This window comes from Apium graveolens, chromosome 11 (assembly GCF_009905375.1).
Source record: "Apium graveolens cultivar Ventura chromosome 11, ASM990537v1, whole genome shotgun sequence".
Classification (NCBI taxonomy): Eukaryota; Viridiplantae; Streptophyta; class Magnoliopsida; order Apiales; family Apiaceae; genus Apium; species Apium graveolens.
This window is the reverse complement of record NC_133657.1, coordinates 191,705,609-191,777,697: the sequence shown is the minus strand read 5'-3', so window position 1 is coordinate 191,777,697 and position 72,089 is coordinate 191,705,609. Positions and strand designations below refer to the sequence as shown.

General features: G+C 34.0%; 3 protein-coding genes and 1 long non-coding RNA gene across 9 annotated transcripts; all 4 read right to left on the bottom strand.

Moving 5' to 3' along the window:
- Positions 1-25,979: 25,979 nt before the first annotated feature.
- Positions 25,980-29,552, bottom strand: LOC141696325 (GDSL esterase/lipase EXL3-like). Its single transcript, XM_074500480.1, is given in 7 exon segments — positions 25,980-26,421; positions 26,517-26,796; positions 26,912-26,964; positions 27,336-27,471; positions 27,605-27,670; positions 27,781-27,882; positions 29,463-29,552. Coding segments are annotated over 7 exon segments (1,014 nt in total). The 3' UTR covers positions 25,980-26,134.
- An 18,027-nt stretch (positions 29,553-47,579) lies between these two features.
- Positions 47,580-48,590, bottom strand: LOC141696324 (uncharacterized). Its single transcript, XM_074500479.1, has 2 exons — positions 47,872-48,590; positions 47,580-47,790 (listed from the first exon to the last, which is right to left on the bottom strand). Exons 1-2 carry the CDS (start codon positions 48,588-48,590, stop codon positions 47,580-47,582), a joined length of 930 nt encoding a protein of 309 aa, XP_074356580.1.
- Positions 48,591-49,522: 932 nt separating this feature from the next.
- LOC141695127 (uncharacterized) lies at positions 49,523-52,949 on the bottom strand. Of its 6 annotated transcripts, none has more exons than XR_012564304.1 (7): positions 52,729-52,949; positions 52,310-52,629; positions 51,588-52,146; positions 51,433-51,484; positions 51,094-51,356; positions 50,296-50,436; positions 49,523-49,918 (listed from the first exon to the last, which is right to left on the bottom strand). It is a non-coding gene; the product is annotated as an uncharacterized LOC141695127 (long non-coding RNA). The 6 variants fall into 6 exon arrangements; XR_012564301.1 differs by having other exon boundaries at positions 51,094-51,484; positions 52,310-52,432; positions 52,556-52,629; XR_012564302.1 differs by having other exon boundaries at positions 51,094-51,484; positions 52,310-52,432; positions 52,556-52,629; positions 52,733-52,949.
- A 13,010-nt stretch (positions 52,950-65,959) lies between these two features.
- On the bottom strand, positions 65,960-68,422 carry LOC141696323 (uncharacterized). Its single transcript, XM_074500478.1, has one exon. It carries the CDS (start codon positions 68,420-68,422, stop codon positions 65,960-65,962), a length of 2,463 nt encoding a protein of 820 aa, XP_074356579.1.
- Between the last annotated feature and the right edge of the window lie 3,667 nt (positions 68,423-72,089).

Sequence of the window (72,089 nt, the reverse complement as noted above, 5' to 3'; positions counted from 1 at the left end):
TAGAAATGAGTCTAGGAAGGGAAGTCTTAACATTTAGTCCTAATGGAAAGAAGATTGGATTTCTGGAACTGGATAATCTATCACTTGGATATTGAATGCTACATGACCTCAGGGCAGCCATCTACTAGAATGATGAACCAACGGATGAGCTGAAAGGACACAAACAGAGGATGCAATGGTACTTGGATGTAATGGAAGAAATCTGTTGAGGAAGTTTCTTGAAGAAGCTGTAGACTGTGTTAGAGTTCAGAATGAAGAATAAAGTTTGATAATCACTGTCTGAAAGATTGTATATGTATACTTGATTTCTACATTTAGGTAGTTTTGACATCATCAATTAGAACTTGTACATAATTATATAATGCACAAGTTGGGGGAGATTGTTAGGTATAATTGATGATATAAGGAAATAAACTATCAGGAGTTATTATGAGGATTTACTAAAGGTGACGTCATCAGTACTTATTTATCGGTTGATGAGTAGTTGATGTCATGAGGACTTAGTCACTACAGTAGATATTCAAGAAGGAAAAGGATTGCAGAATTCAAGGCGGCGAAGAACTTTATTCAGAAGCAATCATACATGGATAAGTATTTGGTTTCCATATTGTAATAGAATAAGATTCCTTATTAGTTGTGTAAGTGTGCACTATATAATCATATATTAGGTTTACTCTATATGAGTTCTGTTAACAAATTGTAATATCTTTCAGATAATCTAACATTTCTCAAGGATATTTGTTCATCCTTTAAGAGAGTACTTGTGTAATAGTTTTTATCAGATTAATATAAAAATTGTTCATTCTGTTAAATCTTTATCGAATTGTTTGCATAAACTGTATCCACCCCGCTCTACAGTTGATTACGGACCTAACACTTATATTTAAAAATTCTGTTTTTAATGATAAAAAAATCACTTATATGTTCAATCTATGTAGTTCATGTCATCAAAATGATACAATGGATCCCAAATAAAACCTAAATTTTATGCTAACTGACATGTATCATTTTTCTGACACCTACCCTTAAAGCTAAAGTTATTTTGGCCACTATTTTCTATGACAACATGGATATATTGTTTGGGTATATAGTAAGCTAACACTTGCTTAGCACAAGACGAGTACCAAGTAGTTTTAACACCATTAGCCGGTACATAATTTGTATAGAATAGAATCATGGAAAAATAAAATCTTAACCAAGTAGCTCTAATACAAACATAAACAACTAAAATTAAGCATGAAAATCTCATCAACTCAACAAAAACCAAATATGTAAACAAGGAACCTTCATCAAACAACAGTTCAAGCCAACACAATGTAGTCTACTAAAGTAACTATGTGACACTAACCAATAGGATGAAAGAAAGAAGTTATGAATGATTGGGAATCCCCAAAAAAGGAAAAACATGCATAATCCCCTCATACGGAGACAGTCCTTCTCTATCTGTCCTATTTCAGATGAGCAACAATTGAATCTTTCTGCTCTTTAGTTGACAAAGCCAAGGCCATCGTGCAGATATTTTGACTAAAGCCTTGTCTAAAATTAAGTTCGAGAGAACGAGACAGCTTCTGGGAGTAAAGGAGGTGGTCAATCAAGTTTAAGATTAAAGGGGAGAGTGTTGGGTTAATCTTAAACTAGTTATATTTATTATTTTATTTACATTTTTATTCCAGCTAATAGTGTTTGATTTGGTCTTTAGGTACTAGAGTATTTTTAGGAGCATTAGCGAATAATGGTAGAATTGGAGGTAGTTTAGGATCATAGGTGTCTATCAGTTTCCTGTTTTGTAGCAACTCCATGAGGGAGTTTATTTCCTTTATATGTACTTGTATTTCTATTAAGTTTTAGATAAGAGATAGGATATCAGTTCTTAGCGTAAATTTGCTTTGTGTGTGATCAACTTATTAATAGCTGGTTGCTTCTACATTATCAAACAACATTTGGTATCAGAGCTCTGAGGTTTAATATTTTTACCAGTGCACATGTACAAGGCATTAGACATGGGGAAGATTAAAGGCGGATCAATGGGTTTGAGAGATCCAATGTTAACTAGGACAAACTACACGGTCTGGGCAATAAAGATGAAGGTTCTTATGCAAGCGCACGGAGTCTGGGAAGTTGTGTAACAGACTGATCCTAAGGTAACGATGGAAGACAAGGTGGCTCTACCAATGATCTATCAGAGTGTTCCAGAGGATACACTACTTTCTCTCTCGAAAAGAAGCAGGCAAGGGATGCTTGGGAGGCAATATGGACTGTATGTCAAGGTGCGGATAAAGCCAAAGCGGCAAAAGTTCAGATTTTGAGGTCTGAATTTGAAGCTCTCAGTAGAAGGATACAGAGTTAGTGAATGATTTCTTCTTAAAGCTTATAGGGCTTGTTTCTAATATTCGAGCCCTTAGAGAAGATGTGAAAGAAACCTATGTGGTAAAGAAATTTCTAAGTGCAGTTCCTTCTAAATTTCAGCAAATAGCATCTACGATGGAACAATTTGGAAATTTGAAAACAATAACGTTGGAGGAGGCGATTGGAGCAGTGAAGGCACATGAAGAAAGGATAAAAGGAAGTACAGAGGTTGCAGCTGGTCAGGTGTTGTTAACGGAAGAAGAGTGGTTGAAGAAAGAGGGCAGCAGTTATAAGTTGCTACTTACTAGAGAGGAATGGTAGAAAAGAATCAATAGAGGCAAAGCTGAAGGTAGCTCAAATATGAGGGGCCGTAGCAGAGATAAAAGCACAATTAAATGCTATAAATGTCACATATACTGCCATTATGCTGCAGAGTGCAGGAAGCCGAAGTGAGAGAGAGAAGTGAGACAGGAAGCACTGATGGCTGAAACAGAGGATGATGAGCCAACTTTTCTACTGGAAAAAAAAAAGATAAAGAGTGTCAGAAGATGATGTTGAATGAGGAGGGTGTAACCCCAGAAATAGTGACAGATGGGAAGCAGAAGAAAGCAAGCTCTAATATATGGTACCTCGACAACGGGGCAAGCAATCACATGACGGGTGATAAAGACACAATTTTGTTAAAACCCTCTACCAGCCAACTTGGATATGGAGCCCCACCTACCTTGTCGAGATAGCATATTATTTAGGTCACCCATTACATACCATAAGTAACCCATTACACACCTCGGGAGATTCGAATCCCTACACTACAAAAAAACGGGTAAATACGACCGTCCAAAAACCGGTCGTATTTAGTTAAATACGACCGAAAACGGTTTGCGGTGTAATTTAGGATTATAATTTATTTCTAAAAAAATATTGTAATTTGTTAATCTTTTTCATAAAAGATTATAATTTTATAATTTATTTTAACAACTCATTATTTTATTAAAAAAAATTAATTATGATTTTGATCGATTTTATGGTAAATTCCATTAACAAGAGTGTACGGTGAAATTTAGAATTATATTAAATTATAGTTTATTTGTTAAAATAATCGAGATCTAATGATTAAAATACATTTATTTTTTTCTAAAAAATTATCATATCAATAAATTATATAGATGTTGACATCCTTACGGTTGGATCATTCATAACCAATTTTGAAAAAATCAAAATATCGGTACGGGACTAAACACTAGTAAGAATAACTGGTCAAACTACTAGTTGACTGTTAAAATAGCAAACCAAATACATTTATTTTTTTCTAAATATTTTATCATATCACTAAAATATATAGATCTTGACATCCTTACGGTTGGATCTTTCATAAACATTTTGTAAAAAATTGAAACATCGGTATGAGACTAAATACTAGTAAGAAGTACTGGTCAAACTACTAGTTGACTGTTAAAATAACAAACCAAATACATTTATTTTTTTCTAAAATTTTTATCATATCATTAAAATATATAGATCTTGAAATCCTTACGGTTGGATCATTCATAAACATTTTTTAAAAATTTGAAACATCGGTATGAGACTAAACACTATTAATAAGTATTGGTCAAACTACTAGTTGACTGTTAAAATAACAAAGCAAATACATTTATTTTTTCTAAAAATTTTATCATATGTTGGATATATTAGAGATATCATGTCTAATATGTTTCATGTTTAGTTTTCATATCTTAACTAACAGGAAATATCAGTTCTTACTGGAATCAGGACTTACTGGAAGTCAGGACTTAAGGATATCAGGACTTAGATTATCAGAAGATAATATCAGAAGATGGATATCAGAACTTAAGTAGTGGAGGACTGACAGTTAAGGAAGGAAGCTGATTTACAGGAAAGAAGATCGAGACTAATACAAGAAGAAGATATGCATGGAAAGAGTTAGAGGACTAGAATAATTATATAAGATATCTGATTGATATATTTTAGGAGACAAAATTATATTCCATATCAATTAGAAGTTATCTTGTAATTGTATATCTATATAAACACAAACATAGATTTACTCTAAAACAGTTACGATCATCGAGAAGATCATATATTGTAACCTAGCAGCTCTCGTGATATTTGTTCATCACTGAGAGAGAACAGTTCCATCGTAACAGAGTTTATTATATCGAATACATTTGTTTTCTGTTACTTGTGTTTTAAATGGATTTGATTGTATTCTATACTGTATTCAACCCCCTTCTACAGTGTTGTGTGACCTAACAAGTGGTATCATAGCCTATCTGTTAACACACATACAGTAAAGATCCAAAACAATCATGTCTGAAGAAGTAGAAAATCGAACCAAGCCCGCCAAAACTGAAGAAACTCCAAAGACTCAAACCTACAGTCGATATGAGACTATTAGGGTTCCCATGCTAAGACCTTCTGAGTATCCCATATGGAAAGTGAAGATGGCAAATGCTGATAGCAGTTCTGATGCTGCTGAGTTAAAGGTACCTCAAACAACTTATCCCTTTCATACTGATGATATTACTGAGTTGAGATTATATCTTAAAACCATGTTTATTAGCTATAGAGATCAAACTTTAACATATGAAAGATTAACTTCTGAAAATATTGCTTTTAAAAAGAGGAATGATTATTTAGAAAAAGAGTTAGTTATGTTCCATCAAACTCAGAAGGATAGAGATGATGCTTTCAATGTTAGAGATGAAGTGCTAAAAATGAATAAATCTCAAAAAACTGAGTTAGAAAAGGAGAGAGAGATTATCAGGACTTGGACTAACTCCGGAAGAGCAACTCAGGATATACTAAGTAGTGGGAATTGGAAAGAGGGCTTAGGTTATGGAGATGAGAAAAGTGAAAAAGGAACTAAACAAGTTAAGCCAATTATTGTTAAACATACTACTAAGCCAAAGGTAAATCCTGTTAAATTTGTAGCTAATACTGTAAAGTCTGATTCTGAAAAGATGAAAGATATTGAGAAAGGAGTGATAGCAGAGTCAACTTCTGACAAATTAGAGGATAAACCAACTGAAGTGAACATAAGCTTAATGACAAAGAAGCAGCTTAAACATAAGCTGAAAGAGATTACCAGTGTAAAAAAGGTAAAGGTAGCTAGGAAAAATAGGAATGGAAAGAAAGGTGTGAATAAAGGCAACAATTATATGCCTGTTCCTAATGCTCCTAGAAAGAAATGCTATAACTGTGGAAACTCTAACCATCTGGCTTCTTTTTGCAGGAAGAATAAGAATATAAACTCCTTACCTTCTAAGTCAGGAGTTAAGAGTCAGTCTGTTAGGTTTAAGCTACAAAATCCTTGTTTTCATTGTGGTAGTATATGGCATTCCATTTATACTTGCAAGGAATATCATAGTTTGTACTATGATTACTATCAAATAAAACCTTCTTTAAAAAAAGTTAGCATTGTACCTTCTAGTGTAAGTTCTGATGCAAAGTCTAAACTGTAAATTCTAATAAGAAAATTGTTAACATAAACTCTGATGTTAAATCCGCTGCAAATATTAACAAACTTAAAAAGGCCAAAGGATCCAAGCAAGTCTGGGTCCTTAAAACTAACCATTAGTGGTTTTTGTCATTGCAGGGCAACAGGAAGAACATCCTAGTTATGGATAGTGGATGTTCAGGACATATGACTGGAAATAAAGCCCTGCTTTCAAATTTTGTGAGGAAAGCTGGCACTAGAGTTTCTTATAGAAATGGCAACATTGAAAAAACTCTGGGATATGGCAAGATCAATCATGGGAATGTCATCATTGAAACAGTAGCTCTTGTCTCAGGACTTAAACACAATCTATTGAGTATAAGTCAAATATGTGACAGAGGTTATCATGTGGATTTCTTTGAAGAACACTGTGAAGTTATAAGTAATTCTACAGGCAAAGTGGTTCTGAAAGGATACAGGCATGGTAACATTTATGAAGCCAGACTTTCAACAAGTACTGATGGTTCTACAATCTGTCTGTTGAGTAGATCATTAATTGAAGAAAGCTGGAATTGGCACAAGAAACTCTCTCATTTAAATTTCAACAATATAAATGAACTTGTAAAGAAAGATCATGTGAGAGGATTGCCAAAAACAGTATTTGTTCCTGATGGCCTTTATGATTCATGTTAGAAGGCAAAACAAAGAAAATCTTCTTTCAAGAGCAAAACTGAGTCATCAATTCTTGAGCCTTATCACCTACTGCATGTTGATCTATTTGATTCAGTCAATGTTATGTCTATTGCAAAGAAGAAATATTCTATGGTTATAGTGGATGAGTTCACAAGGTACACTTGGGTGTACTTCTTGCACAAGAAGACTGAAACTGCATCTACTCTAACTAATCATGTCAGACAGCTGGATAAATTGATCAAAGATTATGTTAAAATGATAAGGAGTGATAATGGCACTGAGTTCAAGAATTCAATCATGGAAGAGTTCTGCAAAGATCATGGAATCAAACAAGAATTTTCTGCACCTGGAACTCCACAGCAAAATGGAGTTGTAGAAAGAATGAACAGGACTCTCATTGAAGCTGCACGAACATTGCTTGATAAAGCAAAGTTACCAACCTATTTTTGGGCTGAAGCTGTGCAGACTGTTTGTTTTACACAAAATGTTACACTTATAAACAAGCATGAAAAAACATCATATGAGATGGTGAAGAAAAAGAAGCCAAATCTGAAATACTTTCATGTATTTGGTTGCAAGTGTTTTATTCTTAAGTTTCATCTTGAACATCTGTCAAAATTTGATCTAAAAGCCGGTGAAGGAATTTTTGTTGGATATGCACTTTTCACAAAAGCCTTCAGAGTCTACAATTTAAGAACAAGAGTTGTCATGAAATCTATCAATGTCTCTTTTGATGATAAGAAGTTTACCGGACTTGAAGATTTCGATGATCATGATCAGCTGAGATTTGAGAATGAAGATTTAAATTCTGATGACTTAAATCCTGATCATGTAAGTTCTGATGGATTAAGTTCTGATGTCATTGAATCTGTGGTAACAACTCCAAAGGAAAATGCACCTGTCCAGGGGGAGCAAGCTGAAGAACCTACCTCATTTCAAGACTCTCGAGAAGCATCAGAACCTCTCTCTGGCTCTTCAGGTTCTGATTCGTCTTGTTCTGATGAGCCAAATTCTGATAATTCTGGAAGCTCTGATTCTTCAACTCCTGAAAAATCAAACTCAAATTCTGAAGTCTCAGAGAGCATAACTATAGGGGGAGCATCAAAAAATGCTGATGGCGACAACATAGATCATGGGGGAGGATCCAGTTCTAGAGATCAACTTCCATTTGCAAGGAAGTGGACTAAAGCACACACACCTGATTTAATCATTGGAGATCCTGAAGCAGGTGTTAGAACTAGAAATGCAACTTCAAATGAATGTCTATATCATTCCTTTCTATCTCAGACTGAACCAAAGAAAGTGGAAGAAGCTCTTCAAGATGCTGATTGGGTACAAGCAATGCAGGAAGAGTTAAATGAATTTGAAAGAAATAAAGTCTGGACCTTACTCTATCTAACTGCAAGTAGACCTGATATCATGTATGCTACCTGTCTTTGTGCAAGATTTCAGGCTGATCAAAGAGAACCTCACTTAATAGCTGTGAAAAGAATTTTCAAGTACCTTAAGGGTACAGCTGATCTAGGATTGTGGTATCCTAGGGAATCAGATTTTAAGCTAATTGGTTACTCAAATGCAAATTTTGCAGGATGCAAAATAGACAAGAAAAGAACTAGTGGAAGCTGCCAATTTCTTGGAGGCAGATTGGTTTCTTGGTTTAGCAAGAAACAAAAGTCAATTTCCACATCAACTGCAGAAGCAGAATATATTGCTGCAGGAAGTTGTTGTGCACAGATTCTTTGGATGAAGAATCAGTTACTGTATTATGGGTTAGAATTTTCTAAAATCCTTATTTACTGTGATAATCAAAGTGCTATTGCTATGACAGGTAATCCAGTTCAACACTCAATGACAAAGCTCTTCAGCATTAGGTACCATTTCATAAGGGAACATGTGGATGAAGGTATAGTGGAATTGCATTTTGTTCCAACAGATCAACAACTAGTAGATATCTTCACAAAACCACTATGTGAAGCTACTTTTATAAGATTGGTAAATGAACTTGGAATGGTTTCAGGTTCTTTCTCTAAATCTTCTTAGTTCTTATTCTCATGCATCAGATTTTATAATCAGTGTTTACAGATTGTATTATCTATATGTAATCTGTGCTTAATTTGAAAAATTCATTAAATGCTGATTGTTATTTGATGTGGATTTATATACTCTGATAAGGGTTTTGAATGTTCTGTGGCTATTCAATCCAATGAGGATAATTGTGCTAGATGATGACCTAGTAGTCTTTAACATACTAGAAATCCCATGTTTGAATTAGTTATTTATGTGGAAACTCATTAACACAAGCAGATTCTGATATTGAGCTTAGTCAAGTTTACTTTGTGTATCTTATTACTAAGTCACAAACTAGATTCTTGTTTCTTATCTGTCAAATTCTGATGTCAGTAAATCTTAAGAATGAACTAAGTGCTGATAAGCCTCACTTATCAAAAGAAAAGAAAAAGAAAAGAAAAGAATAAAAGTCAGGCACTCCTTTGAGATCTAGAGTAAATATGTGGAAGGGAAGACCAAAGTACATTGCTCGTATTAAGTAATATGCATTAGAAAAGTAAAAAAATTTCTTGGTGAATTTTCACACTCTATGATTACTGGAGAAATACTCTGATAACAGCATAAATTCTGATAAGCAGTCGTGACTCACTTACACTGAGAAGCCACTATAAAAAGGAATTTCAAAAGATGCATAAAATGAGCATAAACAGTTGAGGTGGACTCTTGCATAAATTTGTTCTATAGTAGAAATCATGACTGATGACAGATTTTAAGCACTTTTCTTAGTTATGCCTTATTTCTAAGATGTACTGAAGTTTATCAGACTTTAATATTTATTTGATATTTTGCTGAATGCACACACACTTTCACTCCATATGAATGATGAAAATTATTGTGGTGATTAAGTTGTTGTTGACAAATAGTTAAGTGTCATTTGCATAAATTATGAGGACAAGTCAGTATTTGTATGAAGAATCACAAAAAAAGATATTCACTTTTTGAGTACAGAAGCCATGTTCTGACGACTGTTAAAATTTGATATAAGTTAAGTTTTGATATTAAATCCTGATGGAATCCTTGCTGCTTATGTGGCATTTTTCTTTACTTGACTTATTTGTGATAATATCTGAAATAGTCATATTTAAATCAGAATAATTTGGGTGAGATAAAAACAGTCATAATCATTATGGGTTAGTGGTTAACTTGTATGTTCTGAAAAACTGAATGTGCACGATAATTTTTGTTTATTTTACCTGCCCATTAACTCCTGCTCTAACCTTTTATTGACTGTTCACACGGTGCCAGATGTTAAGTGTATCCCATGCTTCAAAAATATAACTGTTGAGTGGAGAGAGTATATATATGGGAGTTAAAAGATTTTCTAATCTTTTACTTACTTTTCTATTCTTAATCTCTTTTACTTTCTCTCTCTCTCTCTCTCTAATATTCTCTGAAGTGTTTTCTTTCAGGACTTTAAACAAACGCTTTGTAAACACTCTCTTTCTCATTTAATTTCCTACAAAGATGGCACCAAAAGACATAATTTTCAATGGAGCTAAGTTTGTTCCTAACAACTACTCCACCATTCTTAGCAAGGCTGAAGCTGCATTGGAACTTCACTTCATTCAGGATTTTCTCGCTAACTCTGATATTGGGTACGCTCTGACCCAACCTGATGCAGTCTCTGGAACTGAAGTGCTGGAGTTCTGAAGAAGTGGAGCATATGATGATGGTGGTGCTCAAGGGACCCAAGTATAATCTTTACAACAGGGGAGGATGAGCATGTTGTAACTTTTGCTACAGTATACCAAACAGTGCAGTTGCCTGAAAATAAAGCGTATACAACTGTTGAGGAGCCTATTCTTCAAAATATGATGGCCAGTCTGGGTTATGAAAGGAAATTGGCAAAGCTGGGTCAATTGAAGAGACCTTACATAAGGAGGGAATAGAGTTTCTTCTTTGACTGCATCACCAAGGTTTTTGCAAACAAATGTTCTAACTTCGATGCAATCCCCATATTCAGTCAACGAATCGAGTATGCTCTCATTAATCAAACTGATTTTGATTATTCAAGTGTCGTCTTAGGTTTCATTGGGGATAGGATGACAGAAGACAGAAATACTGTTTATTTTGCTAGATTCTGTCAGCTTATTTATAGTTTTTGTTATGATGATAAGCCCCAATCAGCTAGTGAATTAATTCCATCATTCAGACTAGCTAAAAGAGCTTTTAATGACTTATTATCTACTGATAATAAGAAGGCTGTGTTAAGACCCCTCCGAGTTCCTTTATCTGTCAAACAAGCCTTAATAACCTATGATCCAGTTAAATACACTGCACTATATCCTGATGTCCAACCATCAGAACCTCAACCATCAGCACCTACCACCTCTACACAAACACCTCAGACTTCTCAACCATCAACACAAACAACCAGACCTTCATCTTCAAAACCTTCTAAGAGGACAAAGTCTGTTCCTCAACCTCCACAAAAGAGAAGGAAGATGATTCTCAGAGATGAGTCTGAGAGTGAAGAGGAAACAGTTGAAGCACGAGTTCATGCATCTGAACCTGTGATAAATGAAGCTGAGAATGTTACTTCTTAGAAAGAGAAAGCTGCTCAAAGTTCTGATACTTTGAAAAGGAAATCTGTAAATTCTGATGTTGCTGAAGCAACTCCTTCATTGGAAAGGAGATTGAAGAAAATGAAGGCTATGAGGTATTTGGCTAAGGCAACTCCTATTGAAGCTACAGATGATGCTAAAGAACAAACTAACAATTCTGAAATAGATATTCATAATTTGAATATACCTGAAGTTCTTTATCTGGAAGCTCCATCTACATCAAAGACACCAGCTCTGGAGATAAATTCTGCTGATCAGAATTTAGATGATGTTATTCCTGAATCTCCAGTTGCTGCACACACTGTTGAGCTATCAGAACAAAATGAGTCTTCCTCAAGTTCTGATGACAGTGTTTCTGTTGAGACTCCAGTACCTACTCCGAGCAAGGAAGAATTGGTGAAAAAATTTGTTGAAAAGGAAGCACATATTCCTTGGGAGGATACTCACAGAGGTGTTGAGTGGACCAAGAAGTGGAAGGACTAAGATTTTATTCCATGTTCTAAAGTTCTGACAGAGCATATTATAAAAGCTGATGAGTTGCTCACAAATGCTGATTTGAAGAACAACTCAAGATCACAGCTCTGTTTACAAAACAGTTTCAAGGTCTACATACTTCTACTCATGAAAAGGTTGATACACTCAGAGAAAAAGCTGATAAGCTAGATCTATAGGTCAAGCTTGACAAGAACATGTATATCAGACCTATTTCTGAAAAAGTTGAAGCCATTGAGAAAACTCAAGAGGAGCAACATGCCCAAATTGTTGAGGTCCTGGCTAATCAAGCTTCTCAAAAATCTCAATTGGATGAAATCCAATCTTCAGTTGAACTTCTTCTTTCTCTCTTACTTCCTGATGATGCCAAAAAGGGGGAAAAGGTAGTTAATTCTAAATGCTCACCTACACAAGAACTGAAGAAAAAGGATGATAAAGGTGATGACCAGGGAAACTCTGAAAAGAGCAGAGGTCAAAGAAAAGTTCAAGGAAAATCTTCTATTCAGAACAAGTAAAGTTCTGATGTTGTGAATGCTCAAAGACTGAAGTCAAGTGGTGATAATCAAAGTCTGATGTTAAGCTCTGATATTCTGATTCAGTCAGGATCTGAAGATTCTCGGAAGTTTTTGCAAACTCTGTAGTTAAAGGGGAAGCAGACTACTGTTTATTACAAAGATCCTAAAATCCAGACACTTGAGGAGGAGATAGCAAGAAGATTATTTCTGAAACACAATGCAGGAATGGATTTAGAAACTCTCAAGGAGGAAGAAGCTAGATTTGTTGCTGAAAAGACAAATCCTAAGACTAAAGCTTCTGATACAAAGAAAGCTCCAAGGCCTAAAGAGAAAGACATTGTGATCAAAGAGAAATCAATTTCCGAGGCATCAAAAGCCAAAACAAGATCACAGATTGAGATTGATTCTAAATAAAAAGGAAAAGAAAAGGTTGGTGAACCTTTAAAGAAAAAGACAAATTCTTTCGTTCAAATCTATCAAGCTATAGTGCATGATAATGATGCTTTGATAGAAGATGAAAATGTTCAAACTCTGAAAAGAAAAAAGATTTCTGAAGAATCAAAGACAACCTCTGACAAGGCTCAAGTTGTTCAGAGTAAAGAAGTGCAAGTTACAGAAGCAGCAGCAAGTTCTGATAAAGTCAAAAAGTCAACCACTGACAGTGCTCAAGTTGATTTAGACAAGATTGAAGTAACTGACAAAAGGAAACTTCTATGGAAAAATGTCAAACCATCAGATCCAAAGAAAAGCCAATTGCTGTCTACTTTCATGACCATTGGGTTAAATGCTAGAGAACCAAGAGACAGGGCTGGACTAGGTTCTGATGAAGCTAAGATCAAAACAGGACTAGAAGTTGCTACAAGAGATCCATTTATGCTAACTGATAAACCTCTTGAAGATATTACTCAGAAACACCTTAATAAGGTTATCTCTATTCAAGTTGTATTGGATGCTCACGACAAGCACAACATCAAGGAAAATCAGATTCAATTTCTTAAAGATGGAAGGACATTTCAGATGTTAGAATCAGATGTGCTAAACAAATCATTGAAAGAACTTCAATTCTTTCATTACCTTTTAGAGGTAAGTCTGATATTACCTGGAGATGATCAAATTTTATTTTGAAGACCATAAGAGATAAAGCTAGAATTTCTAGTTCAAGAGTTACAGAGTTCATTCCAAGCATAATTGAAGATGATGGAAGTAAAATTTTCAATGAAGAAGAATTCTGCTAAACTTGAAATGATCCTGAAAGAGAAATGCTTATGCTACAATGAAGATTCATCTCATCCCAGGTTAATAAGACTGAATAATGATTTAAAAAAAATCACATCTCTGCTTTAAGGACTGCAATCTACCAGATTGGGAGTCAGACTGAAGAGATGAAGCAAGTCAAAGCTACAATGTCTCAGGTCCTGAGAAATAAAGAAGAAAAGCTGATATCAAACTTTGTGAAGAATCACTTTGGATTCAGATTGACTCGGTAAGATTGGTAAAAGCTACAAGGACTGTAAGTTGTAGTTAGTTGTCTAGTAAAACTCTTAATACATTTGAACTTAAATATTTTTGACATCATCAAATCTATTAAACTTTTATATTCTTGCATAATTTACAAGTTGGGGGAGATTGTTGGATATATTAGAGATGTCATGTCTAATATGTTTCATTATGTTTAGTTTTCAGATCTTAGCTAACAGGAAATATCAGTTCTTACGGGAATCAGGACTTACTGGAAGTCAGGACTTAAGGATACCAGGACTTAGATTATCAGAAGATAATATCAGAAGATGGATATCAGAACTTAAGTACTGGAGGACTAACAGTTAAGGAAGGAAACTGATTTACATGAAAGAAGATCGAGACTAATACAAGAAGAAGATATGCATGGAAAGAGTTAGAGGACTAGAAGAATTATATAAGATATCTGATTGATATATTTTAGGAGACAAAATTATATTTCATATCAATTTGAAGTTATCTTGTAACTGTGTGTCTATATAAACACAGACATAGGTTTACTCTAAAAGAGTTACGATCATCGAGAACATCATATATTGTAACCTAGCAGGTCTAGTGATATTTGTTCATCACTGAGAGAGAACAGTTCCATTGTAACTGAGTTTATTATATCGAATACATCTGTTTTATGTTACTTGTGTTTTAAATCGATTTGATTGTATTCTACATTGTATTCAACCCTCTTCTACAGTGTTGTGTGACCTAACATCATATCACTAAAATATATAGATCTTAACATTCTTACGGTTGGATCATTCATAAACATTTTGTAAAAAATCGAAACATCGGTATGAGACTAAACACTAGTAAGAAGTACTGGTCAAACTACTAGTTGCCTGTTAAAATAACAAACCAAATACATTTATTTTTTTCTAAAATTTTTATCATATCATTAAAATATATAGATCTTGACATTCTTACGGTTGGATCATTCATAAAAAAATTTTAAAAAATCGAAACATTGGTATGAGACTAAACACTAATCAGAAGTATTGGTCAAACTATTAGTTAACTGTTAAAATAACAAACCAAATACATTTATTTTTTTCTAAAATTTTTATCATATTATTAAAATATATAGATCTTGACATCCTTATGGTTGGATCATTCATAAACATTTTTAAAAAAATTGAAACATCGGTACTGGACAAAACACTAGTAAGAATAACCGGTCAAACTACTGGTTGACTGTTAAAATAGCAAACCAAATACATTTATTTTTTCTAAAAATTTTATCGTATCATTAAAATATATAGATCTTGACATCCTTATGATTGGATCATTCATAAACATTTTTTACAAAATTGAAACAACGATACGGGACTAAACACTAGTAAAAATAACTAGTCAAACTACCAGTTGAGTGTTAAAATAGCAAAACAAATACATTTATTTTTTTCTAAAAATTTTATCTTATCACTAAAATATATAGACCTTGACATCCTTACGTTTGGATCATTCATAAACATTTTGTAAAAAATCGAAATATCGGTACATGACTAAACACTAGTAAGAAGTATTGGTCAAACTACTAGTTGACTATTAAAATAACAAACCAAATACATTTATTTTTTCCTAAAAATTTTATCATATCATTAAAATATATAGATCTTGACATCCTTACGGTTGGATCATTCATAAACATTTTTTAAAAAATCGAAACATTGGTATGAGACTAAACACTAATCAGAAGTATTGGTCAAACTATTAGTTAACTGTTAAAATAACAAACCAAATACATTTATTTTTTTCTAAAATTTTTATCATATTATTAAAATATATAGATTTTGACATCCTTATGGTTGGATCATTCATAAATATTTTTAAAAAAATCGAAACATCGGTACTGGACAAAACACTAGTAAGAATAACCGGTCAAACTACTGGTTGACTGTTAAAATAGCAAACCAAATACATTTATTTTTTCTAAAAATTTTATCGTATCATTAAAATATATAGATCTTGACATTCTTATGATTGGATCATTCATAAACATTTTTTACAAAATTGAAAAATCGATACGGGACTAAACACTAGTAAGAATCACTAGTCAAACTACTAGTTGAGTGTTAAAATAGAAAAACAAATACATTTATTTTTTTCTAAAAATTTTATCATATCACTAAAATATATAGATCTTGACATCCTTACGTTTGGATCATTCATAAACATTTTGTAAAAAATCGAAATATCGGTACATGACTAAACACTAGTAAGAAGTATTGGTCAAACTACTAGTTGACTATTAAAATAACAAACCAAATACATTTATTTTTTTCTAAAAGTTTTATCATATCATTTAAATATATATATCTTGACATCCTTACGGTTGGATCATTCATAAACATTTTTTAAAAAATTGAAACATCGGTACGGGACTAATCACTAGTAAGAATAATGGGTTAAACTAGTAGTTGACTGTTAAAATAGCAAACCAAATACATTTATTTTTTTCTAAAAGTTTTATAATATTACTAAAATGTATAGATCTTGACATCCTTACGGTTGGATCATTCATAAACATTTTGAAAAAAATCGAAACATCGGTATGAGACTAAACACTAATAAGAAGTATTGGTCAAAATACTAGTTGACTGTTAAAATAACAAACCAAATACATTAATATTTTTCTAAAAATTTTATCATATCATTAAAATATATAGATCTTGACATCCATACGGTTGGATCATTCATAAACATTTTTTAAAAAATTGAAATATCGGTACGGGACTAAACACTGGTAAGAATAACTGGCCAAACTACTAGTTGACTGTTAAAATAGCAAACCAAATACATTTATTTTTTTCTAAAAATTTTATCATATTACTAAAATATATAGATCTTGACATCCTTACGGTTGGACCATTCAAAAATATTTTTTTTAAAAAAACAAAAAATTAGTTTGGGACTAAACACTAGCAAGAAGTAATGGTCAGACTACTGATTGACTGTTAAAATAGCAAACCAAATATGTTAATTTTTTTTAAAATTTTAATCATATCACTAAAATATATATAAATCTTAATATTTGTTTCGTGAACAGCTCGGTTCGCAAATAACTTGTACAAAGTTAATAAGTTACTTAATTAATTTATTTTAAAAAAATAAAATTCTGAAAGTTATTAATATTACTGAATGTATTCACACTAGATAAATACAATTGATTTCTACTAAAATTACAATTTTTAAAAAAGCGAAAAATTTCCCCCACTTTTGCAACCAATGTTTTAAAAGTGCAGGAAATTTCCCGTCATTTCAAAATATCAAATTGGACCGAAAACGGTTGAATTTAGGAGTGTCAAAAAAATTGGCTGGCGAAAAAATTTCCCTCATTTTTTTGGAAAGGCTAAATTCGGCCGAATGCGGTTGAATTTAGGAGTACTGCTAAATTCAACCGCATACGGTTGCATTTGTTGCTAAATTCGACCGCGTAAATACGACTGTTAATAAATACGACTGCATGCGGTTGAATTTAGTCGCGCCCCTTAAATTCAACCGAAAGTGGTTGAATTTGACCCCGGTTGTATTTGTGCGGTTATATTTAGCCTTCTTTTCTTGTAATGCTAGCTAATGTTCGTAATAAATACCACATGTTTCTTCTTTGTTGTCTGTCAGGCTCATCATACACTCCAGTTAACCTCCACTTAGCTTTGCCATCTGTTGGGCTTGCTGAGCAGACCTAACTCCACATTAGTATGATATTGTCCGCTTTGGGCTGAGCCCGCACGAGTTTGTTTTTGGGTCACTCCCAAAAGGCCTCGTACTAATTGGAGTTATCTGGCTGCTTATATTCTAGCAAACTGCTCCTCCCACAAGCGATGTGGGACAACTCCTAACAATCTCCCCCTTCACATATCGGGCCCGACACCTGTCGATTCTGCCTCCTGATTGTGTGATCTGGCTCCTCCTTGACCCATACTGGAAGTCCATCTGGCTATCTGCTCCCCCTAGGCCCAAATTGGAAGATCCACCTGCCTTTTACTTGAGCCCATTCTGGGGCAAGCCCATCTGCCTCTTCCTAGGTCCATTCTGGAGCCCACGTGAGATTGTTATGGACCGTCTCAACCTGAAGCTCTGATACCACTTGTCCGCACGGTTTTGGTTTTTAGGTCACTCCCAAAAGGCCTCATACTAATTGGAGTTTGTCTGGCTGCTTATATTCTTGCAAACTGCCCCTCCCACAAACGATGTAGGACAACCCCTAACACCATCCACACATACTTCAACATCAATATGGTTCTCAGAGATACTATATAGCTAAACTTGATCCTTTATCCTCCACAATAAGGCCAATACATAAAAATACAAAGTAAGATTAAATATATGCCGTTCTTAGCACAAGTTATAAACTAGTATCAATAATATTCAAATTTAAATATTACTAAATGAGAAATATCAAGAACACATACTAGTATGTATATATTATTACTGAATCATATCGTTTAAAAATTTACAAAATCAACAAATTGTATATCTTAAAAATTCAAATCAATTCTCAAAAATTATATATATATTAAAAAAATGTCAGACAGGTTGTGTATATGAAGAGAGAGATAGATATAAATTGAAAAATATCAAAGTTTGGTAAAAAAAATGTCATAAAGGTTGTTTATATGATTGGAACAGTGCTGAATGATGTTCCGAGATATCCTCTGTGTTCGATGTATATGCAAGAAGAGCTGCCAAGAATGATGGAAAAGAATTCATTGAGACAACCCAGGATAACTACACACGCAATTAGCCGAGTCATCCTTGGCTACTTAAGAAACTCTTGACTTCATTTTTGGCATCTCCTCCTATTGAGCTGAACCGAGGCAATACAAAGTGCAAGCAACAGTATTTCTCGAGAGGAGACAATATTTTGCATGAGAAAGAACATTCTTGAGAGGAGACAATGTTTTGCATGAGAAAAAATTACCAGTGAAGCTAGCCAAAAATGCCTGCCTATTAACCAGAAAAAAGATCTAAGCATGCATGCATGGCGAAAATCCTTTGAATGAGGCATGCAGGCAAGTCATTCTTGGCTATCAAACATGGTTCTTCTCTTCAGGTAAAACATCTCTACTTGTTGGATACTTCTACATTTAGGATGAGTGACTTATATATATTTATAGGCATATATATATATATGGCCCCAAACAAAGAGATGTTGAAAACCAACATGATCATGTAAAGTTTCCAAGAGCCCATGCTAGGTACATGTTGGGAATATATTCTTATAATCTTGAATAGCAAACTTATAATGGTTGACTTTGCGCAAGCATCTGTTCAAAATGCTCCAGATCAAGATGATTATATTCACAAGTACATGAAGCCTTGGAATCCTAATGGGAGTTGACATACATATATAGAAAAAATAGAAACTTACCTTTTTTAGTAGTACCTACATGTTTACACTAGTTCAAATTTACAGTAGTTCAAATACTATAAAATTTCTGATGTAAGCTTATGATCCCAAGTTCTCAGAAAGCTAAATGAGGATCATGTGCAATTACTTCCTGAAAGCGTCACTCTGACATATGAGAATGTGATTTTAAGTTTTTACCATTGCCGGAAGAGTATGTAGATGAAAAAGACGAATAAATGTTCTTTAATTAAATACTGTAATACATATATTGAAAAATAAACAAAACACACACCTCTATCTCTACTGGTGGTGTGTGGCCACAAGAATTTTGACAGTATGGAAGAATTTAATTATTAATCATTGGTGTAACCATTTTTATTTAGCAAATACAAGTATGATATCTAATATTTTATAATTATTTTGGATCCAATTTTGTACCCTTGTATATTTCTAAAATATAAAAATATATTGTTTTTAAAGATCAAATAATGAAGAGATTTTTATTGACCACAATCATGTTGAACTATTAAAATAACAAATCAAATAAATTTAATTTTTTCTGAAACTTTTCTTATATCATTAAAATATATATCTTGATTTTCATGTTATTGAATCATTGTGATTTTTTTAAAAAAATCGAAACACCAATCAACTACTAAAAACATGTTAGAATTACAAGTCAAATCAATAGTTTAGTATAAAATTATCTAACCAACCAATTATTTTTATATCACTAATATATATATATATATATATATACATAGAGTTAGGTTCTATGGAGTCTTTATTTTTTGTGGAGTCCCCGATTCCACCTACGTTTGCAAATAAAATATTACATAAAATGTTGCCGAACATATCATTTTACAAATCATCTTGCATATACATCACTATTTTAATAAAAATCTTACAACATACATTCAATTTACATGTAAAAATATGTTAAACATATAATTATAACAAAGATGTTTATTGTGTAGAATATACATGTTCACCTTGCACAACATACATGTTATAATTGTAAAATATATGAAATTTGCGATACTTCTTTGAAAATAGTGATGTTAAGGAAAAATGATTCGCATAATAATATGTTCTCTAACATTTTACATAGTATTTTAATTGTCAGACGTAGGTGGACTCGAGCAGTACTCCACAAAAAAGAATGACTCCATAGAACTTTCCTATATATTACATATATATTTATATATATATATATATATATATCTTGAAATTCAAACAGTTCGATAATCTAAAAATATTTTTCAAAAATCAATACACCAATATTGGACTAAAAATACGCCATAGATGGCCTATCGCAACCCCCCCTCAAGAAATGTTACTTAAAATGTTACCCTATATATGATACTTAGAAGCTAATTTAACATTGTGTTTTTTGTGTTACCTTAGCCACAAACATGGCGTTGCATTTGGTAGACAGTGTTGCAGCTTGTAACATTTTTGTCAAAGTGTTACCTTAGAGTATTAAAATATATATTCTATTTTTTTAAAATTAAATATTAATTTAAATTTATTTTTCAAAGATATAAGCTGATATACCAATTTAATAAATGAGATACATGATACACGAGTCTTTTATACAACAATTTTTCTTAAAATAATAAATTTTTGTGATAGAAATTTTAAAAGTAATAAAAAATTAAATATTATAAATTCCCCTGCTTTTGATATGAGCACTAATATACAACTATACAAGTTTTGAAAATCAAAAATATAAAAATACGAATTATAAATTTTAAAAATACAAATAACTAACTTTTTTAAAAATATTTAGTTAAATTTTATTAATTTATTTAAATAATAATGATAATTATATGTATATTACTGGTCAATCAGAAGGGGGAATATTTGGGCTCAAGCGGGTAAAAGTTTAGCAAACGGCTGCCCAAATTTCTCAGAAATTTTGAAAACTTCAAACATTCTGATTTCCTGTCCCTCTCTTGCAATTCCTTTCTCCCTCTGAACATTTTAGATTTCTCTCTCCATATTCTCTCTAGCTAATATTTATTCTTTTTTCGTAGCTCTTTCTGATCTCTTAGTCTCTACCATTAATCTCCGTTGTATAATTAATTATTTACTTTTCTAATTAGGGTTCAATTGAATTGGGGTTTCGTCAACTAGGGCTTTGGTTTTTCAATTAGGGGTTAAACTTTGCGGGATTACTATTAATTACTGGTTTTTTGTTTTGAAATTTTGTGTTCGCTAACTATTAACCTTTAAACTCTTATCCGTTTTCACAGAGCATGTTACGCTACAAGACGATCCACCATCGGGTGGGTTCGCTCTGGTTCGTTACGCTCGTCGGATCCCTAGTAAAGGTCCGAGTGCTGTTGCAAATCTAATTCAAATCTTCTTCACTGCTTTTGCTACCTTCTCTTGGGGTATGTATGGGGTCGGAAAGGGTAATAAGATCTGAAGGTACTTTTTCTATTTTCCCCCAATTTTTTATTTTTTTTAATTGTTTGTAATTTGCGGATTTTTCTTTCTTTTTGTTGTTAATCTTAGGTTATTTTGTGTTTTTGAGCTCGTATATGGTATAAGCTTTGTTAACTAAAAGTATTGGGACCATTTGATATTCATTTTCACAGATCAAGTAGATGGGAGGCATGAGTCCTTGATGCATGCGATTCTGGCTTAGGATTGGTAAGCAACATCCTTTTTTCCTCGCTTGCTCACTTGTCAATTTAATTAAATTTTGGTTTCTTGTTATCTATAATCTTCAAATTTAGTGTACAAGTTTTGTTTAAGTGGAATTTAGTGTATAAGTTCTTAATTAATCCTTTCTTCTTGTTTGTTATACAATTATATATTTTTCTCAAAATTCGCGATGGCTTAAAGAAAAGGGATCATTTATATATTTAGTGTACAATTTGTGTTTAAGTTGGTCAGGGTGATGTACAGGGGAATGGAGCTGGGGCGCATCGAGCGGGTGTGGTTCAGGGTTTGGGTCTGGTGCACGGTTTGGGTGTGGTGGGGTAGTATGGTGACGTAGGTGGAGTGACTGGTTATGGTTGTGATGTATTACTGTAAACACCTTCAATAGCTCGTAATTTTACAAAGCAAGTCAACTCAGTGTAACTGTAATTTGATGATAATGTGATATCTTTCAGTGGATTGCAGATATACTATCTTTCTAGTGCCAATATTGATGGCACAAATGAATATTGCGAAAGACTTGGATGGAAAAGACTCCAAGATTATAATCCTGCTCAGAGAAGGTGGAAATATCTAAAAGATTTAGCCCAAGGAATGATGTTGTCGGAAGACACTTTGTTGTTTGAAGATGAGTTGCAAAATGAAGATTACTTTCCAAGTTTGCCTTTTGCTGCAATGTTTTCTTGTTTTAAGGTAATAAGCTATTTACCCAAAGCATTCGAAAGAGTAAAATGTCCTTGTGATTAAGTATTTCTAATTTCCTGTGTTAAATCTGCCACTGTAATTATTATCTGTTAGTTTTTTGTTTTTTTAATAACACACTCACAGTTTCTTCTTCACTTTGACAAGGTTTGAACCTTAAACCTCCCGTAAAAGGTATAAATTGATGCTGCTAGGCTTCGAGCCTAGAGCCCTTTGGTTGTTATCTGTTCATTTTGATCACATTGTATTGAAAACTTCCATATTATAGTTTGGTAGCATTTAATATAACATGAGATCCTGGATTTTGGTAATTATCAGAATGCGAACTGTAGCTTGGAACTTTATGTCACCATCATACTGTCTATACCATAGAATCCTTTGACTTAATTATACTCTAGAACTGTTTATCTCTAGTCAACTGAGTATGTAGTTGAAGTAATGGAAATAACAATGATAACAGTGCATTACTGCATATATATATAAATATATATAAATATAAATATATATATATATATATATTAAGTTATATAGGTTTTTATGACCTAAATATTAGTGTAATATATCCAAAAGTCTTTAAGCTGTCTTACCTAGTAAGAACAATATCCTATAGTTGTGTATCTAACTATTTTCTGTATGCCTAATCAGGCCAAAGGTTTGAAGGTCACTTGCTTATTATGTTATTGTTCAGAAGGGGACAACATGCCTGATTCTTTCCAGTTGGCGGAAGCTGCAAGCAAAGTGGTGGGATTAAGGGATAGTGATATTCAAGGTGAGTTGTTTTTTTAAACACTTTTATATTTAAGTTAATCCCTTTTTCTATTCTGAGGTGTATTTGTTACATTTTCATAATCCATTGAGGCTCCTTCATGCATAAGATATCCAAATGCATAAGATATCCAAAATTTGATTTTACTGAAATATTTACATACTTTCTATGCATATATGCTCTAAAAAGTTAAGTTGTTGTAAAGAAAAAAAGGCAATAGTAAACTAGTACAACATGTAATACGTGTTTTTGCAGCTACTCTCAGATTCAAGCATTTTTTTTATAAATCAAGTGGAGTGGAAGATGAGATAGAGGCTTACTTAGATAATTTAGTTTACCTTTTCGTTGTGATAAGGTTTTATTTCTTGTTTTGTGAAAATTTGATATGTGAATGACTAGGTAAATTTATTTATGCTTGATGTCAATGAGATGGTATCCTCTTTCTTTTGCTGGATATGCTCCCTATGTGGAATCTGTTTTAAACTTTAACTTCTTAATTCTATCACATCTCATATTATCGATTCATCTTTTTTCTTATGCCTCTATATTGGTTACAGCTTCAATCCCAGAAGCACTAATTTATTTCAGGTTGACCCATCTCCTCAAAGACTTGTCTAGTTACCCTTGTCTGAACCCACTTCTTTTTTTTTTCTTTTTTTTCTTTCTGAAAATTTATGTGTTTAAGTCCAAAAGTTTAGCCTCAAATTTATTATGCATAGTTATGCATTATGTAATGTATACTTATATATAGAAACCTTAAACCTGATCAATTATGGCACTAGTGTTACTGAAGCTGTCCAGGCCAAACGTAAAATTCTGAGTGTGCCTGTTGTTCATGTTGATGAAGCAAAAAATGCTAGCTAGATGCAGAGATACATTGACATCATTGAGTTTGCAAGCAATGTTGTATGTATATATGCATCAGGTGTGTAAAATAGTAGTTGTTATAGAATATAGAAGTACAATACTTTTGCATGGGGTATATATATAGGGTATTGTATGGCCTAACCTTTGCTTTTTTCTCATTTCAGCTTTAACAATTATATATTTGTTGATAAATGCATATGTGTCAAGTTTTCAGCAGCTACTAGCAGGAAGTGGTTCAAGTTTTGGGATGTAGGTTAGTTGGTTGTATTGGTTAAATTTATTATAATTTCTGTAGATTGTAGACTGGTTATGAATGTAGTTGAGATTATGAAATTTGGAATGTATTAGATTAATATAATATATTTTCAAATTTTGCAATCGATTTTACACTTTCCGATATTAGTTTTTCATTTTTCTTCCTGGTAAATTGTTACAGTAGCTTCATAAAGTGTTAGAGTAGGTTGTTCAAAGTGTTACCCCTGGTATAAATTTGATGCTACCACTGTGGGACTCACATGACATGTCACCACTGTGGAACCTACATGCCACGTCATCACTATGGGCCCAGTGGTGGGCCCCATTTTTTTTGGAAAATCTAAGTGCAAAGCTAACATATATAATGTAATAATATAGACACATATCGATGTAACCTTTGACTGCTATCGTAATACAAATGTCAATGTTACACCAAGATAAACATAATGTTACCTTAGGGGCCAAAGGTAACTCGAAAAAAAGCAACTTAATTTTTATGTTACCTTAGGTCTTTTAGATGACTATGGTAACATTTTTTTGGCATGTTGTAACATTCTTTTTGATGTTGCTATAGGCCATATATGGCGTAGTGAAAGTAGTTATAATTAGCAGTCAAGTCACTAGTACTAAAATGTCCCGCCAAATACATTCATTTTTTACTGAAACTTTTTCATATCATTAAAATACATACATATATATATATATACATATATATATATACATACATACATACATACATATATACATACATATATATATCCCGACATCTATATGGTTCGAGCATCGAGAATTTTTTAATAAAAAAATTAGAAAAACATTTACAATAATCCTATATATAAATCTTTTTTTTTTGAATTTTTTTATGGTGAACTTAGCCGAGCCGAGCCAATTTTGAGCTTATATACTAATTTTGAGGTGAGTCAATTAAAGTATATATGATTTTGGCTCTCAACATTGATTCTATGCACTACACCATAAAATACCTACTGTAACACCAAAAAAATGTTGCATTAGGGGGTAAATCTGTTGCTCAGGCCCCATTTTTAAGCTAATGTAACATTTTCTTAAAGATAGGTTTTTCCATGTTGCCTTATGGGTCTAAGGTAACATCTTTGGTGCCTAAGGCTACATTGTGTTTTAACTTGTTTATATGTTTCCTTAGCTTGCTAATGCAACAGAAAGAGAGATAGTTGTAACTTGTTTTTATGTTACGTTAGAGTTCAAAAATGTTTTTAAAAAAGTGGGACCCACATTAGGGCCCACAGTTATTACATGGAATATGGGTCCCATTTTTTTGTTATTGGAATATTTTATAAAGCTAATGTAACACTTTGCTAATAAAAAAAATGATAATTTGTTGTTGATATTTATGCAATCCCAAAAATAAATTCATTAACCCAACGATCCATCCAACAATACCATTTCATAAAACCGATGTACAATTAAATGTACTATATATAATACATCCCAAACTTCTTAATCTACTAAATACAAACATTACAAGTCTAATTTATGAGAATCGCAATTAACTTAACTAATCCGGCAGCTATCTTTAGCTATCTCCTTGAAGATCAGTCTACCAAGGCTCTTTTCCACTAATTGATGTATATTGGGACTGGGGATATTGATTGTCTAGAAAATGTAGTTGTTAAAATCTGGACAAGGGCATTTATATAAGAAAACCACTTCAATGGTGCCTGTTCCACATCAACCTCTTTTTGCTATTCTAAATCCTGCAAAGCATATCACTCAATAAGCATTCGAATTTGCTTTACTCGTTGTACCCCGCTTGTAGAACAAGGTGTGAGGACAGAAAAAACGATGCAGACTAGTAAGTCTTAATATTTTCTAGTACATATATAGAAAGATAGATCATGTACCATATTTTCGAGGGTTATGAATGAGTTCCATCAGAGAATTGTACACATCCAGGTAAACCATCATTGTATTAGGAAGACGGTTGTTGAGAGACTTCATTTCATCTGACACTTTAACGTTGAATAACTGTGCTAGTTCATTGTAATTTTCTGCATATTGTCTTTACACTCCTCCTTGTAGTGTCCTCTATGATGGAAGACATCCAATAGGTGGTATTCCAAATACACCTATTCGACGAGCACCCAACTTGTACAGCTCTTTTACATCTATAAATTCAGAATCTATCAAAAATAGATGTGAAAGTAGATCTACAGTTCTTACAAAATTGTGAGTGTTATAACTTATAATATATCTCTAGCATTTACTATATCATGACATGTTTCTAAAGTAACAAATTTGATGGTTTCGTGCTGTATGTGTACCTGCGCAAAGCCAGATGCTGAATAGATCAGAAGATCAGTATATGAAGAGTAGGCATAATGCAGTCTCCTAGTAGGATTGTTGAAATAAGTGTTGGTAATGTCATTGTTTCCTGCAACTACTACAAACAGGCTGTTGGTCAATATCGCGCTTGTTGTTTGAGCTCCTACTGTAACTTTCAGCTTTGTGATGCACTCATTAAATAAATCTATCTGATCTGATAACGATATAACTGACTGTTTTAATAAGAGTAAGAGAAAATGAAAAATGATTAATAAAAATATCTGAATGTGCACTTTCAAGAGACTAAAAATAATATTAATATGTTGTCTGCAGAGTTGAAATGTCCACCGCGAGCTTAGATGTTAAAGGATCAAATCCTGCACTGCCTGAAGCAAAGTTCACTCATGTTTGATTTCTTGTATAGTCAAATTATGTCAGCAGCATGACTCAGCTCCAGCTCATTAATCTTATAGTAACAAACAAAATTTATAATGTCAGCAGATAGTAGGTATATGCGGTTATTATATATTCTGGTCATGGAGTACACAACTAACAAAAAATAATATACAGTTATACACCAACTTGGTCAGGTAATGTACAAAAACTATAAGAGCAAGCAATAAATTTAAAAATGTTGTTTAAAAGTTTAGTTATGCTAGCCAAGGAGTTTTCACATTCCTAAAAGTGTAAGTGAGGACATTATTACAAATAAGTGAGGACATACAAATAATATAAGATATAGTTTATGAATGAAATTAGATAAGTGATCCACCTATGAAGGTGCTGACAACAATCAAACTATAGATGGTTTCACAGAGCTCGTGCTCCACCTGAGTATGAGTAACAAGGAACTCAATTGGTTTAGAGGAATCATAAGTGCCATCTGGCATGGGAACATCATCCCATTCCTATTGGGTAAACTCCAGTTCTGTAGATTAGAAACCATGATGCATCTGAAACAAAAAAAAAGTATGATATCGAGAATTACACTTACAACTGAAAAAATGCATACACATAGACTATGTTTATCGTATCATGAACCATTGCATCAGAGATTCCAGGACAATTACAGTCAAGAGGCTTCGAGTAAAGGTCTGCAGTCCAGTTCTGAATATTGTAAAATAAAATTTATCAAACAAATAGAAATACAGTACATGCATAAATTGATATCAAGTCCAAATGTGTCATGGAAGATCAGTAACATATGCAACGTATACTTGTTTGCTAAGAATTATTAAGATTGTCTTGTACCTGTGCTCCTGAGTTCCTCTAAATGCAATCACTATTGCATTCAGATCCCTCTCTACCCCAACAAATGCCTGCACAAAAAAAATATAAGGTTCCAGTATTAACCTGTACTAAAGGTGTGAACTTGGTTACATGACCATCATATATGATTAAACATGGTATAACAAAAATGAAAATGTATGATTACAAAAAGGAGTTGCGACAGTCACAAATTATAAGGTTGAACTAAGTACTGAAAGACTATTCTCTTGAACATAGACCATTTAATTTATATAAAATATTTTGTCTTAGTTTCATATAGAAAGGTTTACCAATAGCACAACACTAAGAAATTATCTTACAAAAATGAAGTCCCCTTCCTGCAGAAATGTCTGGAATTAATAGAATAAGTGAATCCCAAAACGAACTACCTTTTACAATAAAAATTAATAACAGTCTTCACTTTGGAGTCATCTCCCAAATTGTATTATACAAACATCAACCTCCCAAATTGATTTAAGCTATTCAAACAGGGGAATTGAACAATAATTTAATTTGACTTGAGAGATTTTCAACTTACCAAAAGTATAAGCCATAATTCCAAAACCCATCGTAGCTCCAACTGAACCAAATCGAAACTCCAAAAAGAAGCTGAAAATTCAAAACCCAAACTAAAAATATTTAGTTCAAGATTAAAGAGACATGAATTAGTTGAAAATTAAATGACGAAATTAAGTCAATTGAGATAAAAACAAAAAACCCTAAATTGAGGAACTCTTAAAAACCCATAAATTGAAGAACCATAGCCATAGCCTCCGACTAAAGCCCTAATTAGAGGAATAAAATTTACTGGAGAGGGGCCTAGAGATATGTTGAGGCTAAGATTGAGAGTGAGAGTAAGCAATGTAAGATACTAAGGTGAGGAGAAAGACATAGAGAGATGTAGAGGCAGAGAGAGAGAGACGTAAGAGGGGTGAGAGAGAGTAAATTCTACGAAAGAGAGAGAATGGGGGGTTTAAACAGAGTGAAAATTGAGAGAGGGGAAATGTTAAAATGAGAGGGCCGATGTTGAAAATTGGTTTCCCTCTCTTAGTTATGCCAATATATTTTTACTTTCACAAGATGTATTGATTTAAAAAATATATTTTATGAGTACAAATCTTAACTATTTTATTAGAAACTTAATTAATTACTTTTATATTTTTCTTTTTAATTTATAAAGTCGTGTATCTATATTTTAATATTTTTCATATTAAAAAATTATATATCTGTGCTCATACTAAAACAAGAGGGATTTTTTTTATTATTATTTTGTATCATATTTATTCAATTTGTATATCACCTTAAATTCTTGTAAAATTAATATTGAAGCTAAAAAATATATTATATTAATATTTAATACTCAAAGCTAACAATTTTACATGTATGTTACAAGTTGTAATACTTTAAAGCTAATGCAACACCTCCTTTTTGTCTAAGGTAACACAAAAAATATAATATTATACTAGGCCATGAGGAGCATAGCTAAAGTAACATATCATGGTAACATTTCTCCGGAAGGGGTTGCAACAGGTCATTTATGGTGTAGTGATGGTATGAACCAAGCTAAAGGCGACTTCATCTTCCAGGTTGATTGTCGAGCTAAAACTTGATAATGCTGAAATATAAAGACCTTTAGATTCACACTCTCTAAGGCGGCAGCTTGATAGCCTGCTTTAAACACAACTTCACTAGTTGGAATTGTAGCATCCAAAGGGTCCATCATTGTACCTGCTTTTATCTCAATTTCTCTCTATTCTTGCATCCCTTGCATCAGGGCCTTCACTAGTTGGAATTGTAGCATCCAAAGGGTCCATCCTTGTACCTGCTTTTCTCTCAATTTCTCTCTATTCTTGCATCCCTTGCATGAGGGCCTTCCCCTCGCTCACTGTCCTCACACCCTCATCTTCACCTATTAAGGTAGTACTCTCAATTTTACTTGTTGTGCCGGAAGAAATATCCAACCTCACCTTCTTACGCTCTTCTTTTCCTCCTCACAAAGAAACCTATCACTCTCAGATAGATTTTCACTCCCTCTCTAATATACTAATTACAATAATCTATAATCCTATATATACTAATTACAATAATCCTATATAATATTTACAATAACCCTATATACTTTCATGCTTTTTATATGTGTTATATATAATATATTTATTACTAGACTGTCAGTTATAATGATGATGCTAATGAGTACTTTCTAGAAACTTATTATATAAAGAGTTGCGCATTCTCTAAAGTAAAGTAAAACAATGTGAAGATGAAGGTGCATCCAGGTGACTCTAAATAAGACATCTGTGAACAATAAAAGATAATAACTAGGATGACGATCATGGGTAGCTAGTTACAAGTACCACAACAATGGTCTTGTTGATCTCATCCATCCAAACAAACTTTCTATTATTCCTATAACTAATTACTTGGTTACAAATATTCTTGAGTTGACTTTGACTTACGACATGAGCTTACAGAGTTTGAATCCACATCATCATATACTATAAAATATCACCATTATGCATATATGAATCATATACAAATTGAATATGTGAAATTGAAGATTCATCCAAAAAGGATGGTGGTCTTATGGATATTTGTAACTAGTTCACATTGATAGACATAATTTGTGTTAGCTTACTTGTTGGCGTAGGTCATGTGAAACTTTAATTCCTCCTTGCTTCCTCATGGTTTTTTAAGTACTGGGCCAGTCTCAAATTTTGTGCTGGTAGTATAATCTTCAACACTTCGAATAACACTCTCTCCTCAATGTACCATTGAATAACTAACGGGAGCAAGTCGGGCAACATAACCATAAAACTGGCAGCAACATGTATATATATACATGGGTTGGAGGAATCGAACCGTGGACATCTCTTTAACGGTGATACTATATTGAGTGAAGATCTAATATTTTACTCTTTAACTTTTCAATAATTTTTAAGTTCATTTCTGAATAACACAATATTTTAATATTTTTTCAAAAAATTAAAATTCAGGACACCAAGATTTTGAATAAATCTTAATTTGAAAGATATTATACAATCCAAATTAAATACTCTAAAGATTGAAACCGGATGTATGTAAAGTTCTAACACTATTCCATAAATGGTGTTGGGAATATGTTGTGAACTTGATGATCAGTTGAACAAAACACCTTAGTAGATTTAACTTAGTATTTTTGTAGCTCTCGACGGATGTTCTAAAATAGTCCTGACGGATGACAACTGAACATCCATCAAGAGTGTAGCTTATGTAACAATAAGTCTTGTAGCACATTTCTACAAATAACAATGTACTAGTAGATGCTGTAGGATTCTTTAAATCATGTTGACTACTAGATTGATATACAGAATAGGTTGGCTAATTGTAAATTTAAGATGTCTTGTAATTCTGTATAAGTGAAATGGAGTCAAGTGACAGAAAGGCTACTGACAGATGATCTACAAAGGCTCCCGACAGATAATCAACAAGACTCCCGACGCATGACCAACATAGTCCCGACGGATGATCATAATTCAAAAGAGCAGTTGACAGTGACAACACAGTCACATGCGTCGGCTGTTTGCAAATGGAATGTGGCAGCCTAATTGCAAGATTTAGAGAACAAAGAAGCATTACCATTTTCATGCATTTATGAAGATATTCAAAGCTGTTGGATAGAGTAATGAAGTAGCATGAAATTAGACTAGAAACAATCTTTGTTTTTATTTGTTTGTCGTTTTATCATGTAACTTGGTAGTATATAAACCAAGTGTAGCAAGTAGAACAAAACAACCAAGTAAGCATAATTTTCAGAGACATAGAAAAAGTTGAATCTGTTAAACATTTCTTTGTAATTCTGTAAGTTCACTTGTAAGCAGCTGTATGCTATTCAAAAATCACAGAGTTCTCAACTTTATATATATATATCTGGTGGATAAGTTCAAATCCACCAGAAATTTTTAAAGCCTTATATTTTATTGCTTTGTATTTTAATTTCTATTTTGCTTTCATTCCGCACTTCAGGCAAAATCAAACACAATTATATATTAAGTAAGAAAATTCTTGAAACCAGAAAAAGAAGCCAGAATTACATTCAACCCCTCTTCTGTAATTCTTGTTGCATTGATTGGGAATAACAAATGGCCTGATGCAATCCTCTCCTACTATTACATTTGGCTCTCAAAATATTACATTGGGTCTAACGCAACGTGTTTTGACATTGCGCCAGCGAGCGCTGCATTTGTTAGCTAATGCAACACTTTTATTTTAAAATATAACATTATTACATTAAGGCCCTAAAACAACACTAAATTGATAAAATGCAACACTAGACTACGTTGCATCAGCTTCCATATCAAATGTCACATCAGCAGTGGGACCGACCTATGTGGTCCTACTAGGTGGGACACATCTTGTGGGGCCCTTTGTTGATGTATCATCGTGGACCCACCTATCAAATGTAACAGAGATCTTTCATCTAATGTAAAACTTTTCCTCTACCGCAACACTGGATTTTGATGTATTGCAATACATATTATGATCAAATATAACGTTGTTGTCTTATTATGTAACGATAAATCTTTTTAGAAACATAACACAATGTAATATTTTTAACATTAATATTCAAAGCAAATATAACTGTAATAATAAAAATTTTGGAATACAATACTACTTATTATAAAAATGTTTGAAACTACAACCGCAACACAAAAGGGAAATTGCAGTACCAAATTACCAAATGCAACGCTTCTGTGGCACATTAGCAAGGGAACATCAGAAAAATGTGGCCTAAATTCTGACATGGCAGTGCCACATCAGTAAAAAGTGGGTCCCTCGTGAGTCCCATATGCCATATCATCAATTTATGTTTCACTTATTTAGCAAATGCAACAGTACTTTTGCTAATTTTGTAAGGTGCATTATACTAAAAATAGTATTCTATAATAAAAAAATATTACAATAGGGCCCCTAAAATGTCACTGAAGGGCTAAGGTAACGTAAACCTTGTGTTGCAATTTTTGATGATATCTTACGGTACCTAAAATAACATATAACCCTCTACAGCTTATGTTACCTTTGGGCACCTAAAGTAACGTAAAACAGTCTGATTGTAACATAAATATATGTTTCCTTAGAGTGTTATACACTACACCATAAATTGGCTATAACAACGATCACTGCAAAATTTGTCCATAAATTGTTATTGTTTGTGAAGTAATTTTTACAAATGTATAACTATTGTAATATTTTTAAAAAATGTTACGAATGGATATATTTTTGTCAAAATTTTTAGTACTTTGCAATGAATTTGTAAAACGGTTGTATCTAAATTCAAAATCTTGTGTCCAAATTTTCCACGGTTCCTAATAGAAGCGTCTTTTCAATTTTTTTACCCGCGCTTCATAAAACAAGCCAACAAGTCAAGAATTACACGCATATGAGAAGAATATTTAGAACTTCGAGAATAGTTAAAATGGAGGCAGAGAAGAAAATAGAAAATAAAGAGTAAAACCTGCAATTTATAGCCCATATGCAATCCACATACGTAAAGCAAGAAACTTAAATCCAAGATTTAGTTACAAACACAACTAGTTAAGTATTTTGGAAAGAAAATTATGAGCTAATAGATTATGCTACTATAGTTTCATAGGGGCAGGGATAGGTTGCACTAATGCAGTACACTAAAACTCTCCATCATTCCTCCAAATTAAAACACAAAGAGGAAAAACTGAAATCTTAATTATTAGTTCACGGAAAAAGATCAACAACCAAAACTTACAAAGCTTTTATAAGTGACAAATCTATGGACATCATATTACTTGATAATAAGTCAATGATCACAAAGAAAAAATGATGCCTTGAACACCACAAATATGCAGCCAAACACCTAGATATGACATGGCACTTGCTGAGCCAAATTCCCTTCTCAATCCATGTTTGATTAAGCTCAGGCTTACCATAATGTAATTACCTTGTTATAGCAGTTATAGTGATGAGCATTTTACTATGATGGGAATAAGATGGTCATGGTACTACGATGGAAGCTCTCACAACGGGAACTATCTCTAAAAATTAAAGTAAACCTGTATCTAAAATGATAAAAGATCAGAAGCAATAACCTTGTTGATAATATTTCTTCGGGTCTCTTTTGCCTTTCTAATCGAAAATATTCACACTGTGCTCTAGAGTATTTCAAATGAAAAAAAGAAGAAGAGAAAAGTAATTACTAAATCCTCTCTAACTTCCTACCAAATTTTTGACGGAGAGAATAGAAAGTTGATATATAGAAGCAAAATCATATTTTTAAGAACTTTCTATTTAAATCCTTTCCTTTCTCCTAATTTTTTTTAAAAAGTTCATTCTCTTCTTCTATTCTCTCTGCTCTCTCATTTCGAACTTAGGAGCACAATACTAAAGCTACAAGCTATATTCATTAATAGACCAAGCTTGCATCTTATATTTTTACAAAATGGAGGGAATGGTATTACACTTTGGTAGCTAAAGTTTATTAAGAACAAGGCATCCTCTGTCCAACAACAAAAAAAGGTACCATTTTAAGTTTCACTTCTTTTTTCTCATATTAAAGATCAGAATATGTGTAGAAGATATTAACATTTCATATAAATATATTTACCTGTAGATACTCTGTTTCTTATTTTCCTGACATTCGAGGAAACATAGGATCCTAATGTTATTTCTAATTGGCAGAGACAATACAAGGTCAAATGGAGTTCAATAACAGATATTAATCACACAAGATAGTCGAGCCAACATTAAACTATTATAATCTAATTTTAAAATTTCAGACGTAACTAGGTGGAGTGTGTATAGAGAGAAAACTTCGACCTTACCTACTATAACCTTTGGCATCAGGTAACTGGAATTAATCTAAACTCCAATAGTCCCAATAATTGCTTTAGTGAGAGCATTTTATCCATTTCTAACTCTAGTAGAAAATCACCCGTACCGTCATAAATATCAAGTGTCTTCAGAAAATTTGGATCCCGATAGGACAAGTAAGAAAACATTCCTGCATAAATATTTAAACAATATAGATATCAGCATTGGCAACCTAATTTACACCTACACATGACAATAATAGGTACCTGAATGAGTGTCAAAGTTACAGAAACTGCCATAAGCCCCACCACTAACACATACACGGTCCCGTAAGCATGTATTACAGTTATGTTTAGAAATTGTTAGTGTGTAATATAAACTCGTTTGTTTGTTTGAGTATTCACTAAGCCACGTAGCAGCTAGGAGAATAAGTAAAATGTTGTTTCAGTATTTTTAGGATCAGAAACAAATAAGTGGAAGTAGTGGATGTTAGTTAGGAGTTTGATGCTAGTTTTTAGGAGTTAGTCATTTGCATTGTTTTAAGTATCTCAGCATGTATTCAGTTTTTTTTAAGTGTGATATATAAAACTTTGAGCAAGTTTGTTCACTCTCTGTCAAATACACGATAGTATTAAATCTGTAGTGTGCATTCACAGGTGATCCACAAACTGAAACCAACATTTGGTATCAGAGCACGGTTAGTCCAGTGGATGCCAAAATATATGCCAAAAACACAGATGATGGAGGAGCTCAAGAGTAAAAATGGATCGGTAACGTTGAGTTATCTGCTGCTGAGTAAGACCAATTACACGGCGTGGTCGCTCAAAATGAGAGTATATATGCTGGCACACGGAATCTGGGAAGCAGTTGAGCCCACTGATGAGAAGACTGTAATTGAAGATAAGACAGATAAAGTAGCTTTGGCTGCGATCTATCAAGCAGTACCGGAGGACATTTTGCTATCCATAGCTGAAAAGAAAACGGCCAGAGGTGCATGGGAGGCCATCAGGACGATGTGCCTTGGAGCAGATCGAGTTAGAAAAGCTCGTGTTCAAACATTAAAATCAGAATTTGAGAATTTGTGTATGAAAGACACAGAGACTATTGATGAATTCTGTATAAGATTAAATGGATTAGTGACCAACATCCGTACTCTGGGAGAGACTGTTGTAGAGAGCTATGTTGTGAAGAAAATTCTGAGAGCAGCTCCATCTGAATTCTTACAGATCACATCCGCGATAGAACAGTCCAGAAATCTGGATGAAATGTCAATCGAAAAGACGGTTGGATCTCTTAAAGCATATGAGGAACGACTACGTGGACAATCAGAAAATAGCAATGGGCAATTGTTGTTGACTGAGGATGAGTGGACTAAGCGGGAAAACAATGAAGGACAGTTGCTGTTAACCAGAGAGGAGTGGCTAAAAAGAAGGCCTCCGAAGCCTCGTGGTACTAGCAGTTATCAAGGTATCCGTGATAAAAGTAAAGTAAAGTGCTTTAATTGTCACAATTACGGGCATTTCGCTGCAGAATGTCGTAAGCCAAAATGAGAGAGAGATCAGAAACCTGAAGTAAACTTGACACAAGCCTTAGATGATGAGCCAACACTTTTACTGACAGAATGCGAGTCAGGCAGGAGTAACACACTGTTACTTAATGAAGGAGACATTGTACCAAAGCTTAACCAAGACAAAAAGAAACAATTGGAGTCAAATGTATGGTATTTGGATAATGGCGCTAGCACTCACATGACAGGACAATGTACAAAGTTTAAGGAGCTAGACGAGAAGATAACAGGGAAGGTAAGATTCGGAGATGGTTCCACAGTCGAAATAAAGGGAAAAGGTACGGTGACATTTAAATGCAAAAATGGTGAGGAAGTGACACTTGATGGGGTATACTACATCCCCACTCTTTCTAACAACATCATAAGTCTTGGACAGTTGGCTGAGAATGGCAATAAAGTGATCCTTAACGGAGCATTCTTGTGGGTGTATGATAAACGAGGGAGACTACTCATGAAAGTAAAGAGAACAGCTAACAGACTCTATAAAATTATTCTTGAGTGCAGTAAGTCCAACTGTTTAATGTCTGTGACTGAAGAATCCACCTGGTTGTGGCACTTGCGTTTAGGCCAAGTGAATTTTAATGTGTTGAAATTGTTATCGGACAAAAAGATGGCTCGAGGTCTGCCTAATTTCATGCAACCTAAGGAAGTGTGTACAGGGTGTTTGATGGAAAAACAGACAAGAAGATCCTTCCCAAATCGGACTGATTTTCATGCTACGAAGGTATTGGAGTTAATTCACGCAGATCTTTGTGGACCAATAACCTCAGAAACGAAGGCAGGTAACAAGTACTTTCTCCTCTTGGTGGATGATTTTAGTAAGTTAATGTGGATTTATATGATAAAAAATAAAGATGAGGCCCTGAGCATGTTTAAGAAATTCAGAACATTGGTTGAGAATATTACGGGGGAAAAGATAAAAATGTTAAGAACTGACAGGGGTGGCGAGTTTTGTTCTAAACAGTTTAACTTATATTGCGAAGAGAATGGAATTGCAAGACATCTTACTACTCCCTATTCGCCACAACAAAATGGGGTTGTTGAGCGTAGAAATAGAACTGTTGTGGCGATGGCTAGGATTTTCTTAAAGGAGATGTGCTTGCCGTCACATTTCTGGGGAGAAGCAGCTCGACATGCTGTGTATGTATTGAATCGATTACCGACACGAGCTCTGTAAGATAAAATACCGTATGAGGTATGGAAAGGGTACAAGCCAGACATAAGTCACATCCGAGTGTTTGGTTGTGTTGCACACATGAAAGTGCCAAGTGTGCACACAACTAAACTTGATGATCGCAGCAGAATGGTGGTTCACTTGGGTACAGAACCGGGAACAAAGGCCTGTAGACTCTATGATCCAGAGTTTGGGAAAATAGCTGTGAGCAGAGATGTTGTGTTTGAGGAAAGGCGACCTTGGAATTGGAATACACAGCAACAAGAAAGTTTGAATGCTCAAGGTTCATTCACTGTGTCGAACAACTGGTCAAATGGAGAAAATCAGAGTGACACTGTGGAGGGGTCTGACAATTACAGTGATGATAACATGGGGGACACAAGTGGACACAACTCTAGCACCATTGAGACATCAAGTGTCAGGACTCCCACCAGGCCAATTACAGCAAATACTAGTGAAGAAGATCAAGGATCTGCTACTGAAAACTCAAGTAGCAGCAATGAATAACCAAGAAAATTTAGGCTGCTGAGTGACGTTTATGATGAAACACAAGAAATCGAGCTGGAAGAGAAATTACTATTGTGTGGTATAGATGAACCAGGAAGCTATGAAGAAGCTGTGAAAGAAGAGGCCTGGGAACAGGCTATGAAAAATGAGATAGATGCAATTGAAAAGAACAACACCTGGAAACTCGAAGAGCTACCACCTGGGCACAAACCGATAGGTTTAAAATGGGTTTACAAAATAAAGAAGGATACAAACGGGAAAATTATCAAATACAAAGCAAGACTTGTGGCGAAGGGATATGTGCAGAAGCAAGGGGTCGATTTCGAGGAGGTCTTTGCTCCTGTTACCCGTTTGGAAACAGTGAGACTTCTTTTGGCACTAGCAGCAAAGAATGGGTGGGAGGTGCATCACCTAGATGTAAAATCAGCCTTTCTCAATGGGGATTTGGAGGAAACCGTATATGTAACTCAGCCCAAGGGTTTTGTGAAATTAAATAGTGAACACATGGTATATCGATTAGTTAAGGCATTGTACGGATTGCGTCAAGCACCCCGTGCTTGGTACACCAAGTTGAGTAGATGCCTGGAGAAACTTGGGTTTACTAAATGCCCATATGAAAATGCAGTATACACCAAACGAGAGGGGGATGAATCATTGGTAATAGGTGTGTATGTTGACGATCTCCTGATCACTGGTACAAGTCTCTCAAATATTCAGAAATTCAAGAAGCAAATGAGTGAGGAATTTGAGATGAGCGATCTCGGAAAGCTATCTCACTACTTGGGAATCGAGGTCAACCAGGAGAAGGAATGCATAGAACTAAAGCAATCTGCGTATGCAAAGAAGCTGTTGGAAAAAGCTGGCCTAGTAGACTTTAATCCATCCAAATATCCAATGGAGGCGAAAGTACAACTGGTTAAGGACGAAAGTGGGAAGCCTGTCAATCCCACGTTGTTTAAGAGCCTTGTTGGAGGTTTAAGGTATCTAGTCCATACACGACCAGATATTGCATACTCAGTAGGGGTAGTCAGCAGGTTCATGGAGCGTCCTACTACCATGCATCTAAATGCGGTTAAACGTATATTACGTTATCTCAAAGGGACAGTAAACTACGGGCTGATTTCTTGGAGAGGAACAGGGAACTACATACTATCGGGTTACTCTGATAGTGATCTTGCTGGGAATATTGAAGACAGACGAAGCACCGGAGTTATGGCCTTTTATTTAAACGAAAGTTTGATCACTTGGGTGTCACAGAAACACAGATGTGTGGCTCTATCCTCCTGCGAAGCTGAATTTATGGCTGCAACTGCAGCAGCATGTCAGGGAGTGTGGTTACGAAATCTGCTTATGCAAATAACTGATATGAAGCATTGTCCGGTCACTATATATGTTGATAATAAGTCCGCGATTGATTTAGCAAAAAATCCTGTTTTTCATGGACGGAGCAAACACATTGATATCTGTTATCACTTCATTCGGGAATGTGTTGAGCGTGATGAAATAACTATTAAGCATATACCTACTGAAGAACAGTGTGCTGATATTCTGACTAAAGCCATGTCCACTGCGAAGTTCGAGAAGATGCGTACCCTGTTGGGAATCCAGAATCTGCAGAAAAGAGTTTAAATTACGGGAGAGTATGTTGGTGTGTAATATAAACTCGTTTGTTTGTTTGAGTATTCACTAAGCCACGTAGCAGCTAGGAGAATAAGTAAAATGTTGTTTCAGTATTTTTAGGATCAGAAACAAATAAGTGGAAGTAGTGGATGTTAGTTAGGAGTTTGATGCTAGGAGTTAGTCATTTGCATTGTTTTAAGTATCTCAGCATGTATTCAGTTTTTTTTAAGTGTGATATATAAAACTTTGAGCAAGTTTGTTCACTCTCTGTCAAATACACGATAGTATTAAATCTGTAGTGTGCATTCACAGGTGATCCACAAACTGAAACCAGCAGAAATGACATATGCACTCCCCTTAAATTCATATCGTGTTTTATAGAGGTTTGCTGCTTTTCCAACACAATTTACGTGTTTATAGAGTATAATTTTAGAACAAAAAGATTGACAAAAAAAATGGTTTTCATGTACAGTTCCAGCGTTGGTTTGGAAAGAATAAGAATAAGAAGTTTAGGAGATAAAATTTCCCTCAGGCTAGACCCAGTACCACTTCAGTTAACTCCACCCCGACAAGGCTTAGCAACCCGGTGATTGATTGTAAGACATGTGGGAAGAAGCATAGTGGTCAGTACCGAGAAAATATGAATTATTTTAAGTGTGTCCAGAAGGGTCAATATTCTACGAAGTGTAAGTTTGAGACTCAAGGAGTAACCTGCTTTGGTTGCGGTAAAGTGGGGCATATTGCTAGGAATTGCAAGTCAATGACCCGAGGTAGTGTTGGAAGGAACGTGTCCCAAGGACCAACAACCAGTACTGCTAGAGCTAGAACCTTTAAGATGTCCCAGAAATCTCCAGCTCATGAATCAAATAAAACATTAACAGATACGGAATTAAGAGAAAGCGTACAGCATTACAGGGCGGCAAATTCCCCCACCATCAAACTCTTATCATTTTTTTTCAAGTGCCAAAAGTGTTATTCAATTCAACAGCTGCCGTTCAACAAAATTACAAAAACTATTCGGCATTTCAAAATATCAATCAAAGTAAACAAATTATAAAAACAACCAAATCACAAACCTATGATCCAAACAAAATCCAAATTATATACAAATACAGAGGGAGAGGGGAGGGAGGGAGCGGGAGAGAGAGAGAGAGAGAGAGAGATGAGCGAGAGATGTATATACTTGGAAATAGTCTCTTTATGAACCTGAAAACATGAATAGACATGCCACCAACAGTAGAAAGCTTCTTCTAACAAATATGACATTTAAAGTGTTTAGCTTTCTGATGTTGTTCCAATATCTTCTCATCATCAAACTCTCTCTCTGCTGCTCTCTTCTTCTTCCCCATCCCAGACTGATATTCAATTTTATTCAATACCCATTCCCTATCAAGATTACCATCAACAAATGAGGCGATTGATGAAAATCACTTCATCGATGTGATTTTAAAAAAAAAGGTAAAAAACTAGAGAGGGAAAAAATGGGAGATGAATGAACGGCACAAGAACAATGAGGGAGAGGAGAAAGTTAGAGATAAGATAAGAAAGGGAACGACACAAAGATAAGGGGGAGAAAAGTAGTGGAGATAAGGGGGAGATAGGGGGGAAATGAAATTTGGAGAAAGGGGGAAATTAAATTTAATAAGAGGGAATGGGAAAATTGGGTTAAAATGTGTAAATAGGTTAATAATTTCTTTAATTTAAAAATATTATTATTTAATTATATTTATCGTATTACATACTCCCTCAGTCCCCCTCAATTCTTTATATTGGGGAACGGGGGCTCGCACGCACTTTAATGCTCTTATTAAAAGAAGTTGCATATTTTTTTTAATTCTTTTCTTCTAAATAAAAATATGATGTTCAAATTTTAATACAAAAAAATAAAATTTTAAAAATGAATTACAGAAATATATTTTATAGTTGCCTTAAAATGCATGTCAAACATGTGAAAAAAACTGTAAAGAAGTGAGAGGGACGAGGGTAGTATTAGTGTAAAAGAATTAATTAAAAATTTTTAATTAAAAATAACAATTATTTTTGTACATGAATGTTTTTAATATTATACAATTACCTTGTAAATCGGGAACTAATCTCGTTGTTTGGAGTAATACTTTTACTAGATTTTTCTAATCCTGACGTGCAAGATGAATTTCAAATTGATATATCTTACCATCCGTACGGTTGGATCGTCGAAAAAATTATTTTAAAAATTAATCTTCTAAATCAGGAACGCGTCTCGTTGTCGGGAGTGGTACTTTTACTGGATTTTTCTAATCCTGACATGCAAGATGAATTTCAAATTTATTAATATTTTTTTCATATGACTAAAATTGATATATCTTACCATCCGTATGGTTGGATCGTCGAAAAAATCATTTTAAAAATTAATCTTCTAAATCAGGAACGCGTCTCGTTGTCGAAAGTTGTACTTTTACTGGATTTTTCTAATCCTGACATGCAAGATAAATTTCAAATTTTTAATAATTTTTTCATATGACTAAAATTGATATATCTTACCATCCGTACGGTTGGATCGTCGAAAAAATTATTTTAAAAATTAATCTTGTAAATCGGGAACGCGTCTCGTTGTCGGGAGTGGTACTTTTACTGGATTTTTCTAATCCTGACATGCAAGATGAATTTCAAATTTATTAATATTTTTTTCATATGACTAAAATTGATATATCTTACCATCCGTATGGTTGGATCGTCGAAAAAATCATTTTAAAAATTAATCTTCTAAATCAGGAACGCGTCTCATTGTCGAAAGTTGTACTTTTACTGGATTTTTCTAATCCTGACATGCAAGATAAATTTCAAAGTTTTAATAATTTTTTCATATGACTAAAATTGATATATCTTAACATCTGTACGGTTGGATCGTCAAAAAAATCATTTTAAAAATTAATCTTGTAAATCGGGAACGAGTCTCGTTGTCAGGAGTGGTACTTTTACTGGATTTTTCTAATCCTGACATGCAAGATGAATTTCAAAATTTTTAATAATTTTTTCATATGACTAAAATTGATATATCTTAAATCTGTACGGTTGGATGATCGAAAATATTATTTTAAAAATTAATCTTCTAAATCAGAAAGACGTCTCTTTGTCGGGAGTGGTACTTTTACTGAATTTTTCTAATCCTGACATGAAAGATGAATTTCAAATTTTTTTAATATTTTTTCATATGACTAAAATTGATATATCTTAACATCCGTACGGTTGGATCGTCGAAAAAATCATTTTAAAATTAATCTTGTAAATCGGGAACGAGTATCGTTATCGGGAGTGGTACTTTACTAGATTTTTCTAATCCTGATGTGCAAGATGAATTTCAATTTTTTTAATAATTTTTTTATATGACTAAAATTGATATATCTTAACATCCGTACGGTTGGATCATCGAAAATTCATTTTAAAAATTAATCATGTAAATCGGGAACTAGTCTCGTTTTCGAGAGTGGTACTTTTACTAGATTTTTCAAATCCTGACGTGCAAGATGAATTTCAATTTTTTTACTAATTTTTTCATATGACTAAAATTGATATAACTTAACATCCGTACGGTTGCATCGTCAAAAAAAACATTTTAAAAATTAATCTTGTAAATCAGGAACGAGTCTCGTTGTTGGCAGTGGTACTTTTACTGGATTTTTCTAATCCTGACATGCAAGATGAATTTCAAATTTGTTAATATTCCTTTCATATGACTAAAATTGATATATCTTAACATCCATACGGTTGGATCGTCGAAAAAATCTTTTAAAAAATTAATGTACTAAATCAGGAAGGCGTCTCCTTGTCGGAGTGGTACTTTTACTGATTTTTTCTAATCCTGACATGCAAGATGAATTTCAAATTTGTTAATATTTTTTTTCATAATATTTTTTTTCATATGACTAAAATTAATATATCTTAACATCCGTACGGTTGGATCATCGAAAAAATCATTCTAAAAAATAATCTTGTAAATCAGGAACGAGTCTCGTTGTTGGCAGTGTTACTTTTACTGTATTTTTCTAATCCTGACATGCAAGATGAATTTCAAATTTTTTAATATTTTTTTAATATGACTAAAATTGATATATCTTAACATCCGAACGGTTGGATCGTCAAAAAAATCATTTTAAAAATTAATCTTGTAAATCTGGAACGAGTCTCGTTATCGGGAGTTGTACTTTTACTAGATTTTTCTAATCCTGACGTGCAAGATGAATTGCAAATTTTTTAATAATTTTTTTATATGACTAAAATTGATATATCTTAACATCCGTACGGTTGGATCATCGAAAAATCATTTTAAAAATTAATCTTGTAAATCGGGAACGAGTCTCGTTATCGGGAGTGGTACTTTTACTAGATTTTTCTAATCCTGACGTGCAAGATGAATTTCAAATTTTTTACTAATTTTTTCATATGACTAAAATTGATATATCTTAACATCCGTACGGTTGGATCGTCAAAAAAAAATTAAAAATTAATCTTGTAAATCAGGAACGAGTCTCATTGTTGGCAATGGTACTTTTACTGGATTTTTCTAATCCTGACATGCAAGATGAATTTCGAATTTGTTAATATTTTTTTCATATTACTAAAATTGATATATCTTAACATCTGTACGGTTAGATCGTCAAAAAAATCATTTAAAAAATTAATGTTCTAAATCAGGAAGGCGTCTCCTTGTCGGACTGGTACTTTTACTGGATTTTTCTAATCCTGACATGCAAGATGAATTTCAAATTTGTTAATATTTTTTTCATACGACTAAAATTAATATATCTTAACATCCGTACGGTTGGATCTTCGAAAAATTCATTCTAAAAATTAATCTTGTAAATCGGGAACGAGTCTCGTTGTCAGGAGTGGTACTTTTATCGGATTTTCTATTCCTGACATGCAAGATGAATTTTAAATTTTTTGATAATTTTTTCATATGACTAAAATTGATATATCTTAACATCTGTACGGTTGGATCGTCGAAAAAATCATTTAAAAATTTAACTTGTTAACTGGGAATCAAATTTTATAGAGTAATACTTTTACACTGGTTTCCTTGAAACACCATTGTGTAAAGATAAACTAAGACAACGCTTTTTTATTATAAAATCGTTGTGTAAGCATATAAGCTTTTTTCAATTTAACGACTAATATATAATCTCATTTCAATCAAGGGCTGTCATTCCGACACTTCAGCAATACGAGTAAAATGTTTACAACCTATTATCGGGTGCCACCTCATCAGGTGGTGCCCATTAAAATTATAAAATAACTATTTCAGACAACTGTTTTATTCTGTTGTATGAAGGTATCTAAGACAACCCTTCTAAAAACTGTTGTGTGAATTACACAACGTAATATCTAAAAGCTTGTATGAGACCAACTAAGACAACACTTTTGTTTTAACATTAAACTGTTGTATAACAATATCGGCTATTTTTCGATCTAACGACCCATATCAAATCTCATATCAATGAAGGGCTCTAATTTCGCCACCTCAGCAATCCTGATGAATGGTTTACCACCTCTCACGCGCTGCCACCTCAATACGTGGTACCCAATGAAATTACTTGACAACTGTTTTCATTTCGTTGTTTGATGGTTTAGAGGACAACCTTTCTGAAAAACCGTTGTCTGAATTACACAATGTAATGTCAAAACCGTTGTCTTATATCCCTATACGTTAACATAGTAACAAGTGATGAAACAATGTATAAAGTGAAAATATAACAAAAGATGAAACAATGTATAAAGTGAAATTGAGGTTAAATTAATTTGCGAGTGCGAAATTAAAAGCAAAATAAAAATAAAAGGGTTAAGAAAATAGGAAATTAAAATAGGATATTAAAATCTTGTTGAAGCTCGGAAACAACTGGGAAATACGAGATTGAGATTGAGAGCGACAGAGAGTTAGAGAGGGATAGAAAAATAGAGAAATAGAGAGGGGTTGAGAAATAAAGAAATAGAGTGTGAATTAGTGAATTTTTGTATGTATATATTTATAAGGTCAGATTATAGGGAGCGTTGGAGGAGTGTACCGTTGGAGCCTTGGAGGCAAGCGGTAGAGCAGCAACATGTTTCTGTTGGAAAAACAGACCGCGCGTGAAGCACACCCGCAGACCTGTGCGGGCTGTGCGGGTTGCATGGCATGTGCAGCTCGTGTGGGCTCGTGCGGGTTCGTACGGTCTCGGGTTTTTAAAACAGGTTTCGTAACCGGTTTGTATATTTCAAAAAATTGTGCGGGTTTGAACCGACCCGGTTCTGGTCGAATATTTTCGGGTTTCCGTACGAGCCGGTCCCGAATGGGCGGTTCGAACCCGCACATGTGGCCATCTATAGATGCAAAACCCAATTTTGACATATTTGTTGTCATAAACTCTATTACAACATAAATAGCACATAAGATAATATTTTTTCGGCATTGCTATAAGTAATCTATGGTGTAGTGATAATTTTTTAAAAAAAGTGGGACCAAATGTGGATCCACATTATGCCGACTTGGCATACTGACATGGCACGGTGATGACGTGACATACTGATGAGGCTACTGAGGTGGCTTGCTGGCATGGCATGTGGGCCGCTGACATAGAATGTGGGTCCCACTTTTTGGTATGATTTTGTACCTAGTGTAACACTTTAGTATTAAATGAACACTTTATGAAGCTAATGTTACACTTTTCCGTTGAAAATATACTATTTAAATATATGAATTCACAAAAAAGCAAATTATTAACACAACAATACAATTTCTAAAACCATCCAATCATCCAAACTGATTACCAACAATAAAAAACTAAGCTAAACTACTTGAACAAACCATCAATTACATGTTTACAAGAACGACAACCACATGTACAAGTTCATGACTTAATAAATAGCATTATACACTTTAAACATAAAAAATAGTAATACTAGATGCTACTGCCTCCTGTTAAAGGTGTAACATCTTCATTTTCACTTGCAACAATTACACACAACTTTTAGATATCAATTCCGATGTCCAGGTTGGCTTCTTCAACTTTTTAAGATAAATCCCAAAATTCTGCTGCACCTTGATCCTTTCGACTTTTTTTACTTTGTGCCAAATTTACCATGGGCAGCCACATTTGCCCCAACTTGATGTTAGTAGTTATCACCAATTTGGGCCTTTTTATAAATTTATAAAAAATAACAAACATGTTAGATATTTTTCACCGCTTAATTCTGTTAACATTGCACTTTGCGTCTTCCCTGCATTTAAAACTGTAGAAAGATGCAAGGTCATGAATATGAATTTTAATTTGACATAAATTCTAAACTGCAGGTAGAATATAGTAATAATGAACATATTAATAATAAATGTAAAGAATATATATAAGAAAAAATACATGTCATATACATGGTATAAGAGCTGCTTTTTAGAATAAAGAGATGAATCTAACAACATAGTTATCGAGTTCACAATCAGTGTATAAACATAAATCCTGCAGTGAATAAAGTAGAACTAATAAATAGTTTCATATTTTTACATTCAGTAGTGACTACTTAAGTCCCATTTCTCAAGCTAACAAACTGATCACATGGTTTTAGCATGTTACTCTGGAATATATAGTTAAGAAGACATTCCAGAATGAAGAACAGTACTGCATATGAGTATTAATAGTGTCATTATCGTTGACTAACCTAAGCTCGCATGATAGAGTTAGAACTATCGCGTACAAGAGGAGAATAAGAGCGAGTACCCACAAAGAATAGATAGCTGATGGGTTAAAAGTAGACAGTTCTTGACATTGCATTAGGTGGTGGGAACTATTCGATGTAGATATAATATAGTCACAAGCTCTAATAGCTATTAATTTTAATTTGTACAACATTTTTTTTAGTATATTCAGAAAAGCACATAAAGAAAATAGCATATAAATGTTTATTTTATAAAACTACAAAATGTACAGAAACTTAAAACAAGCAAAAAGAAAGGCTTAATGACCTTTTGACCCTTAAAGTATGGGCCGTTGTACCTACCAGCCCCAAAAGTATGAACTCATACCCTTTGGCCCCTAAATTATTATGTATCATTCCCTTTAGCCCGTATCGGCAGTAAAACGACATCTAGGCCCATATCGGAGGGTAAACATATCTTTTACTAAATTTGCCCCCTCATTTATTGTTGCTTCATTGTAGGTCTCCTCAATCTCTGGCTCATCACTGCCCTCATTTATTGTTGCTTCATTCTTCTCCTTGAGTGAGGGACATGTCCTCCTATTATGTCCTGTCAAATGACACTGTCCACACCTATACATGACATTAACCACAAGTTACAAATTTATATGACCAATTACCTAAGTAAAAATATAAAAAGTTAAATAGATGTACCTCGCTATAAGTTGAGTAGACCTGTACATCATCCTCTTTCCATGTTCTTCTTTCTCAATTACATCTGTCATCTCAGGCCTCCTCCTTTTCTTGGGTCTTCCAGGTTGCTTCTCAACCATGGGTGGTTTCATCACCATGTTACATCTCTCCCATTCCGTGTGACCATTCATTGGATAAATAATTCCAGAGTATGCCTTTCTGTAATTTTCCTCATAATATATAGGATCAACATATTCATCAACATTAGCCCCCAATCTGTTCAGACAATCAATACCATGGTGACATGGTATGCCACTAAGATCCCACTTCTTGCAACCACAACTTCTATGACCAATGTTTACTGTATACTTTGAACCATTCACCGTTGTTACCTCAAAATGATCATAGCCTGCATATGTAGAGTAACAGCCTCCACACCATTTCTTGTATTTCTCAACCAAAGAGTTTATCTTTGGTGTAAGCTTTCTATCTCCCCAAGACTCCATTTCTTCCCTCTTGTTCTGCAACCTCCTCATTAGATATACTCTAATCATTTCTAACATCACTAAAACACCTTCTTCCCTAGCCCTCAAGATGCACCTATTAAAACTTTCACACATGTTGTTTAGTAAAAGGTCACACTTTGAATCATTCATGAAGTGTGACCTTGTCCAGTGGTGAAATGGAACTCCAGTCAACCATTTCCAAGCCTCTTCATTCTCCTCCTTCATTGTACCCATTGCTTTTTCAAATGTATCTACATTTGAGGCCCTAACATAACTCCACAACTTGTCCTTGAGTGACCTACCTGGGAATTTACCCTTCAAATTGTTGTGTATATGTCTGACACAATACCTATGCTAAGCCATAGGTAACATCTCATCAATGACATTAAGTAACCCCTTCTGTCTGTCACTAATGAAAGTCCACCCTCCCCGGCACCTCACTACAAGAAACACATGATGACACAATGGTTTTTAACCGTTTTCTGATACCCCTCAATACCGTTGAGTATTGAGGCCCCGTCTCATGCGCGTATCAGAAAACGGTACCCAATCGTTGTCTGTTTAACTGCAAGACAACACAGATATAAGAAAAAGTTGTTAGAAGGTTGGTATATTCAACAGTTCTGTTATAACATAGTGTTGTAAGACATTGTGTTATTCATGCGTTTCTTAGATACATACCACATGTCTGATATGTTTAACACAACGGTTACGTTAAGATGAAATGTTGTCCTTCCTTCCTATAGACAACAGTATCAAAAACAAAATATATTGTTTGAAATGATTCCATACAACTATGTAGTTATAAAATAATGTTGCTAGACAATGATTTAGTCAATAGTTCCCGTGAGACGAAGTGTTGTCCTTCCTCCATTCTCACGATAGTTTCTATAAATTATGTATTGTCTTGTATTAATAGAGTCAACAGTTTCACTTCCCTTTACGTTGTCCAAATTGTGCTACGACAATGGTTTTCTGAGAAGAAAGCAACATCTGAAAATAATGTATGCAACAGTTTTCGAATACTCCGAGTGTTGGGTATGTTTTATTTCACCAACGATTTAATTTTTAACTAACCGTTGTTTGTAACCTATATTACTCTACGATTTTGTTATTAAAAAAGAGTTGTGCAAACTCTATTTGTACAATTGTTCAGATGTAAAACCTTTAGAAATAAAACTGTTGTCTAATACAATTTACACCAAAAACATTTGAATGTCAACTCTTTGCCTAACAAAAGTTCAAAATAATATTGTACAAACTAAATTAACAACATTTCAAATGGCTAATAATTAACATTTTACAAAGTACATTCTTCTATTTTTTAGTGAAAAGTGAGAATGATGGTGATTTAATAGAGCATAAGAACTCGTCATACTTGAAGCCAATTTTCAGCAACCTCCTCTTTTCCATCTTTTGTGATCAGTTCTTTAAATAAACCATGCTTGTATACGAGTCCATAACCTCATGCCGGATAATTTAATGTGGCCAAACAAGTCCAGAAAACATGAACCAAGCCGCCCAAGATCCCTATTAACATCACCACTCCAAAACAGGAAACCCTGAAAAAAGAAGACATATTTGATGTATGATAATATTAAAAATTAATGATGTATTTTAGTGTTAAAAGTGTGAGACAATCAAGAGTGCACTTGCACAAATAGAAAATAAAAAGCGTTCTTGTTAAAAATCTCCTACATGTAAGCACCATAATCCATTTATTTTCTTACTATGTTATTATTTATTTAAATGTTATTATTCAGCACCATAATTTTACCATGTGCTGTAGAACATCCCTGAGGTAACTTGCTAATTAGATAGCTATCAAATATAAAATTTTGTTTTGCTCTCCAACCATGCTAGCCTGGCTTTTTAGAGTCATTTGTTTAAACCTATAAAAAATGTCATCTAAAAATTTTAATGCAAAGTAAAGAATAACCTTTAAGAGGATCTGAAGAGGTCATCAACATCAGAAGATGCCTTCTCATAGCTGTCATAATCTTTAAGTTACTTCTGTTCTACAGGGACTCCATTTGAATCTTTTTACATAATTGAACGGAGGCGGAAGGCAATCCAACAGCTGCAACAAAACGTGAAGTAATTCTGTGTTTAGTATGTCACATATTTGTTAGACCATAAACACTCATTTAGAGGAACAGGTCATCAGTAAAGGTTAAAACATAAAGACGAAGTTAGACAATGATACAAAAAATAAACAAAAAAATAAGTACTACACATAATTTCTAAGTGACAAGCCATATGACAGGACATGTGTAGAAGGGAACTTTTGAAGAAAAATCTAACTACAAGATTATGGCACCAGATATATAATAGCTTTTCTTTTGATCTTTCCAGAAACATTTCACAGTTTATTGGACCAGTATGAATTTCAGATACGCAAGTAGGAAATTCACAGCCATAACACATTAAACAGGATCAAAATGTTACCAAAAAGAACCGATGCACAAATTTTCTCTCGCAGATAGATCACCATGTTATAAATTCCAAGCAATAATACATCATATTACACTAAAAAATTGTAATCAGATAGATTACAATTGATTACGAGGACAAGTGTTTGCTGGTAAATCAGAAATAAATCATTTAACATACTATAAGGCTGTTTCAGTCAATATATTGACTATATAAACATGAAAGTAGTGATACACTAACTAGACATTTAAGTCATATCTTTAAGAGAAGCACAATTAAAAAATAGTGAAATAAATCCACTTACATTCCATCAGAGCACTATAAGCAACCCTTGCAGCATTGGATTCTGCTTGTTTCTTGGATTTTGTTGCTGCGCCTTGAAATATCTCTCCTTCCACTTCCACGGTGGATTTGAAAGATGGATTATGAGGTTCACATCAATTTTATAAATTGGCAAAATGAAACCTTCACTTTGAGCTAGCTCTTATAAAATGTTATTGTAAATTGGAGATTCATTTTATAAAATAACAGAGACATGAAACATTAACACTCCTGGCAAAAGAAAACCTACACCAAAAACCAGTGAAAATACGAATATAACAGATAGCCGACTGAGTTAAAATCACTAGTTTGGAGAACTTGCCTCTTAAAAGGCATTTGCAGTAGAATGAGTAATACTCTCAGCATCAACATCTCTACAATGAAAACATCAGGAGCCGGTATTTTAACATAAAGAAACCATAGCAGCATTATAAATTGAAACACATGCTTGAATTAAAGCATCAACGGTTGAAGTACCTTTGGCAAATAAAGAATTGTTGGCCAGGGTTTATGAAGTACCAGGACACTGAGAATTCAGTGACATATATAAAATATTTAACAATGAATATAAGGGTATCAGGTTAACATGGTACGATTATTAGATAAAAACAGTACCATTATCATTTAAGTGTATGATTCCCCACACCAAATCCATAACAGGTAAAAACAAAACATACAGAACTATTGCATGTACCAAGAAACACCTCAGACATTAGAATACGACTAGATACATAAATGAGAAAGAAAGAGCCAAAACATATGACGGACAAAAAATACATTTAGGGACTTTTAAAAACACAACCGGGCAAAATACAAGACATGAAAAATGGGAAATTTGATTATAAATCAAGATATATGTTTTGTGTTTCATCGGAGTGTCATGACTTTATGTAAGAGGCGGTCAAGAAGTAGATAAATAACATGTAGGAAAAAAGTTAAATTTCAGCCTGTATACGTGGTGAGTAAATGTGCAAAATAAAAGAACAACCCAAAAGCGAAGTCCAATTCAGCTACCTCCCCCTTCAACCTGCAGAACCTGAGAAATGAAACTTTGAAATTGAGCACTTCTCAAAGTTCATGATAATATAAGTCTTTGAGTTTGAACCTCTCGAAGTTCTTATACTTTACATATAGTGATCGAAAAATTAATTTTATTTGCAAAGGAAATATATGGAAGACTACAAAACGTAAAATCATACCATAGACTAACACACACTTGGAAAAGACGCTGAAGTGCTTTGCCAGATAGATACTCAATTAGCACTTCTGCCTTCTCCCTTTTGTGCTCACTCCACTGAGAGCTTTGGCCTCACCTGTAACCCCTTTTATTCGTAACATTACAAAAAACACAAAAACAACACCCACAAACATATAAACATGCGATAGAACCAAACAACAGAAACTAAACACTTCACAAATTATAAATCATAAAAAAGACACTAAACTTTCTGATTCTTTGCATTCACCACTCTCAAACTCCTCGAAAAATACCCTTATATCGCATTGACATCCCCAATAACTGAGACAGACAAAGAGAATGAGAATGAGAGAGAGAGAAAGAGAGATAGACGGAGATAGAGAAAGAGAGAAAGAGAGAAAGAGACATAGAGGGACATACATACAATCAATCCAAACCTAATTGAACCCCAAATTAGTCTCATTGACCCCTTCAAGTGAATCCAAACCTAGCTTGAACCCGTAGTTAGACCGAGAAACTAGTCACAGAACCCAAATTTAGATGGAGAGGCGGGTGAGTGAAGCTGGAGAGAGGAAGTGAGTGAGTAATTAGCCCCGATTCAATTTTGCCGCTCATGTATATTTCATCTACCGCCTTGACAATTCATGGGCCAAGATGGGTTTTTTTGTTTTTGTTATGATTGAATTTTAAAAATATTATATATTATTTTAATTTTAAAACTTTTTAATTTAAATTTATTTCAATATTTGAGTACTTATAAATGTATTTGAGTACTTATAAATGTAAATAGTTTATGTATTTGGCGGTATCTTACTCTTTTGATACTCTCTTCAATAATTTTATTAGAATTAATTATTTTTAAAAATAAATAAATAATTAATTTTTATTTAATTAAAAAATTAAAAAAATGTTTATTACTAGTATACGCTAACAATTATGGTGGTGTAGTGTAGCATCTGTTGTTGCAACTTGAATGACATTTGTCCAAAAAATCATTGAAGATAAGTTTAACTTTTTTTATAATCGTAAACGAGTCTCATGTAAATAGTAGTCATTTTGCCGAATTTTCCTTATAAATTCATTCAAGATAAGTTTAATTTTTTTATAATTTTTTCATATTACTAAAATCTATATACTTTAACATCCGTTTGGTTGGATCGTTAAAATTATCATTTTAAAAAATATTTTGTTGATCGGGAACGAATCTCATCATAGGTAATAGTACTTTTACCAAATTTTCCTTATAAAGTCATGCAAGATAAGTTTAACTTTTTTTTTAATTTTTTCATATGACTAAAATCTATATACTTTAACATTCGTATGGTTGGATCGTCTAAAAAATAATTTTAAAAGTAATTTTATTATTCGGGAAAGAATCTCGTTGAGGTTAATAGTTCTTTTACCGAATTTTCCTTATAAAGTCATGCAAGATAAGTTTATTTTTTTTACAATTTTTTAATATGACTAAAATCTATATACTTTAACATCCGTACGGTTGGATCGTCTAAAAAATAATTCTAAAAAATAATTTTGTTATTCGGGAAAGAATCTCATTGAGGGTAATAGTACTTTTACCGAAATTTCCTTATAAAGTCATGCAAGATAAGTTTAATTTTTTTATATTTTTTTCATATGACTAAAATCTATATACTTTAACATCCGTACGGTTGGATCGTCTAAAAAATAATTTTTTAAAAAATAATTTTGTTATTCGGGAAAGAATCTCGTTGAGGGTAATAGTACTTTTACCCAAATTTACTTATAAAGTCATTCAATATAAGTTTGATTTTTTATAATTTTTTCATATGACTAAAATCTATATACTTTAACATCCGTACCGTTGGATCGTTAAAAAAATTATTTTATTGATCGGGAACGAATCTCATTATAGGGAATAGTACTTTACCAGATTTTTCTTATAATCATACAAGATAAGTTTTATTTTTTGGTAATTTGTTTACATGACTAAAAACAATATAATTTAACATTCGTACGGTTCGATTGTCTAAAAAATAATTTTAATAAATAAATATGTTATTTGGGAAAGAATATCGTTTAGGGTAGTAGTACTTTTACCGAATTTTCCTGATAAAGTCATTCATTATTAGTTTGAATTTTTTTGTAATTTTTTTATATGACTAAAATCTATATACTTTGACATCCGTATGCTTGGATCGTCTAAAAATTAATTTAAAAAAATTATTTTTAAAATTTAAGAATTCGATATCACACAACAGTTTTTAATAAAAAACTGTAGTGTGACACCTTCAGAAAATCAAGGGCTCCTATTGTGCCAACTAAGTGATCTAGGTGAAGTCAATCAATGGGTGAGATTTTTCCAACTAAGCGATCCAGGTGAAATATTTTCCACCAATCAGATGGTGCCACGTTTTCCTATAAATAGACAACGGTTATTGTCATGTTAGAACCGTCGTCTAAACCTTATTTAAGAACTGTTATTTGATGTATAATAAGACCAGACTTTTCATAAACACTTGTGTGAAATGTAAATATCCAACATAAAGATTTCTAAATTAACCGTTGTCTCGGGATCACTTAGACAACAACTTCATAAACTGTTGTCTTTTTACATTTACAAGACAACAGTTTTTTTAAACCGTTGTTATAGAGATGGATTAACAACAGATTTGAAAAACCATTGTCTAACATTTTACAATGGTTACTCATCCCGTTGTGTGAAGCATATCAAGACAATATTTTAAAAAACTGTTGTGCAAACTCCACTTTTTTGGGATTTTTTTTACAACGGTTCCCAAAACTGTTGTATGAACCTTGGATTAGACAATGGTTATAGGAGGGCAAAATAAACCGTTGTTTGTCATTTTGGGACAACGGTTCTTTTGTCAATTATTGTCTAATTAATGTTGTCTGAAGCTGTTTTTCTTGTAGTGCCTACATCTAGATCATTACCCACCAAAGCCACAAACCACCTCCAAGAATCCAATCTTTCTGCTTCAACCACAGCATAGGCTAAAGGGTACATACAATTATTACCATCTAGACCTATAACACATAATAACTGACCTTTGTAAGCAGTTTTTAAGTGACATCCATCAAATCCAAGAACTTTTCTGCATCCAAGCTTAAAACCATGCTTCAAACCACCTAAGCATATGTACATCCTCTTGAAGGTGCCTTCATGTTCTGGAAGAGGTAGATCTAACATTTTTAATAATTAAAAAGAAATTGACTTGATAAATGTACACTAACCACTAATCCATATCTGACCTGGGTCTATTTTAATCTTAATTGTGGAGTTGGGATTCCTCTTCAACAACTCTGTTTTATAATCCCATAGCTTCTGGAATTGCTCTTCCTGGGATCCATTTATCATCTTCATGCACTTTCTTTTTGCTTTTCTGAGAATATGATGTTTGAAATCTATCTGCAAATACTTTAACACAGTCTTGTGAAAGGCTTCGATTGGCATGTGAGGATTAATTCTGAACTCTGGGAGGTATTTTCTGCATAAAAACCCAGAATTGATGAGGGGTAACCCAACTTGCTCTCTAGCACATGTATGGTCTGCAATTGCAATAAAGAAATGGTCAGTAATGTATTACAATATACACAATCCAAAAGGTACAAAGAAAAAGGAATAAAATATACCTGGTCCCAGAGTTTTTATTTGCATGCTTTTGACAAAATTTAATGAAGCAAGTAAGTTCTAAGGAAATGCTTTGGGTTTTCTTTCTCTTTGAACACTGTAAATGCTTTTCTCCTCCTCTCAGTCAGACTGGCATCTTCATTTTCATGGTCTGCCAAACTCTCCAGATCATCACTGTCATATTCACCCTCCATGTCCACATCCCTCTCAACCTGTCTCTCTTCACTTAGACCAAGTCCTTGCCTAAGTCTACCAATCCATTCCACTCCTCAGCAACATTCTTAGAAAAAAGAAGGTCATCATCTCTCATTGAGTAGTCACTATCAACAAAGTCATAATCATCAATTTCATCACTCCAATCTCCAACATCATTGTTGTCATCTCCTTCACTCCTTTGAACAATTTGATCTTCAAATGACACTAATTCTTCCTCATTCAAATGGTGGACATACACATCTATTTTATTATCATTCTCTAAAGCATAAGACTTCATTGTAGATACATCTATTTCATTTCTTACTAACATTAACCCCACTTCCAACTCTCTCTTAGGCTGTCTGAAATACAGAGAACCAAAGCCCCCATAACCCAACGCCTTAGTCCACGCTCTAAGATTTTCTAAACTAATTTCACCAAGGTCTCAAATATGATATGCAGTAACTTTACCTCCTACATATTCAGTTTTTGGAACCCACTTTAACTTCCCACCATGAAACAAAGATAAACTTACAACATCATCACCTTCAACATAAAATAAATGGATGTAAACACAACTAACACACAAATATATATATCCGACTACATTATTTAGTCTTTAGGTATAACACACAAACAAATTAAAGGAAAACAAAGACTGGGTCAACATAATAGCTAGATAAACATTCACAAGAACACACATATCAAGAGTTTTACGCATTATATTGAACCAATCGATCAAAATATAGACTATATTGAACCAATCGATCAAAATAGGAGGATAAGAGAAATACCAACAGAGATGTCATTGCTATATGCCATTGAATGATCCGCACAATCCAAGCTCAAAAATCGTTAATCGCCACTGTAATCGCCACTAATATTGCGTTTAAGAAGTTTAATTTGAGAAGAACCGAAGTGTTGGCAACTCTAGGGTTTAAAGAATATAAAATACATTAATCGTCATGGAGCAAATTTAGTAAAAGACATGTTTACCCTCCGATATGGGCCTAGATGTCGTTTTACTGCTGATACGGGCTAAAGGGAATGATACATAATAATTTAAGGGCCAAAGGGTATGAGTTCATACTTTTGGGGCTGGTAGGTACAACGGCCCCTACATTAAGGGCCAAAAGGTCATTAAGCCAAAAAGAAAAGATGTAGAAACTTGAAAGCTCTTACAGATTACTGTAGTTGATGCTAGCTGTAAGCCAAAAGTTCTTTCATATTTTACTTCTAGGAGCTACAACATTGCAACAGCCGTGAGCATCAATTGACATTCAATAGAGGTACAGATTCAAAAAAAAAAGGAGGTGTTTAATTCTGCATTCATGTTTATACCTGTAATAAAAATGTGCAAGAAAATATCATGTTACAGTTACAAATTACAATAGAATTATTCCTATCGGAATATAAGCTATAACCTTCCAGAAAAACTATTTAATTCCTTACATGACTGTGAAGTCACAGATACATGATTCTGGTGCATGAACCTTAGTTTACATATTCGTGGATAATTAAATGTTCTATGTACTAGTTCAGTGAATCTATATCTATGTAATCCTATAAATTGTAATATCCAATTACTCAATCATATTAAGAAATTCTAGAGAAAAAGTTTCTTTTGTTTGCAGTTTATTATTCCCATCAAATTGGTATCAGAGCCTATTCGAGAACCTGTTCCGTAGCCTATTCTATAACCTGTTCAGAGCCGATTTCTTAACCTGTTAATCAAACATCCTCTTCTAATATGGCGACTAACAACAACACACTACAACCTCAACTTCCAAGATTAAATGGAAAGAATTACGGTCAATGGAGTATTATGATGAAAGCTTTATTTGGTTCTCAAGATTTATGGGATATTGTTGAAACTGGTTATGAAGAACCTCTTGATTAAACTACTCACAATCAGCAACAATTGGCAGTTGTAAAGGAAAACCGAAAAAAGGACAAGAAAGCACTTTTTTCATATATCAGGCAGTAGATGAAGCTATTTTTGAAAGGATCTCTACAACAGCAACATCAAAAGAAGCATGGAGCACTCTTAATACAACATACAAAGGTGAAGACAAGGTGAAGATCATAAGATTGCAGAATTTAAGGGGTGAGTTTGAGCTATTAAGAATGAAGGAGACATAGTCCGTAGAAGACTACTTTAAAAGAGTTATTTCTATCTCAAATCAACTCAGGGTCAATGGAGAAGAATTGAAGGATCAACGGATAATAGAAAAAAATTCTTCGGAGTATGTCAAAGAAATACGAGCATATAGTTGTTGCAATCGAGGAATCAAAAAATTTAAGTGAGCTTCCACTTGAATCTCTATTGGGCTCCTTACAATCTTATAAATTAAGGATTAAACAATTGGAATCATCACCCTCTGAGCAAGCATTCCAGATGCAAGAATTCCATCGTGGAGGCTTCCGTGGAAGATGACGCGGAAAAAATTTTCATTGAAAAGGAAGAAGCCAACTAGATTCTTACGCAAGAGGAAGGTCTCAAGCACGTAATTATCAATATCAATTAAATCATGAAGCAAGTCCAGGAAATCAATATGAATGAGGAAGATTCCATGGACAAGTTTGAGGCAGAGGAAGAGGTAATTATCAAAATCAAATCCAATGCAATTTTTGTCATAAATTTGGTCATTTAAAGAAAGATTGCTACTCGAGATTGAAATATGAAAGAAATGAGACCAGTTTTTTACATGAAAGTTCTGAATCAAAGAATGAAGAATCAGTCCTTCTTATGTTTAATGAGCAAGAGGTCTCCACCAAGAATATTCGGTACATTAACAGTGGTTATAGCTACCACATGACAGGACACAAAAGCATTCTTATTAAACTGGATGAATCTGTCCAGCGAGAGGTAAAAACTGGCGATGATAAATGGCACTTGGTACAAGGATGTGGTGATGTTCCAATACAAACTAAGCGAGGCCAGAATTTTATTCGTGATGTCTACTATGTTCCAAGGCTGAAGCACAATCTTTTAAGCGTGGGACAATTATTAAATAAGGGACATAATGTGATTTTCAATGGTGAGCAGTGCAAAATAAGATATAAGAATAATTCTCTTATTGCGAGAATCAAAATGACGCCAAATAAGATGTTCCCTTTAAAGTTAAATGAGACATCACTCAATCGTTTCTCTAGTATTGTGGAGGACAAATCATGGCCGTGGCATCTAAGATACAACCATCTAAGCTTCAGTACACTCTCAAAAATCTGTCAGGAGCATATGGTGAGAGGCATTCCATACATCAATAAACAAGATCAAATCTGTGAAGGCTGTGTATTTGGAAAATACAAACGTGATTCTTTTCCAAGTGGAATGGTAAAAAGGGCATCTTAACCTTTAGAGCTGGTGCACTCAGATTTATGTGGCCCAATGTGAGAAAATTCACTTGGAGGTAAAAAATACTTTCTCACATTTATTGATGATTGCACTAGGAAAATATGGATATATTTTCTAAAACAGAAATCTGAAGCTTTTGGAGTGTTCAAGAATTTTAAAGCTCTTGTTAAAAAACAAAGTGGACTTGATCTAAAGGCCTTACGTTCTGACCAAGGCGGTGAATACATGAGTGGAGAATTTGAAGACTTTTTGAAACAGAATGGCATTAAACATCAGCTGATAGTAAGTTTCAGCCCCTAATAAAATGGGGTGGCAGAAAGAAAAAATAGAATTATTATGGAACTTGTGCGCAGCATGCTCAAGACAAAAAGACTACCTCATCCTATCTGGGCTGAAGCTACATCATCAACATGCTATGTCTTAAACCGAGCTTCTACTAAAGCTGTACAAGGAAAAACCCCAGAAGAGGCATGAAGTGGTCACAAACCTAGTGTATCTCATTTCAGAATTTTTGGAAGCTTATGTTATTCTCATATACCGAAGGAGAAGCGTGGAAAGCTTGATGATAAATCTGAAAGGTGCATTTTTGTTGGCTATAACGAGAATCCAAAGGCATATGGGTTGTTCAATCCAGAGTCAAAAATATTAATAATCAGTCATGACGTAATATTTGGTAAACAAGCAGCTTGGGATTGGAAGAATGGAAAAGAAAGCGGCAATATCATATATGACAGCAATCTAGAAGAAGAAACTGGGACTGTTCTAGAAGAAGTTTCACTACATGCATCACCAACATCTTCATCAAGTTCTGAGCCTGCATCTTCTTCAAGTCCTGAGTCAACACCTCGCAAAACCAGAAGTTTAGTTGAAATTTATGGCCAAAGAAGAAGAATACTTGAAGAAAAATATGCAGACTTTGCTTTAATCATGTAAAATGATCCTGTCACCTTTGAAGAGGCTACTAAAGAAGAAAAATGGAGGGAGGCCATGAAGCAAGAAATGGATGCAATTCAAAGAAATAAGACATGGGAATTAATTGATTTTCCTCCTGGAAAGAAAACAATTGGAGTCAAATGGTTGTTTAAAACTAAACGTGATGCAGATGGAAAAATTCAACAGCATAAAGCTCGCTTTGTGGTAAAAGGTTACAAACAGAAGACCGACATTGATTATCAAGAAGTATTTGCTCCAGTTGCCCGTCTTGAAACTATCCGGTTAGTACTTGCTCTTGCTGCTCAAAATAATTGGATTGTTCACCAAATGGACGTTAAGTCGGCATTTTTAAATGGTGTTTTAAAAGAGGAAGTGTACATAGACCAGCCACCAGGATTCATCAAAATGGGAGAAGAACATAAAGTTTGTCACTTAAAGAAATCCCTTTATGGATTAAAACAAGCTCTGAGAGCATGGTACAGCCGTATCAATGGTTATCTCTTAAAGAATGGTTTCCAAAAGTGTCCTCTTGAACACCCTCTTTATGTTAAAGAAGGGGCAAATAATAGTGTTCTTATTATCAGCTTATATGTTGATGATTTGATAATTGCTAGAAGCAATGCTGAAGATATAAATGTCTTTAAAGAAAACATGGAAAAAGAATTTGAGATGACTGATTTAGGACTGCTACATTTCTTTCTTGGCATGGAGATTAAACAAAGAAATGGTGGATTTTTTATCTCTCAGCATAAATATGCTAAAGAATTGCTGAAAAAGTTCAAAATGGAAAATGCAAATTCGGTTAGTACACCAGTTGCAGTTGGTTTGAAGTTAAGTAAAGATGATGATTTTGAGCTTATTGATCCTACATTATTTAGAAGCCTATGGGGTCAGCTTAATTCGCAGGTTTATGGAATGTCCCAGGATGTCTCACTGGGAAGCGGGAAAAAGAATATTAAGATACATTCGAGGAACTCTCTCAGATGGAATTTATTATCAAAAAGTAAACAATCCTAAACTTGTTGGATTTTGCGATAGTGATTGAGCAGGAGACCATGATGATAGTAAGAGCACATCAGGAAATGTGTTTTTTGTTGGATATGGTGCGATATCATGGATGTCAAAGAAGTAGGTTATTGTGGTGCTCTCAACAGCGGAAGCAGAGTACATATCATTGGCTATAGCTGGTTGTCAAGCCCTCTGGATAAAATGGGTGTTACAAGAACTGAAGCAAAATTTCTAGGATTGTCTAGAAATTTATTGTGACAACATCTCTGCTATTGCACTTAGTAAAGATCCTATTTCTCATGGAAAAAGCAAACACTTTCGAATTTAATACCATTTCATCCGTGATTTGATCAAGAATGGAGAGCTTGAAGTTAAGTACTGTAGAAGTGAAGAACAAGTCTCAGACATATTTACAAAGCTATTAAAGTCAGAAGTGTTCACTGGACTGAAGACAAAGCTAGGTGTTGCAAGATTCTAGCTTAAGGGAGGCTGTTGGAATATAACTAGAACCTTCCAGAAAAACTATTTAATTCCTTACATGAATGTGAAGTCACAGATACATGATTCTGGTGCATGAACCTTAGTTTACATATTCCTGGATTATTAAGTGTTCTATGTACTAGTTCAGTGAATCTATATCTATGTAATCCTATAAATTGTAATATCCAATTACTCAATCATATTAAGAAATTCTAGAGAACAAGTTTCTTCTCTTTGCATTTTATTATTCCCATCAATTCCATATATGAGATAAATATCCTGGGATTAGCGTTATACCAAGAACTTCAAAAATTAACATTTCACTCAATTTATACTATAAACTATACTACACCTACCTCCAAGGGCGGAAACTAATTTTCCAAACTATTATTCAGACACGCTTTATTATCTTACAAATTACAATTGTGTTAAACCCTAGTAGTCCAACCTATCTATTTTATGGTATAGAAGATGATATAAACTTTTGCATTTAATTCCAAGACCAATAGACTAGATTCTCGACCACATTTATTTCAGATCATATGATGCCATTTCAGCACAAAGATCTTGTTAGAAAAGATGCCAAGTTAAAAGTTGAATGCTACAGTTTTAATCTCCAAGAATGGACTACTTATATTTTCTAATAGTGATAGTCTCCGCAAAAGATGCAAAAATATAATACTTCAATAGTGGTCCATTTAATAACTAAATTTTGTTAATAGTGATAAGCGATATATTATCGAAGTCGCTGATTGTTGCCTTTATACAACATGCAGATACATTACGTCTCCCATCTGCATATACCTGTAAGAAGGGATAGGTTATTAAGAAATCAATGCGTAGAAGTGAAAATACATTGCAACCGGTAGTGAATATTTCTGGAAAATTTTGTGTAATTGAATGTTATATAATCCTTTAAAAAAGAATGACAGCAAGGGCAAACAGATACTGAGGAACATTAATCTAATTTTGGTCACATTCACATTAGAATTCAGTGTTATTAAAGGGAAAATAATAATTCTAGAGTCTTTTAAAATATCTAATTTTGGCATCTAAAATTAAAATTTTGACATAACGAAGAATAAAGTACTCTTCACTATTCAAATTCTTGTACAGAAACAAGCTCACTTCCTCATTTCAATTTCTTAGCTTCTTACATAACTATGAATAAATTATTTTTCTCTTTACTCACACTCGAGAATAGGTGCACTTACTTCAAATAATTAAAAAGAACCTTTAATAACAAACATGAGAAATTAAGTGCATTACACATATTACAACAAAACATAGTTCTAAATAAAATTATTGTGAAATGAGTTATGGAAAATTAACACTTCAAAAACTTAACAAAGTCCTTGTACACAACTTTAATTCATAACATATAGGTTTTACACAAATTGCAAATTAGTTACACAATTATCATTCGAAGAATCTCTTATATAATAATAACAACTTATAAAATGATGCAATAAATCCCTAAGTCAAGAACACAAGAGGGGGGGGGGGTGAGTGAGAGAGGGGGAGAGAGAGAAAGAGAGAGGGGGAAGAGAGAGATTAAATGAAGTTTAAAGAAGGACCTAAGCCGTAACTAAAAAATTCAAGCCTCCACTACAATTCAGTTGACCCTAATTAGAAAAGAAAATCCTTAATTGCTTAGTACAGAATAGTAGTGGCGGACAGACAGATACAGAGAGACAAGAGAGTTTAGTGAGAGAGAGAGAGAAAGATAGGCCAGAGAGATTAGCCAGACAGGGAACGATAAGAGAGAGAAATTGGGACAGGAGAGAGAAAGTGGGTGAGTGACAGAGTGTATTGAGATATGAGAAAAAACAAACACTACACCAAAATCTCATTCACACAACTGTCATGAGACAACGGTTCAAAATATACCCGTTGTCCCAAAAAATCAAACCACGGGGTTTTCTTCGCTATGAAAAAACAGTTGTCTTGCTTTCCATCCGACAACGTTTATAGAGGTTTTTGCACACTATTGTCTAAGCTTTTCGATTTGACTTATTTAGACAACTGTGATTTCATGGACTGTTGTTTATGACTATTTTAAACAAGCGTGAACCAATGTTGTATGTCCAAAAACTCATTCTATCTTAAGACAACTGTTATTTTACGAGCTGTTGTTTGTAACCCTTTTACATAATGTTGCATGCATGTTGTATGTACAAAAATTCATTCCATCTTAAGACAACAGTTTTTGACAAGTCTGTTGTCTAATTTAGACAATGGTTTACTAAAACTGATATCTTAGACTCTATCAAACAATAGATTTAAAATACCATTGTAGAAAGCAAAGTTCATAGACAATGGTTATTAACATTATGGGATAATAGAGGTTCATACAACAGTTTACTGATTAGCAAAAGAAACCGTTGTCTATACAGCAAAGATGGAAAAAAAAATTGACTTGCACATATTACAAAGGTCCAACCAACAACAAAGTAGAGATCCTCAATCAAAATTGAAAGCCATTCCTCAAAATTGGCAAACCATACACTTTCAATTAAACAAGACAGAGATTTCAAATTACATTGTTCCATATATACAAGACAGAGTTGTTTAGTAGTGAATATTACAATGAAAATGGAAACACAATCCTTGTTTACTGCCTTTGGTAACATGCATGCTGCTTAGCCATAATTTTGCACGCCTTGACAACCGCCGTATGCTGGTAATTCTGCATAAACACAAAAACAAGTGATCAACATTAATTTGCACAAGTTTGATGTGGAAAATTTTATAATTTATCCTCTGCAGTAGATAACATATCTCCAAGCCCTGTTTCTGCAGTAGAAGCTAGCCATACTTGTATGTCCGCCGAATGATTATTTTTGCTATGATAAAATCATCATCTATTATAAGAAGAGCATCAACCAGCAGCATTCACAAATTGAAAACTCAGTCAACTAGATGATGATTTTATCACGGCAAAAGTAATCTCATCAAGGGGTTCACGAGCAGTACACATGGATAATGGGAGCTTCACCTACAAAAAGAATAAAGTGAGCGGTACATGGACTCAAGTATCTATAAATAATTATATATATTACCACTATGGAAGTTGAATCCATTCTTCTTCCTCTCGCATATAGCTAGTATTTTCATCGTCCAGTTCATCAACATTCGGGAACACGGGCAACTGCAGCTCATTCTCAAGTTCTATTTCTACAGAGCCTTCATTTTCATCATCACAGTGGTCATAAAAGTTCTTTTCCGGGACTTTCAACACCACAGACCAAAATTTTTCAAGAGTATCATCAATGTAGCAAACTTGCTTAACATGTTTCCCTAGAACAAAAGGATCATTTGAAAATCCTAATTTATTTAAATTAACCAATGTATATCCCAACTCATCAACCTTAACCCCTTTGTTCATATCTACCCAATTGCAACGAAATATAGGGACTCTAAAATTATTATAGTCTAGCTCCCATATACTTGTTATAACTCCATAATAGGTATGTGAAGTATGTTCAACAGATTTAAATTTTTCGGAAGGCATTAATGTATCTGCAACAACACAAACACCACTACACTGTACTTGTCTATTATTATCACGCTCCTTGGTGCTATAAATAACCCCGCTGATTTTATAACCACTAAACGTAGGAACATTCTTGTTAGGCCCTTCTGCCATCCACCTTATATCATCACCTATGCTATTATGGTCATGGAGCAATTCCGTCTCAATCTGTACAATAAAAAAAAAATTAAACAATTTTTTTAGGTCTGTGTTTTTATTTTTTATTGGATGTCTTCGACTTCTTATATTACTTGTCTGTATTGTTTTTAATCAGGACTACGTAACAAGGTAATAAACACATAAATAAAACTTACCTTTTTCCTGAACCATTCGGGGAATTGTTCATTCTGCTTGGTTTTTAGCCACACCTCGTCATTTTCATGCTGCTGGTATCTTAGCATTAAAGATGCCATATGTTCACTACAAGTAAAATCAATTGCTTCAATATATTTACCGAATTGCAGATAATGAGAAAATAACAAAATGCACACACACACACACATATGTTAGTAACTTACTCAAAATATTGCCTCATGTGATTGCTATTTTGCAGAACACATAAGTGTGCTAGATGCAATTCCTCTTTGCTTGGCTTGATCATTGTCGCACCAGATAAAGGTTTGCTTATTGCATTTTGCTCATGCCTATCATTTTTTGGCAAACCTATGGTAGCTTCTTCAAAATTGACCAAACGTTCAACGGCCTCTTCGGCAACATATGCCTCGGCAATACAACCTTCGGGATGAGCAGCATTTCGAACATATACTTTAAACGCCTTCATATATCTCTCAAAAGGATACATCCAACGTAGAAAGATTGGCCCGCAAAGCTTAACCTCTCTCACAAGATGAATTGAGAGATGGATCATGACATCGAAGAACGAAGGGGGAAAGTGTTTTTCCAGCTGGCATAATGTTTCCACCAACTGAGATTGCATATTTTTCAATTTATCTACATCGATGACTTTGCTGCAAATTGCCTTGAAGAAAAGGCAAAACCTTATTATTGTGCACCTGACTTTTTTGTGCAGTACCGACCGAATCGCAATTGGAAGCAAATGATGCAATATTGTGTGGCAATCATGAGATTTCATTCCAACAAGCCGAAGTTTTTCCATATTTACAAGATTCTTGATATTTGAACAAAATCCATCCGGTAACTTCATTTGAAGAAATGATGAGCAAACTACCTTCTTTTCAGCATTTGATAAGTTCCATGCAGCCAAAGGTACCTTCTCTTTCTTTCCGGGAGTTTTTGGCCTTAGCTCCATTCTTATTCCCATTTCTGCCATATCGAGACGGACTGACTCCCTATCTTTTGTCTTTCCGGGAATATTTAGCAAAGTTCCAAGTAAAGCCTCACATATATTTTTCTCGATGTGCATCACATCGAGAACATGCCTAACTGGCAAAAATTTCCAATACTCAAGTTGAAAGAAGATAGATAACTTCTTCCAAACTGATCTAGCATCACCTTTCTTCCGTTTATGTTGGCGTTGTGTCTTACCAAAGACATGGTCCCTTAGATGTTGTACTCTTTCAAAAACCTGCTCACCAGTTAATGGAATAGGACCAGCACCTGTCTCAACGCTATTATCAAAAGCTGCCTTTTGATTTCTATACGGATGATGACGAGGCAACCACCTCCTATGCCTCATAACTACCGTCTTCCGATAGTGAACCAGCCTAGTAGCCTCTGTTTTATCAACACAAAGAATACAAGCATTATATCCTTTAACTACATGTCCCGACAAGTTCCCCAAGGCCGGATAGTCACTTATTGTCCATAATAATATGCCCCTAAGTACGAAAGACTCTTGTCTATATGCGTCGTACACTTGTTTCCCGCGCCACAACTCCTGCAGATCTTCAATAAGTGGTTGAAGGAACACATCTATATCATTTCCAGGCTCGGTCGGTCCTGATATTAACAAGCAAAGCATAATGTACCTTCTTTTCATACAGAGCCAAGGTGGAAGGTTGTAAACCGATAGCAAAACTGGCCAACTTGAGTGATCAGTACGGTTTCCACGAAAAGGATTGAAACCGTCGGCGGATAAAGCTAACCGGAGGTTTCTACTCTCCGATGCAAAATCAGGCCACTTTTGATCGACATCCTTCCATGTTTGCGAGTCTGCTGGATGCCTCATTTTACCATCTTGTTGTCGTTCGGTCTCATGCCAAGTCATGTCCTTCGCAATCGCTGGTGTATTGAACAAATTTCTTATTCTTGGTATCAAGGGGAAATACCATAAGACCTTAGCAGGGACTCCTTCTTGTTCTTCTCCTTTCTTATTCAGTTTCCATCTAGAGGCCTTACATATGCGACAAGTAGTCTCATCTTCATCTTGTGGCCCACGATATAGTAGACAATTATTCGGGCATGCGTGTATCTTATCATAACCCATTCCTAATGCACATAAGGTTTTCTTCGCTTCATTGAAAGAAGAAGGGACATTGTTGCCTTCTGGTAGCAAAGACCCAATCAATAATAGAACATCAGAAAAACATGAATCCGACATACCATGCTTCACTTTCAAGTTGAATAACTTAACCAAAGCTTTCATCTTAGTGTAATTCTCACAACCAGGATAAAGAGGTTCATGCTCACCTTTCACATGGTTGATGAAATCTGAAGAATCTGAAGAAAGAACATCATCATCGTCAGCTTCACCCATTCTTGTGCAGAATTGGTAATTAGAAGATACCGAGTTGTCACTTTCATCCAATACAGGACTTTCTACAATATTTGGCTCCCCGTGCCATATCCAGCGAGTATACGTTTCATCAATACCATTTTGAAACAGATGGTTTTTAACAATCCGAGCTTTCCAAGATTTGCTATGTGCGCACTTTAAGCATGGACAACTTATTTTGTCTTCGTTATATCCATTCTCAAAGGCAAACATAAGTAAATCGTCCACTCCATTCTCAAACTCTCTTGTTCTTCTATCAGCTTTTAACCATGACCTATCCATATTTTGATATAAAACAAGCTGCAAAAAGAAAGTGACATGATGGTCAAAAACAGAGCATATACTATTAAGCTTATGACTAACTACCAAAACAATTACAAACCCAAATTCCCAAATAACCAAAACTATTAAGCTTATGACTAACTACCAAACCAAAACAATCAGCAACAACTACATAATCTATTAGCAATTAGTAACTAATTAAGCTTATCACAAACCCAAATTCCCAATGTGCATCACTTCAAACAATTAATTGCAAAGGTGAGCTTGTGTTAGAGCTTAAACCACTGAAACAATGGAGGAACCCTAAAACACTAAAAAGATAATTTAGGTTACGGATTTACCTAAAATGGAGCCGCCACGAATCACGATGGAGAGTACAGGAGGGGATAAGATGAGGAGTAATGAATGACCTAATTTTGACTTCAATTATTATGTTCTCATTCAGACATAACAAAGCTCAATGATTGGGTTGTTAAAATTTTAAATAATCCTTAAATTATGTCCAAATAAAAATCCACTTATGGATAGTCATTTACAAAATTTATCGATGTTAATATCGACTTATTGTAGTCATGTACAAATTTTATCGGAAAATAATCAACTCTTCTTGTTCGTCTTTTTAACAGAAATCCGGTAAAAGCTGTAGTCCCTGACACGGGTACTACTACCCAGTTGACTTAATTAATTTCTGAAATGGATTTGTCAACGATCCAACCGTACGGATGTTAATATCGACTTAGTGTAGTCATGTACAGATTTTATCGGAAAATAATCAACTCTTCTTGTTCGTCTTTTTAACAGAAATCCGGTAAAAGCTGTAGTCCCTGACACGGGTACTACTACCCAGTTGACTTAATTAATTTCTGAAATGGATTTGTCAACGATCCAACCGTACGGATGTTAATATCGACTTAGTGTAGTCATGTACAGATTTTATCGGAAAATAATCAACTCTTCTTGTTCATCTTTTTAACAGAAATCCGGTAAAAGCTGTAGTCCCTGACACGGGTACTACTACCCAGTTGACTTAATTAATTTATAAAATGGATTTGTCAACGATCCAACCGTACGGATGTTAATATCGACTTAGTGTAGTCATGTACAGATTTTATCGGAAAATAATCAACTCTTCTTGTTCGTCTTTTTAACAGAAATCCGGTAAAAGCTGTAGTCCCTGACACGGGTACTACTACCCAGTTGACTTAATTAATTTCTGAAATGGATTTGTCAACGATCCAACCGTACGGATGTTAATATCGACTTATTGTAGTCATGTACAAATTTTATCGGAAAATAATCAACTCTTCTTGTTCGTCTTTTTAACAGAAATCCGGTAAAAGCTGTAGTCCCTGACACGGGTACTACTACCCAGTTGACTTAATTAATTTCTGAAATGGATTTGTCAACGATCCAACCGTACGGATGTTAATATCGACTTAGTGTAGTCATGTACAGATTTTATCGGAAAATAATCAACTCTTCTTGTTCATCTTTTTAACAGAAATCCGGTAAAAGCTGTAGTCCCTGACACGGGTACTACTACCCAGTTGACTTAATTAATTTATAAAATGGATTTGTCAACGATCCAACCGTACGGATGTTAATATCGACTTAGTGTAGTCATGTACAGATTTTATCGGAAAATAATCAACTCTTCTTGTTCATCTTTTTAACAGAAATCCGGTAAAAGCTGTAGTCCCTGACACGGGTACTACTACCCAGTTGACTTAATTAATTTATAAAATGGATTTGTCAACGATCCAACCGTACGGATGTTAATATCGACTTAGTGTAGTCATGTACAGATTTTATCGGAAAATAATCAACTCTTCTTGTTCGTCTTTTTAACAGAAATCCGGTAAAAGTTGTAGTCCCTGACACGGGTACTACTACCCAGTTGACTTAATTAATTTCTGAAATGAATTTGTCAACGATCCAACCGTACGGATGTTAATATCGACTTATTGTAGTCATGTACAAATTTTATCGGAAAATAATCAACTCTTCTTGTTCGTCTTTTTAACAGAAATCCGGTAAAAGCTGTAGTCCCTGACACGGGTACTACTACCCAGTTGACTTAATTAATTTCTGAAATGGATTTGTCAAAGATCCAACCGTACGGATGTTAATATCGACTTAGTGTAGTCATGTACAGATTTTATAGGAAAATATAAGATGTTTAAAATAAAGTCATCTTTTTAACGAAACACTGAACCGAATAAAAATCTTCTAATCGAAATTATTAACTAAACAATTGTAACAAAGTATGTCTAACAACAGTTTTTCAGACAAGATAATTTAATTTTTAAAAATTAAAATATATTAAAAGACATTACATACCGTTAGATTGAGGTACTATCTCAAATCAGCACCGTTCATTTGATTTTTCATTTCCCCCCAATCAAAAATTGTCTCCCACCTTGGCTTCGCGGTGTTTACTTTACCAGTTTACATTCACAATTTCATTTTTCATTTTCATTTTATCACACGCGACAACGGCGATCACAGGCGACAACGGCGATTACTCAACCTAGCATCACACGCGACAAGGGCGATTACTCAACCGTTTAATCACTGGTATGGGCTTAAACCCTAGAACCCTAGCGTCCCTGATTTTATCTTTTGTATTTGGGGTTTTTTCATCTTATGTATTTAGGGGTTGTAGAGTATATGATATTTTGGGTATCTTCATTCCGATTATATGCGTCCTTTGCATGCATTTTGTCACTCACTCTTGATTTTGAGTCCCTGATTTTATGTATTCTATGTTTCACTCTAGATTTTAGTGTTCCTCTAAATACACTCTGCATATACACTCAGCATCCCTGATTTTAGTGTTTCACTATGCTTGATTTTAATGTTTCACTTAAGATTTTGTGGATTTTGATCCATATTGCCTCTGTTTGATTCACGGAACACATAAACACATTGCCTCTGTTTGAGTATATATGTTTCGTGCATATATGCGAAGTCCTTTTAGATATATGACAGCTCATTTTACATGTTCTATATTATGTGACTCTGAAATTTGGTTTTTCTTCCATATACATTTGATACATGTGTTTTAAACTTTAGTTTTTGTTTGGTGTATAGATAATGGCCACTCCGAAAAAGAAAAGTGAGTCAAAGAAGACAGAATTGAACACAAGAAAGTCACCGAGAACAGGGCCAAAGAAGAAAGAGCTTAAAAGGTCCAGGTCTTCATCCCACCCAACTACCATGAATGTGATCAGGGCTTTACGAAAGACCAGGTCCTTAAACAACCAGACCCCTGCTATGACCCCCACCCCATCCACTTCTTCCCCAAAGTCTGTGAAGAAGAAGCCTATATCTGAAATCTTACAGAAAAAAATTTCCAAAAATAAGAAGAAAAAAGTGAAACCTGTTACCACCCCGAACAACAATGAAGGACTAAAACTACTCAAGCGAGGTTGTGTAACGATGCATAGAATTGTGAGACGAAAGATCCAGGGGAATAAACTTAATGTGTCTTTTAATGGAAAGGGAGAGCCGTATGGTCCTGAAGCGGCAGAAATGCAATCCTATATTGGGGTTTTGGCAAGAACCAAAGCACCAATCTGGCATGATAGTTGGAAATGTGTTCCCGATGAGACAAAGAACAAGCTTTGGGAGTGTGTTCTGGTAAAACAAACTCAAATAATTATGT

Excerpts from the sequence above, each read along its gene's own strand:
- LOC141696324 (XM_074500479.1), bottom strand. The coding sequence starts at position 48,590 with ATGGGTACAATGAAGGAGGAGAATGAAGAGGCTTGGAAATGGTTGACT. Across the intron at positions 47,791-47,871 it reads TCTACTCAACTTATAGCGAG|GTGTGGACAGTGTCATTTGA; the intron begins GTACATCTATTT and ends TGTCATGTATAG.
- LOC141696323 (XM_074500478.1), bottom strand. The coding sequence starts at position 68,422 with ATGGATAGGTCATGGTTAAAAGCTGATAGAAGAACAAGAGAGTTTGAG.